Below are 51,400 nucleotides of genomic sequence, written 5' to 3'. Positions count from 1 at the left end.
TTGGTTTGGTCCCAAATAATCCATAGTTATGTTCCAACAGCGGCGTTTTGTTCGTGCATTCAGGACACTATCCGAATGGTAAATAAGGGTCACGCGCACGGCGCATTTCGTGACAAAAGATTTCTAAATATTTCATTACCGTACTTCGAAGCATGTCAACCGCTGTTTAAAATCAATTTTTATGCCATTTTTCTCGTAAAAAAGCGATAATATTCCGACCGGGAATCTGCAATTAGGTAAACAGCCGAAAGAAAATACAGCATGGGGTCGACTCGGGCACGCGCCTAATTCCTTTGTCCTCTGATCGGCCACTTGGCAAAGGCGATTATGTGTTTCAGCCTGGGGCTGCCTCGACATCGTTCAGCTTTTTCCCGGGCTCTGAGAGCCTATTCGAGCCGTAGGAAGTGTCACGTTACAGCTAAGATCCTGACTCTTCAATAAACAGAGGCAAGAACAACAACACCTTGTCAGACAGGCCACTTCCTGCATGAAATCTTCTCAGGTTTTTGCCTGCCATATGAGTTCTGTTATACTCACAGACACCATTCAAACAGTTTTAGAAACTTTAGGGTGTTTTCTATCCAAAGCCAATAATTATATGCATATTCTAGTTACTGGGCAGGAGTAGTAACCAGATTAAATCGGGTACGTTTTTTATCCGGCCGTGTAAATACTGCCCCCTAGTCCTAACAGGTTAGTTCAGAACCTATGCATCTCAGCTATCATAGTTGTTGTATCGACTTCAGAATAATTCAGAATAGTTCAGAACCTATGCATAGTTCAGAACCTATGCATCTCAGCTATCATAGTTGTTGTATCGACAAGTCTAAATGGCATTAATGAAGCCTGTGGATTGAGTACAATATAATAACTTTAATGTGCCAAGCATGCAAGTCCTATATACATTTTTTTATATATATCTTTTAAATTTCACCTTTATTTAACCAGGTAGGCCAGATGAGAACAAGTTCTCATTTACAAATGTGACCTGGCCAAGATAAAGCAAAGCAGTGGGACACAAACAACAACACAGAGTTACACATGGAATAAACAAACACAGTCAATAACACAATAGAAAAGTATATATACAGTGTGTGCAAATGAGGTAAGATAAGGGAGGTAAGGCAATAAATAGGCCATAGTGGTGAAATAATTACAATTTAGCAATTAAACACTGGAGTGATCGATGTGCAGAAGATGAATGTGCAAGTAGAGATACTGGGGTTCAAAGGAGCAAAAAAAATAACAGTATGGGGATGAGGTAGTTGGATGGGCTATTTACAGATGGGCTATGTACAGGTGCAGTGATCTGTGAGCTGCTCTGACAGCTGGTGCTTAAAGTTAGAGAGGGAGATATGGGTCTCCAGCTTCAGTGATTTTTGCAATTCGTTCACGTCATTGGCAGCAGAGAACTGGAAGGCAGCCAAAGGAGGAATTGAATTTGGGGGTGACCAGTGAAATATACCTGCTGGAGCACGAGCTACGGATGGGTGCTGCTATGGTGACCAGTGAGCTGAGATAAGGTGGGGCTTTACCTAGCAAAGACTTATAGATGACCTGGAGCCAGTGGGTTTGGCGACGAATATGAAGTGAGAGCCAGCCAACGAGAGCATACAGGTTGCAGTGGTGGGTAGTATATGGGGCTTTGGTGACAAAACAGATGCCACTGTGATAGACTGCATCCAATTTGCTGAGTAGAGTGTTGGAGGCTATTTTGTAAATGACATCGCCGAAGTCAAGGATCGGCAGGATAGTCAGTTTTACGATGGTATGTTTGGCAGCATGAGTGAAGGATGCTTTGTTGCAAAATAGGAAGCTGATTCTAGATTTAATTTTGTATTGGAGATGCTTAATGTTAGTCTGGAAGGAGAGTTTACAATCAAACCAGAGACCTAGGTATTTGTAGGTGTCCACATATTCTAAGTCAGAACCGTCCAGAGTAGTGATGCTGGACAGGCAGGCAGGTGCGGGCAGCGATCGGTTGAAAAGCATGCATTTAGTTTTACTTGCATTTAAGAGCAGTTGGAGGCCACTGAAGGAGAGTTGTATGGCATTGAAGCTCGTCTGGAGGTTAGTTAACCTCTATGGGCTAGGTGGGACGCTAGCGTGCCACCCGTGGTGCACCCTATCAACAGCAGGTGCATTTCAAGAGCGGCAAATTTGAAACCAAATAAATGTCAAAATTCCAATTTTTCAAACATACAACTATCTTACACCCTTTGAAAGATAAACATCTCCTTAATCTAACCACGTTGTCCGATTTCAAAAAGGTTTTACGGCGAAAGCATAAACTTAGATTATGTTTGAGAGTACATTGACAATAGCTGTGTGTAATGTTTTGTCAATTCAAAGACAGGCATCACCAAAACCATAAAACCAGCTAAAATGATGCACTAACCTTTGACAATCTCCATCAGATGACACTCCTAGGACATTATGTTAGACAATGCATGCATTTTTAGTTCTATCAAGTTCATATTTATATCCAAAAACAGCGTTTTACTATGGCGTTGATGTTCAGGAAATCGTTTCCCTTCAATAACCGGCAGTCAAGTCAGCACCACAAATTAAATAATTAAAATTAGAAAACATTGGTAAAATATTATATTGTCATTTAAAGAATTATAGATTTACATCTCTTGAACGCAATCGACTTGCCAGATTTAAAAATAACCTTACTGGGAAATCACACTTTGCAATAATCTGAGCACTGCGCCCAGAAAAATACGCTTTGCGATACAGACAAACGGCCATGTTGGAGAGATCTAAAATCGAAAATACTATGTAAATAATCCATTACCTTTGATTCTCTTCATCAGATGTCACTTCCAGGAATCCCAGGTCCATAACGAATGTAGTTTTGTTCAAAAAAGCTCATCATTTATGTCCAAAAAGCTCCGTGTTGTTAGCACATGATCTAAGCCCGCCGGACTTCACTTCATGAACGAGGGGAAAAAATATATTTACGTTCGTTCAAACATGTCAAACGTTGTATAGCATAAATCATTAGTGCCTTTTTTAACCAGAACATGAATAATATTCAAGGTGGACGAATGCATTCTCTTTTAAAACGTATTGGAACGAGGGTACCCAACATGACCTCGCGCGCCAGAGTCTAATCGGCCATCACCGTTCCAAGGCTCTTGTTCGGTCAGATCTCATAGTAGAAGACTCAAAACACTTTGTAAAGGCTGGTGACATCTAGTGGAAGCAATAGGAAGTGCCAAAACATTAATCACCCCCTGTGTGTTTCAATGGCATAGGCTTAAAGGTAATTCAACACATCAGGTATCCACTTCCTGTCAGAAAATGTCTCAGGGTTTTGCCTGACAAATGAGTTCTGTTATACTCACAGACACCATTCAAACAGTTTTAGAAACTTTAGCGTGTTTTCTATCCATATATAATAAGTATATGCATATTCTAGTTACTGGGTAGGATTAGTAACCAGATTAAATCGGGTACGTTTTTTTTATCCAGCCGTGAAAATACTGCCCCCTAGCCCCAACAGGTTAACTTGGCTTTCGAAGACCTTAGAAAGGCAGGGTAGGATAGATATGTCTGTAACAGTTTGGGTCTAGAGTGTCTCCCCTTTTGAAGAGGGGATGACTGCGGCAACTTTTCAATCTTTGGGGATCTCAGACGATATGAAAGAGAGGTTGAACAGGCTAGTAATAGGGGTTGCAACAATTGGGGTGGGTAATTTTAGAAAGAGGGTCCAGATTGTCTAGCCCGACTGATTTGTAAGGGTCCAGATTTTGCAGCTCTTTCAGAACATCGTCTATCGGCTGATACATGTACTGCAGTTATTACCACGCATGAGATCCCCACATTGTAGCCTGTACATTGAATATATTCACTGATCATGTACTCTTCCTTGGCAAATAAAGGTGCGGTTCAGGTATGAATCTCTGTGAGACATTTTTCAGTCATATCCAATACCAGGTGTATCAAACTCCATTCTTTGACTGATGCTGTGTCTGCATGTATGTATTACAATTATACACTTCGACAGTGTTTACCACTCCTGCTCCATCAATGATTACACATTGTAACTATGCAATAGACTATAAACATGATTTAAGTAAGGCTGATTTGTAATTCATATATACAGAAAAAACAGTACACTACACTTCCTATTTATATCTAACTCCCTTCATCTTCATTAATCTGAGGACACAGGATAGGTGTAGTATTTCAATGAGATATTTAATTTCAACCAGTGGAGAATGTGAAACGCTTTATTGAAAGTTCATTATCCAGGTGCTATAAATACATAATACATGCATTGCAAATATTATAATTGTGATATTATATTATAAATACAAGATACTACTTCAATGCACATATGGTATGCATTATAAAAAAAAGAGGAACAATGAGGAGGTGGGGAGAGAGGTGTAGAAGACAGAAAAGGAAAGAGGTAAAACAGAGGAGCGGCATATGATTCATGAATTATAATATTCTCTCAGTTCATTACAATTACATAGCGTCTCTAGCAGTGTCTCCTAACCAGCATTGGGCTCCCAGTCGGCCCGAAGGTTATCTTACGAGCGGGTGAGGTGGCGATGACGGGACTGGCTTCCTCTCTCACATCAAAACATACCTGCCGACGAGAGACAAATGGATAGAGAGAGAGCATGATTAAGCTTTGTTTTTTTAAATTCTAACACAGTCAGTCATCATAATCATCAGGAGGTGAAATGCAAAACTGACCTTGGATTATTAACTCTGGGACATCTCTATCTGTATTTCAATGTGAAGCATCTCTTAATAATACTTCCTGTTGACCCGACCAAGTGACCTCTCACCTATGATCATGCTGTGCCCTCTGTGTCAGCCAGTTCAGATCCGGGAGGGGTTCACCAACACAGCTGATATAACTGTGTGTGTGTAATCTCACATGGTGTCCACACTAAGTGGCTACAGAGTACTTTATGCTGAAAAACAGACACATGAGGACAAATAATAGAAGATAATGTCATTATTAAACTTTTACATTACCACATCACAAATTAATACATAAATACCACTTGAAGCTGGTGGTGAGGTGTCAGGTTCGCCTCTGTACTTAAAGGGTGATTATTCCAACTCTCTGTGAAATGCTGCAGATCTGCCCGGTACAAGGTAGGAACACATATCACACACAGAAGAGGTGGATAGAATTCGACAGGTCAAGGTAGCCTTCTTCCTCCAAACTGTTCAGCAAATTGTAGTACTGACATGTCACAGCAGTCCAAACATCTATCCATAAACTTTCCACTCTAACAGAGAGAAAGAAAAGGTTTTGTGGGGGGGGTGGGCGACGACATAATCTCTGTGGTCCTATGGTCTTCCTCCATGATTGTGAACACTGAGGTTGGTCCGAGGTTATAAGTTATGTGTGCCTCTGTGAGTGGTTACTGACTATTTGTGACGCAGACACCTATCCGAGTGTACCTGAAACATTTAAATATAGAGGGCTATGTGTCTCACCACTTGGTTATTGGTTATTGAAATCATGACTTGGCAGCAACAGGGGCTTGATAGTCCAGTGAAAATGGTATTTATGTGGTGTAAATCTGAAAATTATCAGCTGACATCTTAAGTTTTTTTTTATATTAATGCATGTGAGACAGGTTCCATGTACAACAAGATAGGCAGAGAGGAAGAGAGAAAAAGAACACAACAGTTAAATTACCTCTGCTTATGGACACTTTTGCCAGCAATAAAGCTTCCACGGCCTGTTCCTCGGACAGTGAAAGTACATCTGGCAATATCTACATTTTCTACCCCTTGATCAGCTCGCACTCTGAAAGTAAAGATAATAGCTTATTTTTTGTAGATATGAATACAATAACTGAGATATGACCGTTCAATCTAAAGCAGCTGTAACGCCCTGGCCATAGAGAGGGTTTTTTGTTCTTTATTTTGGTTAGGCCAGGGTGTTACATTGGGTGGGCGTTCTATGTTCATTTTTCAATGTTTTTGTATTTCTTTGTTTTGGGCCGTGTGTGGCTCCCAATCAGGCACAGCTGTAGTTCGTTGTTGCTGATTGGGAGTCACACATAAGTAGCCTGGTTTTCCTTTGGGTTTTTGTGGGTGATTGTTTTCTGTTTAGTGTGTAACCGGACAGAACTGTTGCTATTCGTTTTGTTTATTTTATAGTGTTAATGCGATTCATTAAATCCTTTATGATGAACACATCCTCCGCTGCACCTTGGTCTCTTTCTGACGACGGCCGTTACAGCAGCAGATGTAATTTTCAGGATATGTCAGTACAGCACAGAAAGCTTAACACCAGACTGGTATTGTGGTTGTTCATTAGGTGATGGGAAATATGCAATATGCATACAAATATATAATATACTTACCTTCCTTGAAAACCCATCTCTACCGCCAAAGATGATAATGTTGTATCTTGAAAAAAAGCATTGGAATTAAAAGTGAAATGTTTTACCTATTAACCTGCTTAGCTAAATGGTATAGTTGTTGTTCGTTCTCAATGGACATTCGGGTGCTTTCGTAAAATCACTCTGGCTATTTACTCCGATTCAGAGCACTCTCATCTGAGTGTACCAGAGCGCAGAATAATGAATTTACGAGCGCTCAACACCCATTGAGAATGGCCGGTGTGAGAAAATGTTGGCAAAAAGCGTAATTAAATTGTTTCCAACAGCACAGTTACAGTCACCAATGCTCTGGTTAACACAAAAATTGCCTAACCAGCTCTGCTAGGGGGAGTAAAATGGTCAGAGTGGTCTCATTTGTGTCTAGAAGAAGCAAGCTAGCCAATGTTAGCTTCGGTGCTTGACTGCCATTGTAAGGCCAAAGGCCAGAACGCTCAAATCAACTCTACTCCTCGGCCCGAATGTCCAGTGTGCACTCCAAGAGCAAAACTGTCTGAAATTACAAACTGACAGCGCTCTGAATTTATGAGCGCAGGCACTCCAAATTGAATTTAATTATGCAAGTCAGTTAACTTCTCTAGGGCCGGCGGGACGAAATCGTCCCACCTACGTAACAGCCAGTGGAATCCTGTGGCGCGTTATTCAAATACCTTAGAAATGCTATTACTTCAATTTCTCAAACATATTACTATTTTACACCATTTTAAAGACAAGACTCTCGTTAATCTAACCACACTGTCCGATTTCAAAAAGGCTTTACAACGAAAGCAAAACATTAGATTATGTCAGCAGAGTACCCAGCCAGAAATAATCAGACACCCATTTTTCAAGCTAGCATATAATGTCACATAAACCCAAACCACAGCTAAATGCAGCACTAACCTTTGATGATCTTCATCAGATGACACACCTAGGACATTATGTTATACAATACATGCATGTTTTGTTCAATCAAGTTCATATTTATATCAAAAACCAGCTTTTTACATTAGCATGTGACGTTCAGAACTAGCATACTTCCGGTGAATTTACTAAATTACTCACGATACACGTTCACAAAAAGCATAACAATTATTTTAATAGGCTAGGCGGGACGAATTCGTCCCACCTACGTAACAGCCACTGCCAGCCTGTGGCGCGATTTTCAAAACCTTAAAAATCCTATTACTTCAATTTCTCAAACATATGACTATTTTACAGCCATTTAAAGATAAGACTCTCGTTAATCTAACCACACTGTCCGATTTCAAAAAGGCTTTACAACGAAAGCAAAACATTAGATTATGTCAGCAGAGTACCAAGCCAGAAATAATCAGACACCCATTTTTCAAGCCAGCATATAATGTCACCAAAACCCAGAAGACAGCTAAATGCAGCACTCACCTTTGATGATCTTCATCAGATGACAACCCTAGGACATTATGTTATACAATACATGCATGTTTTGTTCAATCAAGTTCATATTTATATCAAAAACCAGCTTTTTACATTAGCATGTGACGTTCAGAACTAGCATACCCCCCGCAAACTTCCGGGGAATTCGCTAACATTTTACTAAATTACTCACGATAAACGTTCACAAAAAGCATAACAATTATTTTAAGAATTATAGATACAGACCTCCTCTATGCACTCTGTCCGATTTTAAAATAGCTTTTTGGTGAAAGCACATTTTGCAATATTCTAAGTACATAGCCCAGGCATCACGGGCTCGCTATTTAGACACCCGGCAAGTTTAGCACTCACCATAATCATATTTACTATTATAAAAATGTCATTACCTTTTGTTGTCTTCGTCAAAATGCACACCCAGGACAGCTACTTCAATAACAAATGTTGGTTTGGTCCAAAATAATCCATCGTTATATCCGAATAGCGGCGTTTTGTTCGTGCGTTCCAGACACTATCCGAAATAGTAAAGAAGTGTCACGCGCTTGGCGCAATTCCTGACAATAAAATTCAAAGTATTCCATTACCGTACGTCGAAGCATGTCAACCGCTGTTTAAAATCAATTTTTACGTCATTTTTCTCGTAGAAAAGCGATAATATTCCGACAGGGAATCTCCTTTTCGGCAAACAGAGGAAAAAATCCCAAAGGCGGGGGCGGTCGGGGTCACGCGCATAAGCTAGTGTCTCTTGATGGGCCACTTGAGAAAGGCGATAATGTGTTTCAGCCTGGGGCTGGAATGACGACATTCTGTTTTTTCCCGGGCTCTGAGAGCCTATGGAAGACGTGGGAAGTGTCACGTTAGAGCAGAGATCCTTAGTAAATGATAGAGATGGAAAAGAAGTTCAACAAATGGTCAGACAGGCCACTTCCTGTAAAGGAATCTCGCAGGTTTTGACCTGCCATTTGAGTTCTGTTATACTCACAGACACCATTCAAACAGTTTTAGAAAATTTAGGGTGTTTTCTATCCATATGTAATAAGTATATGCATATTCTAGTTACTGAGTAGGAGTGGTAACCAGATTAAATCGGGTATGTTTTTTATCCAGCCGTGTCAATGCTGCCCCCTAGCCCTAACAGGTTAAGAATTATAGATACAGAACTCCGCTATGCACTCGATATGTCCGATTTTAAAATAGCTTTTCGGTGAAACACATTTTGCAATATTCTGAGTAGATAGCCCGGCATCACAGGGCTAGCTATTTAGACACCCAGCAAAGTCAGATTTACTATAAGAAAAATGTTATTACCTTTGGTGTTCTTCGTCAGAATGCACTCCCAGGACTTCTACTTCAATAACAAATGTTGGTTTGGTCCCAAATAATCCATTGTTATATCCAAATAGCGGCGTTTTGTTCGTGCGTTCAAGACACTATCCGAAAGGGTAAAGAAGGGTGACGAGCATGGCGTATTTCGTGACAAAAAAAAATCTAAATATTCCATTACCGTACTTCGAAGCATGTCAACTGCTGTTTAAAATCCATTTTTATGCCATTTTTCTCGTAAAAAAGCGATAATATTCCGACCGGGAATCTGCATTTAGGTAAACAGACGAAAGAAAATAAAGCATAGGGTCGACTCGGGCATGCGCCTAAGCCCATTGTCCTCTGATCGGCCACTTGCCAAAAGCGTAAATGTGTTTCAGCCTGGGGCTGCCTCGATATCATTCAGCTTTTTCCCGGGCTCTGAGAGCCTATGGGAGCCGTAGGAAGTGTCACGTTACAGCAAAGATCCTCAGTCTTCAATAAAAAGAGCTAAGATGAACAACAACTTATCAGACAGGCCACTTCCTGTAAGGAATCTTCTCAGGTTTTTGCCTGCCATATGAGTTCTGTTATACTCACAGACACCATTCAAACAGTTTTAGAAACTTTAGGGTGTTTTCTATCCAAAGCCAATAATTATATGCATATTCTAGTTACTGGGCAGGAGTAGTAACCAGATTAAATCGGGTACGTTTTTTATCCGGCCGTGTCAATACTGCCCCCTACCCCCAACAGGTTTTTAAGAAGAAATTCTTATTTACAAGGACAGCATACTCCTTCCTCCCCGTCGGGCAATTGAACACCGGTCTCCCACATGCCATGCCCGCACGACACAGGGATTCTTTAGCTAAATAGCCCAGTACTGTACTGCCGACCGTCACATTGTACAGCGCCATATTTTCCGTTCCATCCTAACGGAAACCCAGAGGGTTTGTCGTTTTTCTTGGAATAGAAACACCATAATATTAATCAAATTAATTAAGCAAGTACCAGTCAAAAGTTTGGACACACCTACTCATTCTGTAAGGTTCTGTATTTATTTTCTTAGTTAACTTTGTGTTCTGTTTCGTTGTGTTCTTGAATGTAGCCCTGTCTTTCATTTTTGTTCATTGATTTCACCTGTGTTAGTTACTCACCTGGTCTCATCAGCTCCTTCTTTAGTTCAGTTCATTCTGTTTGTGCCTTTGTGAGGTTTTGTTCGTTTTGACTCTACTAAGCCTTTTCCTAGCTCGTTTGTGAGAACCAGTTATAGCCTTCAGTCCTAGTTTTGATTCACCTGCCTGTTTGCCTTCCTGTGTATGACCATTGCCTGCCTGTGACCACGATTCCTGCCTTCTGCGAAGGTGAAATAAACACCTGCCGCGATCTGCGTGTGAATCTACACCTTTTTCTCCCTCAGTATACATTACACATTCCAGGATTTTTTGTTATTTCTAAAATGTTCTACATTGTAGAATAATAGTGAAGACATCACAACTATGAAATAACACATATGGAATCAGTTAAGAACAAATTCTTATTTACAAGGGCAGCCTACTCCTTCCTCCCCGTCAGGGAATTGAACCCAGGTCTCCCTCCGTGCCCGAATTCTGTAGTACAGACATGGCCTGCTCTCCCTTATGAAGGGAATTAGGCACTTTCCCATGTTTACTACAGTATGTATTGTAGGCTATGTTTCCTTGTCAGACTGCACAGTCGCTTAATAAACAAATGCAGATGGCTTATGTCTTCTAAATGCATTATTATCCAAATGTAAAAGCATATGCAGTACTGTATTTCTTCAGCATCTGTATGCTTTCTTTAATAAAATAATGATAAATACTCTTTCAAAATGCATATGTTGATTTAGTTATAACGAATTACTATGGGAATAAATATCACTGATTTACAGAAATATTGGAACAAAGTTGTCTAATGAAGGCAAACAATTTAGAATCCTCCAATCTTCTTATGCAGTAGCCCGCTCCCGACCGTCACGTACATCGCCATATTTTCCATTCTATCCTAACGGAAACCCTGAGGGTTTCATTTTTCTCAGAACAGAAACACCATAATATTAATCAAATTAAGCCAAATTTCTTAAAATCAATCCCATATACTATGTTATTACAAACAAAAAAAAATTACATTCTCTGGTAATGCCAATATGGAAGACTATCAAATGCTTCTCAAAGATGCCCTCTGGTGGTCAAACTAGCACTAATTTGCATTAACAGAATGGCTGACAATTAGATAACGTGCCACAGAATGCTGTAGCAGCCCACAAGCTGTGCTGGAGTATGACACAACTTTTAAATTAGCAACACTGTAGGGCATTAGGATTTATAAAGTTCATGCTAATATAGCTTCAAAATCACTGCAAAAAGAAAGGAAAAGCATCTCAAGTGGAAAAGGCTTGTCTCTGTAGTTTAAGTGTTAGACCGCTACTGCCACCTTGTGGTGTAAAGTGTGATACACAGGTGCTTGACTACTTAGGGCAGGGTTTCCCAAACTCTGTCCTCGGGACTCCAAGGGGTTCACGTTTTTGTTTTTGCCCTAGCACTACACAGCTGATTCAAAAACCAAAATGTTGCACCCCTTGGGGTCCCGAGGACCGAGTTTGGGAAACGTTGACTTATGGAAAAGTAACTGCCCTGAAAACAACACATGAAACCCATTTTAGACAGAATGGTAAGTATGCTGAAATCTAGCTTTTTTTTGTTACTGCTCTTTGAACAACACCTCCACTGCTCTCACGCTTAACTTTATTAAACTATACATCTTTCAACGGCATCAATACAAAAAGTGTTTCTATACATTTCAGTTTTTAGACTTACACAATAACAATACAAACAAGGGCAAAATACTGTAGATTAGACAATCATGTGTTAACAATCCAGAACATTCTGCAAAAATCTCTCGGTAGGAATGAAACTCATCAGTATCTACCAACAAGTTGCGACATGGAAGCATGTGAGTAATAATCACATGGGGCTTGCGTTCCTCTTTTTTCCTCTCTTTTTTTAAGAAGTCCTCCACACCATCTTGGTCCATTGCCATTTTGTGTGCAGCTGTGCTGAGTCATGACAGCAGGAAATGAAAGGCCACCATTGGCTCATTCTGAATCTGATAGATCGCCCTGCTTGATACACGTCTTCTCCCTCACCCCCTTCGCCATGCTTTCCTGCTGTAGTGGGTAAGGGTTAACAAAAAACACAACAATGTTATTCACATTTTAGTAGAGATCAGGGTCCATATTCATAAAGTGTCTCAAATAGATGTGCTGATCTAGGATCAGGTCCCCCCTCTCATTCATTATGATCTTAAAGGCAAAAATGATCCTAGTTCAGCAATCCTACTCAGACGCTTTGTGAAAACAGGCCAGGTTCTGCTATCTTGGTAAAAAGGTAACTCTAGAGAAACTCTCGTAATTTACATGCATTTGGTGTACATTGACAAGCACATTTAAAGTGACATGCATATGGGCAAACTGTTTTCAACTTCGGTGTCACTGAAACTAGGGCAGTCTGATGCACAGTTCTAATTCACAGCGCTAAGTTAAGACTGTGACCTTTAGTATTACTTACTTAGTGTTCCTATTTGGGAGTTACACTACACCAAGGAGCAGTGTTGCGATTGGTTACTTGAAAAAGTAATATTAGTCGTTACATTTAACAAAAGTAAAATGTTACTTTCCACACAAAGTAATATTGTAAAGTAATGTGTTTTTACTAATTATATGTGACCTGTTTCAGGAAGCTAGGCATATGTCGCATGTCACTACTTCACAGGAGAGGCATTTGAACGCAAAATGCGTTTTTGGGCAGAAATGCCTTCTGGAACATGTGAACTTTCTTAATAGCAAACTTGTATGCCATCTGTAAATACAAATAATATTGTTACTTTCATGAAAACTTCTCAAAATCTCACTGTTTGTTTGACTGTCGGAGGGAGCAAGGTGAGCCTCGCACGCTCTACCAAAGATAGTAAGTAGCCTAACTCAGGTTTGACCACTAGTTTCTCTTTTCATCTGTGGAGCTGCTTTTACTGTGCTAGTCTACAAGTGCTACACTATACAGTGCCTTCAGAAAGTATTCATACCCCATGACTTATTCCATATTGTTGCTACAGCCTGAATTCAAAATGTATTTAATAGATTTTCATTTACATATTCATTTACATATTCATACCCCCTATTTACATATTCATACCCCTTTGCTATGACACTCCAAATTGAGCTCAGGTGCACCAATTTCCTTTGATCATCTTTGAGATGTCACTACAAGTTGATTGGAGTCCACCGGTCACCAATTGACCTAGATGTGTGTATGTACTGATATGTAGGCTGTATGACTTTTACATTTATTTATTTCAGTCCTTGACTAATAATGTTCTGTACAATATATTATGTCATGTTTCATCTGGACTCCAGGAAGAGTAGATGATGCTTTTGCAGTGGCTTATGGGGATTATAATAAATACCAAATACAATTGGTTGGATATGATTTAGAAAGAAACACACCTGTCTATATTAGGGTTGTCACGGTACCAGTATTGCGATACAAGGAAGTCAGGAAGCAAAACATGAAGCAGACTCAATTTCTTGAGAAAAACAGTCCTAATCGGAAAACAGCCTGTTGTCACCGAGAGTCTAATTTGTTTATTTTGCAAGCTATAGCACACTATTTAACAAAAGTAGGTTTTAAAGGACCCTAGAGTTAAGTCTTCTTTGTGTTTTCTTTTTTTGCTAAATCTGGTATCGTAGTATCGCAATACTGGTATCGCGACAACAGTAGTCTATATAAGGCCCCACAGTTGACAATGCATGTCAGAGCAGAAATTATAGCATGAAGTCCAAGGAACTGTCCGTAGATCTCTGAAATATATACAGCATATATACAAAGGTATGTGGACACCCCTTTAAATTAGTGGATTCAGCTAATTCAGCCACACCCGTTGCTGACAGGTGTATAAAATCGAGCACACAGCTATGCAATCTCCATTGACAAACATTGTCAGTAGAATGGCCTTACTGAAGAGCTCAGTGACTTTCAACATGGCACCGTCATAGGATGCCACATTTCCAACAAGTCATTTCGTCAAATTTCTGCCCTGCTAGAGCTGCCCCGGTCAACTATAAGTGTTGTTATTGTGAAGTGGAAACGTCTACGAGCAACAACGACTCTGCCGCGAAGTGGTAGGCTACACAAGCTCACAGAACGGGACCGCCGAGTGCTGTAGTGTGTAAAAATCGACTGTCCTCGGTTGCAACACTCACTACCGAGTTCCACTGGAACTGTTCAAAAGAACTGTTCATCGGGAGCTTCATGAAATGGGTTTCCATGGCCGAGCAGCCGCACACAAGCCTAAGATCACCATGCGCAATGTCAAGCGTCGGCTGGAGTGGTGTAAAGCTCGCCGCCATTGGACTCTGGTGAGTTGGAAACACATTCTCTGGAGTGATGAATCACGCTTCACCATCTGGCAGTCCGATGATGAATCTGGGTTTGGCGGATTCCAGGAGAATGCTACCTGCTCGAATGCATAGTGCCAACTGTAAAGTTTGGTGGAGGAGGAATAATGGTCTTGGTTAGTTTTTCATGGTTCAGGCTAGGCCCCTTAGTTCCAGTGAAGGGAAATCTTAATGCTACAGCATACAATTATATTCTAGATGATTCTGTGCTTCCCACTTTGTGGCAACAGTTTGGGGAAGGCTCTTTCCCGTTTCAGCATGACAATGCCCCCGTGCACAAAGCGAGGTCCAAACAGAAATGGCTTGTCGAGATTGGTGTGTTAGAACTTGACTGTCCTGCACAGAGCCCTGACCTCAACCCCATATACGTATATTTACGTTCCAACAGGACAATGACCCCAAGCATACAACCAAAGCAACGCTGGAATGGCTTCAGAACAAGAATGTGAAAGTCCTTGAGTGGCCCAGCCAAATCCCAGACTTGAATCCCATTGAAAATCTGTGGAAAGACTCGAAGATTGCTGTTCACCACCACTCCCCATCTAACTTAACAGAGCTTGAGAAAATCTGCAAGGAAGAAAATCCTCAAATCCAGATGTGCAAAGAAGACACACCCAAGATGACTCATAACTGTAATCACCGCCAAAGGTGCTTCTACAAAGTATTGACTCATGTCTAAAAACATGTTTTCATTTTGTCATTATGTGTAGATCGATGAGATTAAAAAAAAGATTTTGTCCATTTTGAATTCAGGCTGTAACAACAAAATGTGGAATGAGTCAAGGGGTATGAATCCTTTCTGAACAGACTGTATATGGGCTGCTTTATTAGCCATATATCTGTACAGATGTAAAAAAAATATATATATAAAATCATTCACAATCTCTCAAGCCGCCAGCTCTGATTATAGACCGCATGTACACGGACCAATATAGATAAATAGAGGGCACACTTGCCACTAGATGGGAAAGCCCTCTATGGACTTTGCTATCACAGAAGCGATCAATGGCAAAGATCAGGTGCGCCCAGTATACATTTAAGGATTAAATGATTTCACTATTCGAATAATATCATGACATTTTTATTCGGATATTCGAAAGATATGTTTTAAAGAATTTTTTTTTTTTGGGGGGGGGGGTTGAAACTTCAATGGAGACTTGCTCGCACGACTCAAGAGAGCCAGTGCTTGTTTCAGCAGAATGGTGGGGAGGGGTGAGAGAGGAACAGGGGCCAGTGTGTGTGACAGTCTGTGTTTGCACAGAGGGAGAGAGAGAACGTAGCCAAACCGGCTCACGCTAGTTAGACAAACTTGTTGCTGCCATAGGTTATCTATCATACCATCTGGTAGAGGCTAGCTAGCTACAGTAGCCAGCTAAGTTAGCTAGCTAGCGAGATAAAGTAGCGAGGCTCCATTCATATATAACAACAGCATACCTGTTGGTTGATCATTGTAGCCTACTTCTTATTTAGCCAACTTAATTCCATCATTTTTTGTCCATTTTGCATTGATTAGAAATCTCCCACTTCACTTGCTACACATGAAGCCTGTGACTGTATTGCCGCTTTGATTGACCGACAGTAACAAAAAGCTACACCTATGAAGGCTACCGGTGTATCTTTTTTAATGGGGAGCTGTCATGAAACTGTTGTTTTATACAAATGTCAAATGTAATGGTCTATCCTTGTAGGCTATGCATCAATGTCAGTTTTATTTCATTTTAGACAAACCCTTTTCATTGTTAAAATAGGCCTATGTTTTTTTTATTCTCAAATGAATATTCTCCAAGTAATCTAATTCCAATGTCCGTTCGGATATTCAAATAAATGTGCCCATTCCTTATACATTTCTATGGACAGCAGCTGTCATGACATTTCTCCAAACAGCCTTTCTCTGCTCGCTCGAGAACTAAATTAAGAAATAAGTTGAGATACATTTGACAAAGTAACTGTAATAATATTACCAAATGTCAAAAGTAACGTGTTACTTGTAACACTGTTACTCATAAAAGTAATGTGATTACATAACGCATTACCCCCAACGCTGCCAAGGACACAGAGGCTGACATACATACAAATATACACACAAACATACCTTCTCCTCTGTATCGGCGAACATGAGAATCACGTCTTCCACATCAAACTGCAGCGTCCCGTCTTCTGAAGCCTGACCCTCAAGCGCCACTCCCTGATATCAATCACAGCACCACATAAACAACGTTGTTAGATACACTCAGCAGAAATGCTAATAGTAACGTTGAATTAAACCTATAATATATTATAAAGAGAGTACCACTACTACAAAAGAGAATCACCTTGATAAGGAAACCAGGTGGATTCTGGGAGTCTGAGTAATTTCCAGTCCTCTTTGCATCACCTGCCTGCAGGGCCTGGGAAGCCCCTTCTCCCTCCTCCACCTTCATCTCCACCTGGCTGGCCTCCACAAGGGGGGAGGAGTGCCTCTCAGAGGGGGGGAAGGAGCAGCGTGGAGCAGGACGAGGTGGGGGCTTGGCTTTACTATTCTCTGGAGAAACAGGCGCACTCTCCTGCTCGGTGTCATGTGTGACGTTGCTCTCTGTGGACATTGGAAGAGCCTCCTGACTGATTGTGACTTCACACCCAGTCACCTCTGACATTTGAACTTGCCCTATTCCGACGGATTGGCTAGGGCCCTGCTCCTCTGAAGCCCCACCCTCTGGGACATCACTCAGACCCTCTGACGCAACGTCGCTCCCGACCCCGTTGTCGCTGTCACACGCCGACTGTCTGTTGGGCGTAGCAGCACCGTTGGAGCTCAGCTCGTCTGAGAAGTCGGACGTTTCTGACGTGAGGACGCTGTGAGTGCCCTCATCTGCCTCTCCTGCGAGGGAAACGTGCTCCTCAGAGATAGTATCTTTGCTGTTTTCGGGGGCTGCGGATGCTTGGAGGGATGTGTGGTCCGAGGGGAAGGCAGTGTTACAGGGGATGGGTGCTGAGATGACCAGGGATTTCTTATTCTTGGTGCTAAGAGAGGAGATAGAGGATGAGTTGATCTGGCTGGTGTCAGAACATTTGGTCTGATATTCTCAGATAATTTCCCAAATTTCAGACGTATTGAGAGAAAGTCAAGAGTAAATATTTGTTTTCTCAATTGAAAATAAATTGACTGTTGACTTTTACTTGATTAGCAATATACACAGTATATCACATATGGACTATGAGTGGTTAAACCAATGTGATACATTCTCATGGTCATCTAAATCACTGACCTGTTGAGGCCCTTGATGATGAATGCTTTTCCTGAATGCTGAGTCTCCAGCTTCTTCATCACACTGTAAAGCTCATGGTTCAGCTGCAATCAATAGTGGTTATTCTATTAGTCAATATCAGTTGACTTGCAGTACATTTCTTAATCTGAACAGTGAGATGCCATACTACATCACACAGAGTAACATCTATTATTTATATCAGTGATACAGATGTGTCAAAAATACTGTAACACCTTTATTCCTTTTGGGAGAATAAAATCCATATTTAGAATGTAAAAGAAAAAAATAATTTAAAAAATTTAAAAAAAACTCACCACGCTCATTTCCTTATAGAAGACATCCCTCAGGTTGGAAATGTTTTGAAAGACGGTCACATAACAGCCAATCCGGCTTTAGACAAAAGGGAAAATATTCTGTTACACTGGAGCCACTTGGTGCAAATAAGTTCAGGCTGTTTGCAGATAGAAATACACTAGACACAAAGAATTATTCATTCTACCCTGAATAGAAATATGAACTCAACATGAGACAATTTCAAAGATTTTACTGTGTTACAGTTCATAAGGAAATCAGTACATTTAAAATGATTGTATTAGGCCCTAATCTATGGATTTCAAATGACTGGGAATGCGACGCATTTCTATTGAATAGAGTTGACCACGCTGTTGATTGTGGTCTGTGGAATGTTGTCCCACTCCTCTTCAATGGCTGTGCGAAGTTGCTGGATATTGGTGGCAACTGGAACAAGCTGCTGTACACGTTGATCCATAGCATCTCAAACTGCTCAATGGGTGTCATGTCTGGGGAGTATGCAGGCCATTGGAAGAAGATGGACATTGTCAGCATCCAGGAATTGTGTACAGATCCTTGTGACAAGGGGCTGTACATTATCATGCTGAAACAGGGGATGGCGGCGGATCAATGGCACAACAATGAGCCTCAGGATCTCGTAACGGTATCTCTGTGCATTCAAATTGCCATAGATAAAATGCAATTGTGTTCGTTGTCCGTAGCTTATGCCTGCCCATACTATAACCCCACCATGGGAAACTTTGTTCACAACATTGACATCAGCAAACCGCTCGCCCCCACACGACACCATCTGTCCGGTACAGTTGAAACCGGGATTAATCCGTAAAGAGCACACTTCTTCAGTGTGACAGTGGCCATCGAAGGTGAACATTTGCCCACTGAAGTCGGTTAAGAAACCGAACTGAAATCAGGTCAAGATTAGCTTCCCTGAGACTGTTTCTGATAGAATTTCTGCACAAACTTCGGTTGTGCAAACCCAAAGTTTCATCAGCTGTCCGGGTGCAATTCTCAGATGATCCCGGAGGTGAAGAAACCAGATGTGGAGGTCCTGGGCATGCGTGGTTACACATGATCTGCAGTTGTGAGGCCGGTTAGACGTACTGCCAAATTCTCTAAAATGATGTTGGTGGCGGCTTATGGTAGAGAAATTGACATTCAATTCTCTGGTAACAGCTCTGGTGGAAATTCCTGTAGTCTGCATGCCAATTCCACCCTCCCTTAAAACTTGAGACATTGTGGGATTGTGTTGTGTGACAAAACAGCACATTTTAGAGTGACCTTTTATTGTCCCCAGCATAAGGTGCACCAGTGTAATAATCATGCTGTTTAATCAGCTTCTTGATATGCCACACCTGTCAGGTGGATGTAATATCTTGGCAAAGGACAAATGCTCACTAACAGAGATGGAAACAAATGTGTGCATAATTTGAGAGAAATAAGCTTTTTGTGCATATGGAACATTTCTGGGATCTTTTTTTTCAGTTCATGTAACATGGGACCAAGACTTTACATGTTGCGTTCATATTTTTGTTCAGTATACATGTTAGTTCAATTCTACCATGTCTGCTCTACACATTCTGAACACTCCATCCCATTAAATAGGCCCCTGCTTACATAGCCATTTTCAGGGCCAGTCTTTTGGAACCACTACTAGTTTACAGTAAGCTGGTCGAGTTCATTACGGCATGCAACTGAAAAATATTTGAAAACATTTTGTAACAGAAAATGAACATTCCTTATTTCATAAGTACAGTAGTCCACCCATTTCAGTAAAATATATATATTTTTCATGCATAATGAACATGACCCTGATGTGCTGTGGTCCATTGACTTTACCTTTGATAGAGAACGGGAAGCTCCTCCCTCATTTCTTTGTTGATTTCCTCAAACACACTCTGGGCTATGTTAAACTCCTCCTCTGCCTGGTTTGAGAGAAATGGCATTCAAATGCCTTCAGTACCTTTATCCAAATACATTGACAAGAAAATATAGCATTTACGTTTAATTTTCAACACACCTTTGTGATTTTGGCATCATCTTTCTTCTTGGCATTCTGCAGCGCCTCCAAGTGGTGACGTGAGGAATCGTAGTCTACTAGCTTCCGACCGCGTTTGGCCAATCGTTCCTAAGAAGCACGGGGAGAAGTGATATTTCTCAACATAATCCCCATGAGTCAAGTGACACGATAAGTCTCTTGATTGTAAGACAAAGCAGCAATGTAAACACATAGAGATAAAAGTTTTGATGTGAACAAGGTATATTGCACCAAAAACAGTTGATATGAGTACATCAGAAGCTACCTTGACTTCATGAAACTGGCCAGTGTAATTCTCCATGGTGCGGACTATTTGGTCTGTTAGTTTCTCTTCGTAATCGTTCCACAGCAAGTCCTCACTCTGTAGTAGAGGGAAGAAAAGGTAAAAAATAAATAAAAAACCTTCAGCCTGCTTTCGACATTTCCAAAATATTCACCGAAAGAACTGCCTCTGCCTCACCTGAAACATACTGACATGAAAATAATATACTGCCCAACACTAAGAGAATGTACAGTATAAGAGAATGTTGAAACATTTAAAATCAACACTATTCTATATGAGCACCAATATGGTTTTATTAAGAACTACAACACAGATATTGCTCTTTTGCAACTTGTGGATAAAATCTTTAGAGCCCTTAACAACAATGAATACGCTCTTGGCATATTTTCAGATTTATCCAAAGCATTTGACACGGTGGATAATGAAATATTACTTTCTAAATTGTATTATTACATTTTTTTCATAATAATACATATAGCTATGTTTATTATGATGAAGCACAATTTGTTCATGCAAATGGCAGTGTATCTACCAGGGCCAATATATCCTGTGGTGTGCCACAGAGTTCGATAATTGGACCTTTGTTATTCCTAACCTACAGTATATTCATGAACTTGCTGCTGTGTCTTCTACCATACTTCCCATTCTCTTTGCTGATGATACCAATTTGGTTTTATTACACAATTTTGATTCACTAATTAATGAAGCCAACTCAGGTATGGACACATTTTCTGAATGGTTCCAGATAATTTGTTTATCTTTAAATGTAAAAAAATTCAACTTTATTGTATTCACTAGTAAGAATAAGAAATTCTGTAAAAAAGAACCAGAATATTAATTAGGGGAAATGAAATGGAACAAATCACATCCACTAGATTCCTTTGAGTTCTAATTGATGAAAAGTTAACCTAGAAAGATCATATTCAATTTGTCCGTAGCAAAGTTATGAAATCTGTTGGTATCATCAGAAAGATTAGTGGTTTGGTGATAAGGGATTTATATGTTTAAATGTAATGATTAAATAATTCTACGCTGAAACTTAACTATTAGTGATTATTAGTTATGTAGCATGTATAATGAATGATTAAAGTGCTAAAGGTTTAGTAGAGACCTGTGAGGTTTAGTAGTAGAGACCTGTGTGTGCCTAAGAGTATACCGAGAACAATGAAGACTGTTTGGCTCGACCTGGCTACAACTGAGAAACCTATGATAGGACAGGGAGTACTCCTCAAGGTTCCTCTAATCTCGGGGGAATGAAACGGACAGCGCTGGGTAGTGATTAACAGTGGTGAGAACTCCGGGGAGGGATACAACTCACCTACTGTTTGTGTGAATGTATGTGTGTAGGATATCACACTGTTTGTGTGGAGGTATGTGCGTAAGTAGGGAGTGAGCATAAAATGAATGTCTTTGTATAATGGACTTCAGAATATTCTCTGAATAAACTGTACGAACCTTTTGCATAAGCTGAGTCTTTGCCTAATTATTATTAACCCAGTGTCTTACAAACCTTGTCGATTAGTCAAAGCTTATTGTTAGTTATTATCATTTGGATTGAAAATTCTCATGACATTTGGTTCATCAGGCTTCCTTCCTAACTCTATACTATAGCTTAATTTACCCATATCTCATTTACTGTAATATTGTCTGGGCCAGTACATATGCCTCCTACCTACACAAATTATTCATAATGCAAAATACATTTGCAAGTCTAGCCATATCCTTTAATTACCTGGCTCCATCTGCACCTTTGTTTAAGAAATGAAATATCTTGTCCATTTAGAATATTAATGTACACCAATTATGCACTACAAATACTCATACCTCCCAGACAGTTTACCTAAACCCTTCAATGGATTCTTTCAGGTTAATTCTGAAATCTATCTATATAACACAAGACACAGCGATTACCTTCATCCTCCCCACTGCCACACCTCACATACTTAATTCTCTATCAGATACAGTAATCATACCTCGGGAATTCTTATCTTCACATTGCCAAAACCTCATCATCCCTCAATAACTTCAAGTGAAGACAGGGGGTCAGCTTGATGAACCAAACTAGCCAATAATCCCCTCCAAGTAGCCTCAAACATGTTTTTTCTTGTTTACTGAGTATCATGTACAATTATAATTAATATGCTTTGTTTAACTTATATTTGTGGTGTGGTTTTCATATACAGTGCATTTGGAAAGTATTCAGACCTTCACTTTTTCCACATTTTGTTACTTTACAGCCTTATTCCAAAATGGATTAAAGAAAAAAAAAATCATCAATCTACACACAATACCCGATAATGACAAAGCGAAAACAGGTTTTTAGAAATATTTGCAAATTTACATTAAAAAAAATTTGAAAACGTATTTACATAAGTATTCCGACCTTTTGCTATGAGACTCGAAATTGAGCTCAGGTGCATCCTGTTTTCATTGATCCTCCTTGAGATGTTTCTACAACTTGATTGGAGTCCACCTGTGGTAAATTCAATAGATTGGACAGGATTTGGAAAGGCACACACATGTCTAAATAAGGTCCCACAGTTGACAGTGCTTGTCAGAGCGAAAACCAAGCCATGAGGTAGAAGGAATTGTCCATTGAGCTCCAGGACAGGATTGTGATGAGGCACAGATCTGTGGAAGTGTACCATAAAATGTCTGCAGCATTGAAGGTCCCCAAGAACACAGTGGCCTCCATCATTCTTAAATGGAAGAAGTTTGGAACCACCAAGACTCTTCTTAGAGCTGGCCGCTCGACCCACCTGAGCAATCGGGGGAGAAGGGCCTTGGTCAGGGAGGTGACCAAGAACCCGATGGTCACTCTGACAGAGCTCCAGAGTTTCTTTGTGGAGATGGGAGAACCTTCCAGAATAACAACCTTCTCTGCAGCACTCTACCAATCAGGCCTTTATGGTTGAGTGGATAGATGGAAGCCACTCCTCAGTAAAAGGCACATGACAGTCTAAAGGATCCTAAAGGACTCTCAGACCATGAAACCAAGATCGAACTCTTTGGCCTGAATGCCAAGCGTCACTTCTGGAGGAAATCTGGCACAATCTCTACGGTGAAGCATAGTGGTGGTGGCATCATGCTGTGGGGATGTTTTTCCGCGGCAGGGACTGGGAGACTAGTCAGGATCGAGGGAAAGATTAATGGAGCAAAGTACAGAGAGATCCTTGATAAAAACCTGCTCCAGAGTGCTCAGGACCTCACCTTCCAACAGGACAACGACCCTAAGCACACAGCCAAGACAACGCAGAAGTGACTTCAGGACAAGCCTCTGAATGTCCTTGAGTGGTCTAGCCAGAGCCCGGACTTGAAATCATGTCCGATCAAACATCTCTGTAAAGACCTGAAAATAGCTCTGCAGTGATGCTCCCCATCCAACCTGACAGAGCTTGAGAGGATCTGCAGCGAAGATTGGGAGAAACTCCCCAAACACAGGTGTGCTAAGCTTTTAGCGTAATACCCAAGAACACTCGAGGCTGTAATCGCTGCCAAAGATGCTTCAACAAAGTACTGAGTACGTACGTACGTACATGTGAAATTTCAGTTTTTGTTTTACTTTTAATAAATTTGCAAAATTTAAAAAAAACAGTTTGTGGGTTGTGTGTGTAGATTGATGAGGGCAAACTATTTAATCAATTTTAGAATAAGGCTGTAATGTAACAAAATGTGGGCTTACAAACCTGTACACCGTTTTTACCAGTTTTTTTTATCTGTACTGTTTTTTCTTTCACTTCTTTTCTTTGGTGTGAATAATTAAATTAAACAAATTAAAAAGCAATAGTTTTTCAAACTGAAATTCTGGTCAACACACTGGTATTCTTGTCTTATTTGTAATCTCAAACAAACGTTTCTGTCAATAGAATCCTGATTAACGATGATTCATAACTATAGTCTAGAGATTTAGAGACATTTGAAATGATTTCACTATTCAAATATACCATGATATTTTTTCAGATATCCAGATAGTAGAAATACATGTGTTTTAAAGAAAACATTTTGCGGGGGAAACTTCAATGGAGACTTGCTTGCGCTACTCAAGAGAGAAGGTGCTTGTTTCGGCACAAGGGTGGGGGAGAGGCGAGAGAGGACGCGGAGGGGCCAGTGTGTGTGGTAGGTAGGGAGAGGTAGAAAGTAGCCAAACCGACTCACTCTAGTTAGACAAACTTGTTGATGTCATAGGTTATCTGTCATACCATCTGGTAGAGCACATCTTGACCGCATCAAATCGTTGTAAAGAATTTAGCTAGCTACAGTAGCGAGGTAAGTTAGCCAGCTAGCTAGCTAGCTAAAGTAGCAAGGCTAATTAAGGCAATTTTCCTATATTCCTCGTACATGTCTACAACAACTACATTCATATAAACAGCAGACCTGTTGGTTGATCATTGTAGCCTACTTCTGTAGAAGAGTTAAAATGGTTATTCCATCAAACTTCAAATTATTAGAATAGTACACAATGCAGAACAGAAAATCCAGGTTAAGTGTCAGTGGCCCAAGCCCGCAAACAGGATTGTTCCAAGTTCAGACAGAAGGGGAATAGATTCACAGTCCTAACAGATAATGACCCCTGACATATATATAATGACGAAGCCGAAGCTAGATGCCTGTGAGCAACGAATGGTCTCTAAACTGGCCCCCTTCGACTTTGACGTACATGCCCGGGGGAGCGGCTGCTCTTCCAGTCCTTTCTTCTGACGTGATACGGAGAAAACAGAAGGCGGATCAGGTGCTGGCCCAGGGTGGCATACTTTGTTGAGAGGAGGAGGAGACCTTCGCGGAGAGAGAGAGCTCATGAGACTGCCCGTTTTGAGAAATCTGAAGCATTGGGAGAAACTCAAAATCAAGGACGGGATCATCTACCGAAGATCTAAGGACAGAGATGTCAAGAAGAGGCACCGGCTGGTGGTGCCAGACTCCGTAAAAGCCATCGTTCTGAGGGGAACCCATGACGACGTCGGCCACCAAGGCCAGACTAGAACCCTCCATCTGGTACGTCGAAAGGTTCTTCTGGACTGGGAAGTCAAGAAGTATGTCTCCTACTGTAAACGCTGTGTGGTTGGCAAGGGCACTGTTGTAATCTATACAGACCAGCACAGCACTGGAAATGGTGTGCAGACTTCTGGTCAGCAGAAGGAAGGGATGGAGAGAGAGCGTTGATGTACTCGTCGTCACAGACCACTTTAGGAAGCTGGCACATGTGTTTCCTTGCCCGAACCAGACAGCAAAGGTGGTTGCCCAGAAGTTATGGAACCAGTTCTTCTGTGTTTATGGTTTTACCCAGCGGATACACTCAGACAATGGAGCGAACTTTGAGTCACTTAACTGCAAAAGTGTCAGGAGTCAAAAAGTCCCATACCACTCTACAGTGGGGGGAAAAAAGTATTTGATCCCCTGCTGATTTTGTACGTTTGCCCACTGACAAAGAAAGGATCAGTCTATAATTTTAATGGTAGGTTTATTTGAACAGTGAGAGACAGAATAACAACAAAAATATCCAGAAAAACGCATGTCAAAAATGTTATAAATTGATTTGCATTTTAATGAGGGAAATAAGTATTTGACCCCCTCTCAATCAGAAAGATTTCTGGCCTCCCAGGTGTCTTTTATACAGGTAACAAGCTGAGATTAGGAGCACACTCTTAAAGGGAGTGCTTCTAACCGCAGCTTGTTACCTGTAAAAAGACACCTGTCCACAGAAGCAATCAATCAATCAGATTCCAAACTCTCCACCATGGCCAAGACCAAAGAGCTCTCCAAGGATGTCAGGGACAAGACTGTAGACCTACACAAGGCTGGAATGGGCTACAAGACCATCGCCAAGCAGCTTGGTGAGAAGGTGACAACATTTGGTGCGATTATTCGCAAATGGAAGAAACACAAAATAACTGTCAATCTCCCTCGGCCTGGGGCTCCATGCAAGATCTCACCGCGTGAAGTTGCAATGATCATGAGAATGGTGAGGAATCAGCCCAAAACTACATGGGAGGATCTTGTCAATGATCTCAAGGCAGCTGGGACAATAGTCACCAAGAAAACAATTGGTAACACACTACGCCGTGAAGGACTGAAATCCTGCAGTGCCCGCAAGGTCCCCCTGCTCAAGAATATATATACAGGCCCATCTGAAGTTTGCCAATGAACATCTGAATGACTCAGAGGACAACTGGTGAAAGTGTTGTGGTCAGATGAGACCAAAATGGAGCTCTTTGACATCAACTCAACTCGCCGTGTTTGGAGGAGGAGGAATGCTGCCTCTGACCCCAAGAACACCATCTCCACCGTCAAACATGGAGGTGGAAACATGCTTTGGGGGTGTTTTTCTGCTAAGGGGACAGGACAACTTCACCGCATCAAAGGGACGATGGACGGGGCCATGTACTGTCAAATCCTGGGTGAGAACCTCCTTCCCTCAGTCAGGGCATTGAAAATGGGTCGTGGATGGGTATTCCAGCATGACAATGACCCAAAACACACGGCCAAGGCAACAAAGGAGTAGCTCAAGAAGAAGCACATTAAGGTCCTGGAGTGGCCTAGCCAGTCTCCAGACCTTAATCCCATAGAAAATCTGTGGAGGGAGCTGAAGGTTCGAGTTGCCAAACGTCAGCCTCAAAACCTTAATGACTTGGAGAAGATCTGCAAAGAGGAGTGGGACAAAATCCCTCCTGAGATGTGTGCAAACCTGGTGGCCAACTACAAGAAACGTCTGACCTCTGTGATTGCCAACAAGGGTTTTGCCACCAAGTACTAAGTCATGTTTTGCAGAGGGGTCAAATACGTATTTCCCTCATTAAAATGCAAATCATTTAATAACATTTTTGACATGTGTTTTTCTGGATTGTTTTGTTGTTATTCTGTCTCTCGCTGTTCAAATAAACCTACTATTAAAATTATAGACTGTACATTGCTTTGTAAGTGGGCAAACGTACAAAATCAGCAGGGGATCAAATACTTTTTTCCCCCACTGTATATCATCCTATGGGCAATGGTCAGACGAAAAGATCCAACCACACGCTTGGTAACATGATCCGGTCGTTGCCAGCAAGAGCAAAAGAAAGATTGCCCCAGATAATACAGGCGCTCACCTTTTTGTACAATTGTACCACAAACTAAATGACAGGATTCGTACTGTTCTACCTGATGTTTGGCCGAGTTCCACGGCTACCAGTGGACATCGTGTTTGGAAGCACCTTGAAGAGCAAAGATGTTTTGACTCATAACGAGTATGTCGACTCGTTCCAAAAGGTCTGTCAGAATCGCCCAGACCAACACCACTGACTCTCAGAAAAAGCAAGCAAGGCAGTATAACAAGAGAGTGAAGGGTACTGGCCTAGAGATTGGAGATAGAGTTCTCTTGGCAAACTGAAAGGAAAGAGGAAAAGGAAAACTTGCCAACTTGTGGGATTCAACGGTCTATGTGATCACATGGAAAGTCTACAGAGTCAAAAATCCTACTACCAAGAAGAGTAAGGTAGTACATCAAAACTTCGTACTGCCAGTGAACTTCCTACCGGTGGGACAGACAGACAAGGTGTCCACAGTCACCTCTACTACTTCAGAGTAGGACATAAATGCAGACAGTGGTGCCGAAAGACCGGTATTCGATATGGTTGAGGATTCAGAGGATCGAAGGACTGGTGCCTGGATTCTCGATGGCCAGAACCCTGAGGGGCCACGGAACCTGGCCAGAAACCTGAGGGGCCCACAGAAGCCCCAACATATTCGGGACTGGAAGATGGAGTAAACATGAGAGAAGCCGATCCTCCAAGTCCACGAAAGGACATGATCTCCAGAGACGCAGCTAGCTCGAGCACAGGAAGCACCTCAAGGATCCCGAGTGATGTTTCAAGTGATCTTTCCGAAGATGACACAAGTAGAAAAGGGATGTCAGTGAGCAGTCTAGATGGCATCAGCAGTAGAAGTGCATCAGTCAGCATCTCTAGATGCATAGGATCTACTAAGAAGAGAATGAGTAACCAGAGTGAGGAAGAGCACAGAAACAGCCAGAGGGCTGAGCTCACTGATACAGTCCTGGATCCAGTGAAGGCACCTTGAGAACTCAAACTGGAAGAGTTGTAAAGCCTGTCAGAAGACTTTTAGAGTCAACGAGTCAAGTGATTGCTGAGCCTGACAAAAGATTGATTGAAGTCCCATCAACTTTTGTTGAAGTGTAGGCCTAAGTGACAGTACCCCAGTGAAAAAAAGGCCCAGAGGATAGATTAATAGAGAAATAGATCTCAAGAAAGAATCAATAGATTAAGGGAATGAGAAATACTTTATTAGAGGTTATATGTATAAGGGCATATTTCTACCTGGCAAAGTCTCTTTGCTGTCCTTCTGGACAACTTTAGGTTAAGGTTACCCCTGTGAGGAAAACGTCTTGCTGAAATTAAGAGTGAGTGTAGGAGAGTTAAAATAGTTATTCCATCAAACTTCAAATTATTAGAACAGTACACAACGCAGAACAGAACATCCAGGTTAAGGGTCAGTGGCCCAAGCCCGCTAACAGGAGTGTTCCAAGTTCAGACAGAAGAGGGAATCAGATCGCTATGACCGCCAGGAACTTTACTTTTGGTTTATATTTCCATTTATTGTGCTACTAGTACTACCTGTTGATGTTAAGTTGGCAATTACAGTAGCTGAATGATATTAACATGAGCTGCCAACGTATGCTAGGGTTGCATTATGGGAGATGTAGTTTTAGCTCTTTAAGATCTGAATGGGATAAATGCAATTTCACTTTGTAGCTTGTTTGTATTACAGTGTTTTTGTACATAAGTTGTATTTTAATACTGTCAACACTGAAAGCACCTAGCAATGTATTAGAGATGTGAGACAGGATACGCGTTTCACTTTTCTTCATGCTCTTGTCATGACTGTCTCTCCTTGGTGAGGATCAAATGGACCCATCAGCTAGGCACAGATTTGAGGATGGCCTGTTTTATGACATAAATACCTTGCTGAAACTCTCCCCGACGCTGCAGAAATGGAAGGCTGAAAATCAGAGACTTTGCCACCAAAACTCCAACATCCAAAAGTGGATAATGAAACAATATTTCTAACAAAGAATGTTGGGAATGATGATAGATGGAATATGCAAAATTAATGTATATTTTGTGATGTCATTAAAACGATCAGAAAGATGTTATAACAGAAACATTAACTTTTTATTTTACCTTTATTTAACTAGGCAAGTTAGTTAAGAACAAATTCTTATTTTCAATGACGGCCTAGTGGGTTAACTGCCTTGTTCAGGGGCAGAACGACAGATTTGTACTTTGTCAGCTCAGGGATTTGATCTTGCAACCTTTCGGTTACTAGTCCAACGCTCTAACCACTAGGCTACGCTGCCGCCCTGCTGCTGCCACTAAGAGCTTTCACAATGTACATATCAGATTTACATCTAAATGTTGTAAAAATTATAGGATTCATTATTTTTGAAAAGATAGAAATGTGATTTTAGCCTTTAAATGAGATAACTTTTCATATAAACCTGAGCACAGTCATAACCACGCCCACGTGAGCAGACATTGTGTCAACAGGACGGAACACCCTCCAAGGCCAGAGTGCTTAAAAGGACTTGCTGCGAATTTAAAAACAGTCCAGAGGACGTGAGAATGTGGTCCACACGTTGAAATGGTTAAAACTACAACACCAGAAAATGGTAAGACCCTCTGAAACTCTCGATGAGTGAAGAAGGTGAAGACTAGACCACCGTCTGCAGCTCTGCATGTAAAGTAGTCTAGGACAATTGACCAAAGAGGGGTAGACAGAACCCTCTCACCACTGTGTGGTACACCTGAAGCATCCATTCTAAGAAAACTCCAGAACAAAAGAAGCCTACAACTAAGAAGAACATTGTGACCTCAGGTGGTTTCAACAGAGAGACGACAGAGAAAGACACCTACAAGTAAATATATGTTACATTTCTAATCCGAATGAGTGGTTGTTAGGGTGCTAAATATTCATATTTACGGTGAGCATAGTTTCCAAATGTATGTACGATAAGTTCACCATCTTTGTCTCTCCCGCGCTTTATCTTTCCCCATCCTCTTTCCATTGTGTAACATGCCATCATATCGGGTTAGTCCACTAAAGGACTGTTTTCATTGCATCGTGTTAGTAATCAATAACCTATACCTTGTGTGTGTATGTGTGTGTGTGTATGGGTGTTTATGTATTTCTGTGTGATTATTTAGTTAATTAGTAAATACATAATTAAGCCAATTTGTGTATCGCTGATTCATCACTTAGGTTAGGGTTTGTGCAGATTTATGAAGTCAACGACGTTCAGAATGAGACTGATATGAGGAAATAATTAATAATTGACTGTTATTGATGTAAGAAATATTTAGATCATCTTTAGAGTTTAAGTCGGGAGATAGTAGCTCTGTAAACAACTTTTCCCGTGGTGCCCCAAATTCCTAATGAGTTAATTGTTATATGATTAATTTAATTGAGTAATAATTAAACATAGTAGGTAATTATTCGATAAATAGCAGTCATCACATTAATGATAGTCAGGTCACGACCCTCTATAGAACAACTTGTCAGATGGTGCATTGAAGACTGAAGTATCCCTGTCCTGTCTTTTCATAATACCATTGCAGATCTACATAAAAGCCCAAAAAGACAGCTGAGGTGTCACTCTTTATTTCTTGGTTCTTCTGTGGTACATATAAATACCGCTACACTTTCCATTTTGCATTGATTCTAAATATGCCCACTTCACTTGCTACACATGAAGCCTGTGACTGTAACGGCAATTTGATTGACCAAGCGTAACAAGCTACACGTGTGAATGCTACAGGTAGTATAAAAAAACTTGTATTATAATATATATCTATATCTATTATAATATATGTCTATCCTTGTAGGTTATGTAGCAATGTCAGTTTTATAAACATTTCGACAAAGCCTTTTCATTGTTAAAAATATACCTATATTTTTCTCTCAAATGAATACTCTCCCAAGTGATCTAATACTAACATCTGTTTGGATATTCAAATAACCGCACCCATCCCTACTATAGACCACAACAAAATACCCAGCTGTAGCCCACCTCCATGATGACAGACAGGTCCTCTCTTCCCTGCCAGTCAGGTTCGTAGACGTCTCTTAACGTCTGGGACAGTCGCTTGGATGTCTCATGCATCACTGTAGAGAAGGACAGAAGGAAAATTGACTGCATTTGCCATAAAAATGTTTGTGGGTAGATAACAAGTGATCTGCTAGGCAAGTGGTGTTGACTAGGCTAGGGGACAGTGTCTGGGGATGTTTTTATTTAATTTTTAATTTTAACTTTATTTATACAGGTTTATTCTCATTGAGATAAATATCTCTTTTCCAAGAGAGACCTGGTCCAATAGCAGCAAGGGGAACAACGTTTCAGACAAACCAAATTACATACACTCACACAACAAAAAACAAAACTATAAAACACACATACAGTACAACAAAAACATATTTCATTTAAAAACAAACATCTTGACTAAAAACAGCTGGCCTAAAAACAATTACACTCTTCTATAATATATACATCGATCAAGTGTTTCAACTCCACCAACGAAACTAGATCACATTTTACAATGTTCAAAAGAGAATTCCAGGACCACGGTGCTAAATAACTAAAACTATTTCTACCATGACCTGTTCAAATATTTGGTACTGTTAGAAGCAAATCAGAATGGGACCGTAATTGATACTTATTTACTGACCTAACTAAAAAAAGAACAGAGATAAAATGGCATTTTACCTAATATGGCCTTATAAATCAGTGTATACCAGTGTTTAAGCCTACGCAAGGTCAATGACGACCAGCCAACAGCGCTGTAGAGATCACAATGTGTTAGACGTTTCTGATTTGTAATGAACCTGAGGGCTGCATGATACAATGAATCAAGTGCTCTCAGGGTAATGGCTGAGGCCTGCATATATATAACATCACTAAAATCTAAAACCGACAGTAATGCACATCGTACCAGCTCATTCCTGGCCTCAAAAGAAAAACAAATCAAATTTATTTTTATATAGCCCTTCGTACATCAGCTGATATTCTCAAAGTGCTGTACAGAAACCCAGCCTAAAACCCCAAACAGCAAGCAAAGCATGTGAAAGAAGCACAGTGGCTAGGAAAAACTCCCTAGGAAAAACTCCCTAGAAAGGCCAAAAACCTAGGAAGAAACCTAGAGAGGAACCAGGCTATGAGGGGTGGCCAGTCCTCTTCTGGCTGTGCAGGGTGGATATTATAACAGAACATGGTCAAGATGTTAAAATGTTCATAAATGACCAGCATGGTCAAATAATAATAATCATAGTAGTTGTCGAGGATGCAACAAGCACGTCCGGTGAACAGGTCAGGAAAAGAAAAACAAGCCTTATGCCGGTAATAAAATCCTATTTTCAGCTTGAGCTTCCTTATCAAGTTGCCTACTAACTAAGGACTCCAGTACCTTTGATAGTACAGACAATTTTGAAATGGGTAGATAGTTGTAAAGTAGAGAGGGATCTCCACCTTTCAGGAGAGGCAGTACAAAAGCAGATTTCCATAACTTGGGGATTTCCTTAACATCAAGTGTAAGGTTAAAAATACATGTTAAGGGGGGAGCAATGATGTCAGCGGCTAGGTGTTGAAGGTGAGGGTCTAGTTCATCAGGGCCAGGGGATTTTTTTCATAAATTTCTTTCAGGGCTTTACACACGATGTAGTATTCACTACATCCCCAGACACTGTCAAGGGTAGTATTCACTACCAAACAAGTTGGGACTACATGAACACTTATTTTCTGCAGCAAAACATTTTGCTACGGTGTACACCAATAAGGATGTGTCTAAACTTCACAGTTCATGCAGCTTTAGTATTCTGATCGTAGTTCTGATCATGGAATTCCGAAGGCGTCATAAGTCTACATTTAAATGTGTCAAACGTGTCCACAGTGTTTCTGGATTCCCTTTTCCCGCTCTATATTCAAATGCCAGTATGCAGTCTACAAACGGTGGAATGGGTTAAATATGATAACACAATTGGCAGTAGCTAACTAGGCAGCTAACTTCTGTAGCTAGCCAGCAAGCTGGCAAGCAATGCTAAAGTGATTGCAAATGGATTAGCATAACTCTAGCCAGCCAAACATTATTTTCTAAATATTAGTTAGCTGGCTAGCATTTGAGTCCAGCAAACACTTTCCTCACACACTTGGTACCTATTTCCTCCGACGTTATAATGAAAAGGTGCCTCGGTCCCAAAATACACATTTTTTGGAGAATTGTGGGAGGGGTGCTGATGACATCGCCCACTGTATGCACTTTCGGTAGCCTGATTACATCAAGACTGAGGAGAAATCCGCACATAATCCATCCCTGACCACCTCCTGAAGGGGTCAGCCAGATCTGAACACAATCAGACCCGTCTTTTCAATGCGATCTTCGTATTCTGATAGCAGAAATCACAGGTAAGTGTCAAGTGTAAACCTAATAAATACAACCTGGCATGACAGAAATCATAATGGAAAGAACATTAAGATAAAGTTTTGGATTTTAGGCACAATGCTACACCTACGCAAGGTCAAAACAACATGGGCTTCATTTGAAGTGGAATGCAAACGGTTGCACAAAAAAAAAAAATATATATATAAAAAAAAACAGTACTAACACAATAATTTCTAGCTCAAATGAATCATACATTCATTTGCTGAGTCTGCCCTTTTTAATGGTCCTCAGTTCTTTGCTTTTATAAATTGACAGTATAGACAGGATTGCAAAAACAAATAATCTAATAATAGATGGAATTCACTTCCCTCTTTACTTTCTCTCCCATGCCACCAGAGAGGATTTGAAAGTATTGTCAGTTTACAAAAAGAGACTTGGGCCAATGTGTCAAATTGAACACATTACTGTACAAAATATAGGCCTACAACTACATCAAAGCCAAAAGAAGAAAAAAAATAGGGTAAAGATTTCTGATCTTGTGGCCATGACAACACAAAGATTGTAGACATTTGGTTTTGACCTGAATATGAATATGGCAGCCTGAACTGCCTAAATTCACAGGGCAACACTAACAGCTAGCAACAATGACAAGAAACTACCTTGTGGGGAATCATAAGTGGCTCGTTTCAGCTAGTTTCATCTTGTTCTTGATACCATGTCTCATTTTGAGGTGTTTTGACTGATTTCATTGGTAATATGGCAAAAAAATTGCTAGCTAGCTAACCAACAATTGTAACAATGTATTTGAGAGACAAGTGCTCATTGTGCAAATGTATTTATGTTTTCAATAAAAATGTGATAACATTTGTCAACATTCTAAGCCAACCCTGCCTGTTTTGCCAGTTTTGTTGTTTAACAACTTAAATTAAGCCACCGGTTATGTAATTGATTTGATTAGACTAATCAGAACCGTAGGTGCTCCTGTGCCCATGAGAAACCTCTGCGATGGAGTGAGATGAAATAGACAACTCAAATAGACAGCTCCTACCTTTCACTGCACGGAAGTACGCTTGGACTTCTTTGAATAGTCTTCCCCCATCATTCTGTTGGTTGAAAAGACAGAAGATTCAATGAGCGAGTTGTTATAGTACATTTCTTACAGTGAGAGCATCCATCAATCAAAGACCCATTCCAGTAGTTGACGTCACCTTTACAGAAGACAAACCTCCAAAAACACTGAAAGAGAAAGACACCAGGATCTTCACAATTCAAGATGTACAATCATACCACAAACAATAACAGCAAAGAATGTACAGTATACATTCTTTACTGTTATTGTTTGTGGTATGATTGTACATCTTGAATTGTGAAGATCCTGGTGTCTTTCTCTTTCAGTGTTTTTGGAGGTTTATCTTCTGTAAAGGTTTTTTAAAGGTGTTTTAAAAGTGACACTGTCCTTTTCGAACAAGGATTACCTTTTGATGCTTCAAGGAGCCAGAGAAACTAACAACAACAAAAATTTTATCTGAATAAGGAGTATATAGTTTTACGCAAGGCATGGTGGACCAACCTGGTCTCAGAGCATTTCATATTATTCTCTACAGAAATCCAAGACACTCCATTTTTTATGATATGTTACCAATTACAATTCGTATTATGTTACCAATTTGCAAAATGTATGATATGTTATGTATTCTGTCTAGGTGGCTAACATTAGCTAGTTCGCTAACGTTAGGTAGGCTTGGGGTTAGGGTTAAGTTTAGGAATTAGGTTAAAGGGTTACGGTCAGGTTAAGTGAAGAGTTAGCTAAAAGTGTTAGGGGAAGGGTTAGCTAACATGCTAAGTAGTTTCAAGGTAATAAAAAGTAGTTTAAAAGTTGCTAATTAGCTGTGATGAGATGGATATACACCCACCCATCCACCCCCATCAACAACCCTCCTTTAATTTTAGCCTTAAGTAACCATCTGTCTTATGTAACCATACCTAACATATACTAAATGGAATAACATATACTAAATAGAGTGTCTCAGATTTACGTACAGAATAATACGAAATGCTCTGAAACCAGGTTGGGTGGACTTGTTTGGTTAATTAAATGCTAGCGGCAATGACTGAATTCAAACTTGAGTTAGTTATGGGGTAAGGTTTGATGTGGGTGTCTCGTGTGTGCTCATAGGTGGGAAGAGTGGCAAATTTGTTTTGACTTTGGATAGTCTATCTCTGGGGATAGTTAGGGACCGTCAATAAATGTCAATGTAAATGGGACAATATTTTCATGTTGTCTCATTAAATGCTGTCAATATTTATATATGAACTTCTACAATTTATAGTTGGTTTAAGATTTTTAAGTCATTAACATTTGGAGATATTGACCTTTAAAATATTGTCCCATGTACATTGTGTAATTTCCTGATGATCCCTAAGCCCAATAGGGATATCAAATGTCAAACCAAATTGACCATGGGCATTATGATCAGCTTACTTGGGTGCTGCCAGCTGTGGGCAGGATTAAAATAAGCCCAACCCACAGAAAACTGTTATGGTACCCTTCCTTTTCTCTTCTCCCAAAACAAATTTTTGGACAAGACTACTTTTTGACCAAAATTAACCCATTCACACTTTGTAGTCCATTTTGACACTAGAATAAATGTTTGACATATCAATGCCACATCGGCCATTTTCCAAACAAGAAATAGCTTTTTAGCGTCAGTCGCTCTTACATTTTTTTAATAAATTGTATATATTTAACCTTTAAGTCAGTTAAGAAAAAAATCTTATTTACAATGACAGCCTACACCGGCAAAGCCCTAACACGGACGACGCTGGGCCAATTGTGCTCCGCCCTATGGGACTCCCAATCACGGCCTGGAATCAAACCAGGTCTGTAGTGGCTCCTCTAGCACTGAGATGCAGTGCCTTAGACCGCTAAGCCACTCAAAAGCCCCTTTAAGACAACTTTTTCTTAATATGTGTTGATTTGGTGAAATGACCCAAAATACAGATATTTAAAAATGCACACAGATCTGAGGGCAGAAACAGTTAACCAGACGTCAGAGAAAGCTCCCTTGCAACATACAGTGCATTCAGAAAGTATTCAAACCCCTTGATTTTTTCCACATTATGTTACGTTACAGCCTTATTCTAAAATTGATAAAAATTATACATTTTTCTCATCAATCTACACACAATTCCCCATTATGACAAAGTGAAAACGGTTTTTAGAAATGTATTAAAAAAAACAAAATACCTTATTTGCATAAGTATTCATATCCTTTGCTATGAGACTCCAAATTGAGCTCAGATTCATCCTTTTTCCATTGATAATCCTTGAAATGTTTCTACAACTTGATTGGAGTCCACCTGTGGTAAATTCAATTTATTGGACATGATTTGATAAGGTCCTATAGTTGACAGTGCATGTCAGAGCGAAAACCAAGCCATGAGGTCAAAGGAATTGTCCATAGAGCTCCAAGACAAGATTGTGGTACAAGCGCAGATCTGTGGAAGGGTACCAAAACACTTCTGCAGCATTGAAGGTCCCCAAGAACACAGTGGCCTCCAGCATTCTTAAATGGAAGAAGTTTGGAACCACCAAGACTCTTCCTAGAGCTGGCAGCCTGAGCAATCAGGGGAGAAGGGCCTTGGTGAGGGAGGTGACCAAGAATCCGGTGGTCACTCTGACAGAGCTCCAGAGTTCCCCTGTGGACATGGGAGAACCTTCCAGAAGGACAACCATCTCTGTAGCACTCCACCAATCATGACGTTATTGTTGAGTAGCAAGACAGAAGCCACTCCTCAGTAAAAGATATGACAGCCCGCTTGGGGTTTGCCAAAAGGCACGTAAAGGACTCTCAGACCATAAGAAACAAGACTCTTTGGTCTGATGAAACCAAGAATGAACTCTTTGGCCTGAATGCCAAGCGTCACTTCTGTAGGAAACCTGGCACCATCCCTAAGGTGAAACATGTTAGTGGCAGCATCATGCTGTGGGGATGTTTTTCAGTGGCAGGGACTGGAAGACTATTCAGGACCGAGGTATATATATATATATATATATATATATATATATATATATATATATATATATATATATATATATATATGAATGGAGCAAAGTAAAGAGAGCTTCTTGATGAAAACCTGCTCCAGAGCACTCAGGATCTCAGACTGGGGTGAAGGTTCACCTTCCAACAGGACAACGACCCTAAGCACACAGCCAAGACGACGCAGGAGTCTCTGGACGTCTCTGAAAGTCCTTGAGTGGCCCAGCCAGTCTGGACTTGAACATCTCTGGAGAGACCTGAAAGTCGCTGTGCAGTGATGCTCCCCATTCAACCTGACAGAGCTTGAGAGGATCTGCAGAGAAGAATGGAAGAAACTCCCCAAATACAGGTGTGCGTCGTACCTCAGAAGACTCAAGGCTGTAATTGCTGCCAAAGGTGCTTCAACAAAGTACTGAGTAAGGGTCTGAATACATATGTAAAATGTGATCTGTTATTTATTTTATTTTTTTAAACCTGTTTTTGCTTTGTCATTATGGGTTATTGTGTGTAGATTGATGAGGAAAACAATTTAATGCATTTTAAAATAAGGCTATAACATAACAGAATGTGGAAAAAGTGATGGGGTCTGAATGCTTTCCGAATGCACTGTTCAAGATGAATCAGAGGACATTTCTATGTGAACACAAAAACAGTAATTTAGCACAGGGGTTCCCAAACTTTTTAACTTGGGGGGCCCCCCTTCCAGCATTGGGGAACATCCCACACCCCTAGCACACGTGCCACGTCTATATTTATGGGAACAAGCACTGTTCATGACAAACTGTTCACACTCCTCTTGCTGGTGGAAAGATTTCTTTGGGGTACTTTTACACCTTTTTCTCCCCCAATTTCGTGATATCCAACTGGTAGTTACAGTCTTGTCCCATCACTGCAACTCCAGTACGGACTCAGGAGAGGCTAAGGTCGAGAGCCATGCGTCCTCCGAAACACGACCCTCCCAAGCCGCACTGCTCGCTTAACCCGGAAGCCAGCCGCACCAATGTGTTGGTGGAAACACCGTACAACTGGCAACCAAAGTCAGCTTGCAGGCGTCCGGCCCGCCACAAGGAGTCACTAGAGCGCGATGGGACAAGGAAATCCCGACCAGCCAAACCCACCCCTAACCCGGACAACACTGTGCCAATTGTGAGCCACCTCATGGGTCTCCTGGTCACGGCCGGCTGTCACACAGCCTGGGATCAAACCCGGGGTTATAGTGACGCCTCCAGCAATGTGTACAGTGCCATAGACTACTGCACCCCTTGGGAGGCCCAAGTGGAGAGAATTGTACAGGTTTGAAGCTAATTTCCTACAATTCTACACGTTTTGTCATGGGGTGCAAAGAAAATGTTGCAGTTTTAAAGCTAGTTGATCTGGACATTTGACAAATTATAAATAGCTCTAAGGTATGCAATAACTAACATGACAAGAGGAAGTGATGTGTCTTGTGCATTCTACTATTACAACTTTCAAGACTAAATTTAAAGCCGGACCCTCACGCCCCACAGTTTAGGAACCACTGATTTAGCAGACAAAACAACCTCTGGTTTTTCCAATGCTTTTTCAAATGAGCGACCAACCAGTGGCTAGTCAGTTGGCCATTTGACAGCATATCAGTCAATGAAATTACATAGAAAAAATAATAATGTAAACAAAAAATGCAAGGAAGGCCACCATTCCTAATGCTCAGAGTTTGGATCCTAAAGTTATCAATGCAAAAAGATTTCATTTGAGTGAATATGGTCCTTATGTGCCTAAAGGCCCACACGGACTGTAAGATTTTTCAGTCTTATGCCACGGCTTTGCTGTCCCAGACAAAATGTACACGTCGTGTTCAGTATGACAGGGTATGTATAGATCTGATGATTATGTACCACTACGTGTGTTGTAAGCTCCGACAAAGTTCTGAAAGTGTCAGAAATGTTGAGCCTTTATCGTGGAGTTTGGCTAGTGTTACGAGCTCATATGAGTCACCAGGGATCGGGTGACTGACCAATAGGAGGAACACTGCAGGCAATGACACCTTGCTGGTGTGTAGTCGTTCTTTCGATGCCATGCTTGATATGCCCAGTTGACGCAGTTGATGTAGCCTACTTTGCTGAAGTATCCTTGCAATGCATGACAATCGCAGAATGTGACGAGAGAACTGAAGCAAATCATATAATCTGGCCAGGTTGATAATCAAGATTTGAATTTGATCACATCGCAAAGTGTGACATGTAACATGTGTGACATGTAATAAAGACTGAATCCGACGTACAGTGTGGGAAGGCCTTTAGGGGATGGAGAGACTTGAGCAACCAACAGTAACAGTCAGTATGACTCATATAGGCCTAGTACAGCATGTTACAAAAAGTGGGCTTATCGATACAAACATCTATTGCATCAGTGTTGCAGTTCATCATGGGAGACAGAAACAGCATGACATTGAAGCAGAGCTTTTCTTCATCAGTACCTGTTGTTTGAGAAGGTTCTGGGAGTACTGTTCAAACTGTTCATCTTTAGTCTCCATGTTCTTCCCCAGCTTCTGCATGACCTATGACAGGACAAAAACAAAAGCAGTTGATATATCCACAGCTTTCTTTCAATCAACATTAATGGGCATGACTCTCTATAATAGGTGTCGTACTGTTGTTCAGGTTGACCTGTGTGAGGTACTAACAATCACCCTTCAAATCAAATCTTATTGGTCACATGCACATATTTAGCGGATGTTATTGCGGGTGTAGCTAAATGCTTGTGTTCCTAGCTCCAACAGTGCTGTAGTATCTAACAATTCACAACAATACACAAATCTAAAATTAAAAGAATGGAATTAATAAATATATAAATATTAGGACTAGCAATGTCGGAGTGGCCTGACTAAAATACAGTTGAATAGAGTATATACATATGAGATGAGTAAAGCAGGATGCAAACATTATTAGAGTGACTAGTGTTCCATTATTAAAGTGGCCAGTGATTTCATGTCTATGTATATAGGGCAGCAGCCTCTTAAGGTGCAGAGTTGAGTAACTGGGTGGTAGCCGGCTAGTGATGGCTATTTAACAGTCTGATGGCCTTGAGATAGAAGCTGTTTTTCAGTCTTTCGGTCCCAGCTTTGATGCACCTGTACTGACCTCGCCTTCTGGATGAGAGCGGGGTGAACAGGCCGTGGCTCGGGTGGTTCATGTCCTTCATGATACTTACAGTATCTAGGCCCTACATTGTATTCCATAATGATCTTACTGGTGTTATGTTCACTATTTTCCAAACCCAGGCCAACAAAATTTATATTATTCCCCTTTCCCAAAAATGACATCTGTTGTTGACCCAAAATGATTGGATGGAACTTGGGCACAATTGAACCGATTTCATCTGTCAGACATTTCAAACCACACTCCCTGTCCTTTTTTGGGGGTTTCAGCAGCAAAGTGAAACTAGCAGAGCAGTACGCCAGCACCAAGGCCAAGTGAACCACAAAACCACCGAGTAAGAGCAGTGAGTGAGAGGAAGTGTATGCAGAGGCAGGAAGTGGAAGATTTTGTGTCCACATGCAACATCAACAAAATGGCATTAACAGACTAGCACAACATTAATGTGGATGCTTTCTGTTGGGATAGACAACTAACTTGATATAGGCTAGTTCACAATAAAAGGTAAATTGAATATTATTTGAACTGTTGTTTTTTTTGTCTTTTGAGGAATTACCCTGGGGTCATTGAGGTATCAACATCAACTACATTCAGTAGGTTATGATTCTTCAAACAGATTAAACTCTCAAACCTGTCTAAAGCCCTTTCACAAGCCATCAATTGCTTGGGTCTGTCAGTGGTAAAGAACACGCCAACAGTCAATAGAGAGACTGTCTGAAGAAATTATATTACTGTCAGGGGCGGAAATCCCGGGGGGGGACGGGGGGGACACGACCCCCCCATCCTGGGAAAAATATGATTTGTCCCCCCCAATATATCACTGAAACATAACTATGTAATTTCAATAATATTAATAATACGCAATGAAAGCAATTGTGCTGATTAGACACTTAATAGCGCGTTCTTAAGTTTCAAAAGATTGCGACCCCCCCACCCTTTGCCTCACAATGGTTTGATCCACTGCCAGTTCCTTAGTTGGCAAGGTAACAGAGGGGTCATATCCACTGTCTGAAAGGCACTCAATGAACGTAACTGACGTGAGGTTAATCCAGTCAATCGCGCACACACACTAGCTGAATATGCAGAGCTAGCGAGCAAATATTAACTATTAAGCTAGCTAGTACCTATTCCATTTATGTGGCCTCGTCAAAGATGGAATCTTTGCTATCGTCAATTTATTCCAAGATCGGCATGCAGATGATGTAAGTTAGTGCTTCAAAGTCCCTGTGATAAGGTTAGCGATAAACTGGAGTCCAAACTGAACAGAACTACACTCTCTTCTACCATTGTCTTAAATATATTTAATGGTCTCGTTGCAAAAGCTAAATTGTCGCAAGGGAACTTTTATTTATTTATTTTATTTCACCTTTATTTAACCCGGGTAGCGAAGATTATAGCAAACACCACTGAAACGGAATTGGTGCTCGCTAGCTTTGCAAATTCAGCTATTGTTGGAAGCCAGCCAATATGAAACAAACTATTAAAATTACAAAAGGTTGCAGCATATGTTGTGTAAATGGTGAACTCATACAGCTGTCAACTCTTGTCATTTTAATCCGTTTCACATTTGCTAGCTACCTTTTAGATCGAAGCCCAAATAGAATGATAAAAGATAAGATGATAGAAGCCCATCTCCTACTGTAAATAACCTACACACTGTGTGTGGGTGTAGCCAGCCAGCCAGGTAGAAAAATGGCAGAAAAATAAAAGACGGACATCAGAGTATTTTTCAGTACACCAAAACGCAAAGTAAGAACCCTAGTAGCCTAATATCTCAAAGACTAGTTGATAAAATGTTCATAAGAAAGAAATGAAATTCTAATGGAAATGTTTCACAATGATGTCATTAGGCAGAGCAGGCAACAGATGGCACACAGACAGCAGAGTTGGGGACAGATATGCAGGGACAGACTGGCAGAGACAGGGAGTCTCAGGTAAGTTTGTTGAGTCTTTGTTTGGCAACATTATGAAAGGTTCTCAATTTTTTTTACTTGTAAAATAGGAACATAATTGGAAAATGCCATGGATACCCCCACTCTCAACTTAAACTGGTGACTGAACTAAGATTTGTTAAAGGCAATGGTATTGCTGTTGTGATTAGTTGTGTAGTTTTGGGTACCGGTAGTTAGGAGTACGGCAAACACCTTATTTCTTTGGTTCCTCAATATACATTTACCATATTACAATGTAGGCTGTGTTACAGCACTACTTTTGGTGTCCCCCTCAGGAATTACTCTTGAGAAAATTTCATGTAATTGTCCCCTCCAAAGTTGATATCAGATTTTCGCCCCTGATTACTGTAGTGGACAATGTAGGCCTACTGTCACCAATATCATGTAGTTCAACTAATAATTTAACTACATTTTGCAGTAGCTTGGTGGTAATTGTTTTCAGTAGTTAATTACTTTTTTTCCTACTGGAACTACACACAACGTTTTTTGCAAAAAGAAAAGATCAGTGAAGTTGGCAAAAAAAATCCTTTATTTTTCGGCATCAGACCTGCCTAATTCGCACTTGAAACATCGTTTTTGTGTTTGATAGGATAAATGACATATTCTGTTAACATATGACCCCAAATTGTTCTGTTCTTGTAATTTATAGTCTGACATTTCTGATCTATACATGATCATTTTTCACAAAGTAGTTTGGATGTAGTTAACTACGTTTTCACAGTAACTTTAGTTAAGTAAACTATATTTTTTTGTAGTGGTAGCTTTAGTGTAGGTTAACTGCTTTTAATGTGAACTAATTGGTAGCTTGGTAAACTATCTTTTCAGAGTAGGTTCCTCCACACTGACCAAAATACATAAACAGGGCCTGGTTTCACAAAAGCATCTTAAAACTAAGTTTATCTTATGGTTCTAATGATGAACTTAGCCTGAAGATGCTTTTTGGGAAACCGGGCCCTGGCCAATAACAGTTAAGCGTCATTAAGTTCAAGTACCCCAAATGACTAAGCTAGTAGTTGTAGAATTGCCTAATGAATTGTGGCAATCTTGATTTCAGGATAACATAGAGATATCACGTTTCACTAACTTGTTGCTTACCTTTTCCTGAGCACGATTCAATGACTTTTGTACTCGTTTGGCAAGAATTCCAGCCCCAGCCCCAATGTTTTGCCCCATCTTGTTCTCTGCCATAGTTTCTTCTTCTCTCACTCTGGTCTGCTAATGCTTCCTCTTGTGAAATCACTGCTCTGGTGCTTATATCTTTGTTGAAGTACTTAGGGGCGGAGAGCAGAAGAGTCAGTACCAATGTCAGACAGGAATCTCTCTCTCTCTCTCACACACATGACTTTGCCATACCCATGTAACATTTGTGTCAGCCTTGTTAAAAAGGTTGCCTTGCAGTGAAACGGACACTAGCTTTCCTAAAAATCAGTCGACAGACATCATGAAACATGTTCCATCCTCTTGTTGAAACTTGTAAACGAGTCAGTCAATTACCCTGCGGCCGGTCTTTGTATGAGTGTTTAAATTACTATTTTATTTTTTACAATATTCTAGAAATCGCTTCCACAGGATAAAGCCTACACTTAACTCATCATGTTAATCCTACCATCGTCAAGGTAGACCGCAGGATGAATACAAAATATTATTTATTATATTGACAAGATGGTTGTCCGCTGTAACCATGTAAATAAGTATTGGCGGGAGGGAATATTCTAGCCCAGTCTTTCCAAAACTCTGTGCTGGTTACCCCAATGGCTGCACGTTTATATTTTTGGCCGAGCACTAGACAGCTGATTCAAATAATCAAAGCTTGATGATTAGTTGATTATTTGGATCAGCTGTGTAGTGCTAGGGCAAAAACCAAAACGTGCACCCCTTGGGGTCCCCAGGACAAAGTTTGGGAAACCCTGTCAGACGAATCTGGCCAATTATCTTTTGTAGAAAACATCAATATACTCGTAACAACCTACCATTGTAAAACTTAAATTTGATCAAATATTCCTCACCTATAAAAATACTGTAGGAATTCACTTTTATCTTGAACAAATTCGACACTCATTATCCCCCCATACAAAACGTCCTTACTTGGTTTGCTTACTTAACATCTGCTTAATCTGCATGGTCAAATTTACGGTGGAATCAACCTTCACCATTTGCCTCTTCCTCTGTGAATACTCACCTGAGAAATATGATACCTTAATTTGTTGTTACATTTTGCCGTAAAGAGCGGCAGGCAGCATCAAATGATGCGTATAGGTAGATGGATAGCCAATCAATGTTTTTTTTCTGTATAGTTTTTTTTCTGGTTCTATGAATGTCAATGATCTAAGACCAGACCCAACTGCTATTGCATTGGTGTCTATGGGAGATATACCCAGTTGTTAAGTATACTGGAACTGACGATTTTCTTCAATGGTAAAAAGCCTAAGTGACCTATCTACATTTATTCACCATCTTTGGTGTCTTTTGCCAATCAAATCAAACTTTATTTGTCACATGCGCCGAATACAACAAGTGTAGACCTTACCATGAAATGCTTACTTTTACAAGCCCTTAACCAACAGTGCAGTTCAAGAAGAGTTAAGAAAATATTTACCAAATAAAGTAAAAAATGATTAAAAAGTAACACAATCACATAACAATAATGAGGCTATATACAAGGGGTACCAGTACCTCACTGCATAGATAATAAACAGCGAGTAGCAGCAGTGTACAAACAAATGGAGGGGGGGGGGGCAATGTAATAGTCCGGTGGCCATTTGATTAATTGTTCAGCAGTCTTATGGCTTGGGGATAGAAGCTGTTAAGAAGCCTTTTGGTCCTAGACTTGGCGCTCTGGTACCACTTGCCGTGCGTTAGCAGAGAAAACAGTCTATGACTTGGGTGACTGGAGTCTCTGACAATTTTATGGGCTTTCCTCTGACACTGCCTATTATATAGGTCCCGGATTGCAGGAAGCTTGGCCCCAGTGATGTACTGGGCCGTACGCACTACCCTCTGTAGCGCCTTACGGTCAGATGCCGAGCAGTTGCCATACCAGGCGGTGATGCAACCGGTCAGGATGGTCTCGATGGTGTAGCTGTAGAACCTTTTGAGGATCTGGGGACTCATGCCAAATCTTTTCAGTCTCCCGAGGGGGAAAAGGTTTTGTCATGCCCTCTTCATGACTTTCTTGGTGTGTTTGAACCATGTTAGTTTGTTGGTGGTGTGGACACCAAGGAACTTGAAATTCTCGACCCGCTCCACTATAGCCCCATTGATGTTAATGGGGGCCTGTTTTGGCCCACCTTTTCCTATAGCCCACGATCAGCTCCTTTGTCTTGCTCATATTGAGGGAGAGGTTGTTGTCCTGGCACCACACTGCCAGTTCTCTGACTCCACCCTATAGGCTGTCTCATCGTTGTCGGTGATCAGACTTACCACTGTTGTGCCGTCAGCAAACTTAATGATGGTGTTGGAGTCGTGTTTGGCCACGCAGTCGTGGGTGAACCAGGAGTATAGGAGGGGACTAAGTACACACCCCTGAGGGGCCCCAGTGTTGAGTATCAGGGGCAGATGTGTTGTTGCCTACCCTTAACACCTGGAAGCAGCCCGTCAGGAAGTCCAGGATCCAGTTGCAGAGGGAGGTGTTTAGTCCCAGGGTCCTTAGCTTAGTCCCAGGGTCCTTAGCTTAGTGATGAGCTTCGTGGGCAATATGGTGTTGAATGCTGAGCTGTAGTCAATGAACAGCATTCTCACATAGGTGTTCCTTTCGTCCAGGTGGGAAAGGGCAGTGTGGAGTGCGATTGAGATTGCGTCATCTGTGGATCTGTTGGGGCGGTATGCGAATTGGAGTGGATCTAGGGTATCCGGGATGATGCTCTTGATGTGAGCCATGACCAGCCTTTCAAAGCACTTCATGGCTACCGACGTGAGTGCTACGGGACGATAATCATTTAGGCAGGTTACCTTCGCTGCCTTTGGCACAGGGACTATGCTGGTCTGCTTGAAACATGTAGCTATTACAGACTGTCAGGGAGAGGTTGAAAATATCAGTGAAGACACTTGCCAGTTGGTCTGCGCATGCTTTGAGTACACGTCCTGGTAATCCATCTGGCCCCGCGGCTTTGTGAATGTTGACCTGTTTAAAGGTCTTGCTCACATCAGCTACCGATGTGAGCAAGACCAGCTGGTGCTCTCGTGCATGCTTCAGTGTTGCTTGCCTCAAAGCGAGCATAAAAGGCATTTAGCTCATCTGGTAGTGTTGCGTCACTGGGAAGCTCGTGTCTGGGTTTCCCTTTGTAGTCCGTAATAGTTTTCAAGCCCTGCCACATCCGACGAGCGTCCGAGCCGGTGAAGTAGGATTCAATCTTAATCCTGTATTGATGCTTTGCTTGTTTGATGGTTCATCTGAGGGCATAGCAGGATTTCTTATTGGCGTCCAGATTAACGTTCCACTCCTTGAAAACGGCAGCTCTAGCCTTTAGCTCGATGCGGATGTTTCCTGTAATCCATGGCTTCTGGTTGGGATATGTACGTACGGTCACTGTGGGGACGACGTCGTCGATGCACTTATTGATGAAACCGACGACTGAGGTGTAATACTCCTCAATGCCATTAGATGAATCCCGGAACATAATCCAGTCTGTGCTTGCAAAACAGTCCTGTAGCGTAGCATCCGCGTCATCTGACCTCGTCCGTATTGAGCGAGTCACTGGTACTTTCCTGTTTTAGTTTTTGCTTGTAAGCAGGAATCAGGAGGATAGAATTATGGTCAGATTTGCCAAATGGAGGGAGAGAGCAATGACTGTATATACAGTATGAATGGACAAAGCCATCAATCACGTGACACCATTCATTCATGTGAAGACTCAATAGCACATTGTAGCCAAATGAAGTCGGTTAAGATGGCGTCTCATGGAGACATAACATTTGCAGTTTGAGCTACAGTTTGAGCTACTCTAGGAAGTGACGTTGCAGCCTAGCTCAGTGCTGCCCCCTCTTATTGAGTAACTCAAGTTGAAGGCTGACTGAGGTACTGCAGGCTGCCATTAGCAACTTAATTATCCTTATAATTTCTATGTGATTTTTAAATATTCGGTTCAAGGACATACGTCTGGCGTATTAGAAGCAATTATTGGTACCTTGATTGTCTTGAAAACTTTTTTATTTACTGGAAGATTGACCGGTCGTCACTAATTAACACAGCCACAGTCATACACCCTGCCTATTTCTACAAATGATCTTCTTAAAATGTGATTTTAAACCTAACCTTATCCCTAACCTTAACCACACTGCTAACCTTATGCCTAACCCTAACCTTAAATTGAGACCAAAAGGCAAAAGAAAAAACCTGGAATTGTGGCTGTGGTAACTAGGGAAAGCAGAATAACCTCAAAGATTGCAATTTTTCCATTCACTGTAATAGGGGATCATGTTTTCTGCTAACAATGCCTGCAGTACTGCGGTCAACCTTGGATTTCCGTAGCTTCAATGAAAGGGGGCAGTCATCATTCTCCCATGGTAACTGTATACGCGGAGAGTGTAAGTGGGTGTTGCGAAATAAGTGGGAGGATCAAAATAAGCTGATCAACATAACTGAAAACATAGCTAATTGGGCAGATTGGTTGCCAAGATCGTTTTGGGTGGCTGCTTAATTGCTATTTCCTTGTAACATTTTAGCTAAGCTGGAGAGGCTGGTTAGGATAATTAACCTGGGAGGTTAGGAGAACTAATCTAGCAGGTTATGAGAACTAACCTAGCAGGATAAATAAAAATATAGGACAAAACACACATCACGACAAGAGACAACACAACACTACATAAAGAGAGACCTAAGACAACAACATAGCATGATAGCAACACAACATGACAACAACATGGTAGCAACACAACATGGCAGCAGCACAACATGGTAGCAGCACAAAACAGGGTACAAACATTATTGGGCACAGACAACAGCACAAAGAGCAAGAAGGTAGAGACAACAATACATCATGCGAAGCAGCCACAACTGTCAGTAAGCTTCAGTCTTTGAATGAAGAGATTGAGATAAAGTTGTCCAGTTTGAGTTGCAGCTCGTTCCAGTCACTAGAAGCAGCGAACTGAAAAGACGAGCGACCCAGGGATGTGTGTGTTTTGGGGACCTTTAACAGAATGTGACTGGCAGAACAGGTGTTGTATGTGGAGGATGAGGGCTGCAGTAGATATGTCAGATAGGGGGGAGTGAGGCCTAAGACGGTTTTATAAATAAGCATCAACCAGTGGGTCTTGCGACGGGTATACAGAGATGGTGTCACATCCTGACCAGTAAAAGGGGTTATTTGTTAATGTAGTTTGGTCAGGGCGTGGCAGGGGGTGTTTGTTTTGTGTGGTTCGGGTTTTTTGGTTTATGTTCTACATTTTCTATTTCTATGTGTTTATCTAGTTGTTCTATTTCTATGTTGGGGTTTTGGTTGGACCTCCAATTAAATCAAATAAAAATCAAATCAAATCAAATGTATTTATATAGCCCTTCGTACATCAGCTGATATCTCAAAGTGCTGTACAGAAACCCAGCCTAAAACCCCAAACAGCAAGCAATGCATGTGAAAGAAGCACGGTGGCTAGGAAAAACACTCCTAGGAAAAACTCGCTAGAAAGGCCAAAAACCTAGGAAGAAACCTAGAGAGGAACCAGGCTATGAGGGGTGGCCAGTCCTCTTCTGGCTGTGCAGGGTGGATATTATAACAGAACATGGTCAAGATGTTAAAATGTTCATAAATGACCAGCATGGTCAAATAATAATAATCATAGTAGTTGTCGAGGGTGCAACAAGCACGTCCGGTGAACAGGTCAGGGTTCCATAGCCGCAGGCAGAACAGTTGAAACTGGAGCAGCAGCACGGCCAGGTGGACTGGGGACAGCAAGGAGTCATCATACCAGGTAGTCTTGAGGCATGGTCCTAGGGCTCAGGTCCTCCGAGAGAAAGACAGAAAGAGAGAAAGAGAGAATTAGAGAGAGCATATTTAAATTCACACAGGACACCGGATAAGACAAGAGAAATACTCCAGATGTAACAGACTGACCCTAGCCCCCCGACACATAAACTACTGCAGCATAAATACTGGAGGCTGAGACAGGAGGGATCAGAAGACACAGCTGGTTGTCGTTGTCTCTAATTGGAGGCCATATTTAGTTGGGGTTTGTTTCACTTGTGTTTTGTGGGTGGTTGTTTCCTGTATAGTCTGTGCACCTTATGGGACTGTTTTCGTTGTTTGTTTATTTAAGAGTTTTTTCCTTCAATAAAGAAGAAGATGATAAATTTACCTGCTGCATTTTGGTCCACTCCTTACGACGTTCGTTACAGAACCACCCACCAAAGAAGGACCAAGCAGCGGAGGAAGGAGCAGAAGGAGAGCTACTTGGAGTCATGGACATGGGAGGAAATATTAGATGGAAAGGGACCCTGGAGGCAGGCTGGGGAGTACCGGCGACCGAAGGAGGAACTGGAGGCAGCAAAGGCAGAACGAAGGAGGTATGAGGCATTATATCCTCCATTTCAGGAGGAGAGGAGGCAGCCCCCAAAATTTTTTTTGGGGGGGCATACGGGTAGTTTGGCTGGGCCAGGGGTGAGCCCTAAGGCAACTCCCAGTGCTTATTATGGGGAGCGTTTGGCATGGAGAGCACCGTGCTATGCGGAAGTGTGCACGGTCTCGCCCATCTGCAAGCACACCAGCCGATACCAGCCTCCCGCAAGTGCCGTGCTAGAGTAGGCATCCAGCCAGGAAGGAGTATGCCTGCTCAGCACATCTGGCCACCAGTGCGTCTCCTAGGCCCAGGCAACCCTGCGCCTGCTCTACGCAAGGCAGCCATCATTCCTCAGCACAGCCCAATTCGCCCTGTGCCAGCACTCCGCCCGTGTCAGGCTACAGTAACAACTCAGCCAGGACGGGTTGTGCAGGCCGTGCGCTCCAGACCTCCAGTGCGTCTTCAAGAACCAGTGTATCCTGTTCCTGCTCCTTGCACTAGCCCTGTGGTGCGTGTTACTGTTCTGGCGCCTCCAAAGCCAGCCCCACACATCAGGCCTCTAGTGCGCCTGCCCAGTCCAGTATGTCCTGTTCCTGCTCCTCGCACTAGCCCCGAGGTGCGTGTCAATAGTCTGGCGCCTCCAAAGCCAGCCCCACGCATCAGGCCTCTAGTGCACCTTCCCAGTCCAGTACGTCCTGTTCCTGCTCCTCGCACTAGCCCTGTGGTGCGGGTTACTAGTCTGGCGCCCCATAGCCAACCCCACGCATCAGGCCTTCAGTGCGCAGTCCCAGACCAGAGCTTCCGGCGACAGTTCCCAGTCCAGAGCTTCCGGCGACAGTTCCCCGTCCAGAGCTTCCGGCGACAGTTCCCCGTCCAGAGCTTCCGGCAACAGTTCCCTGTCCAGAGCTTCCGGCGACAGTTCCCCCGT

General features: G+C 41.4%; 1 protein-coding gene across 2 annotated transcripts; it reads right to left on the bottom strand.

Moving 5' to 3' along the window:
• Window positions 1–11,831: 11,831 nt before the first annotated feature.
• bin2 (Bridging integrator 2) lies at window positions 11,832–44,362 on the bottom strand. Of its 2 annotated transcripts, XM_014131735.2 has the most exons (12): window positions 44,080–44,362; window positions 40,354–40,434; window positions 34,904–34,958; window positions 31,494–31,588; window positions 20,414–20,509; window positions 20,131–20,238; window positions 19,950–20,035; window positions 18,116–18,191; window positions 17,802–17,884; window positions 16,869–17,556; window positions 16,649–16,741; window positions 11,832–12,270 (listed from the first exon to the last, which is right to left on the bottom strand). In XM_014131735.2, exons 1-12 carry the CDS (start codon window positions 44,170–44,172, stop codon window positions 12,199–12,201), a joined length of 1,626 nt encoding a protein of 541 aa, XP_013987210.1. In that variant the 5' UTR covers window positions 44,173–44,362; the 3' UTR covers window positions 11,832–12,198.
• Window positions 44,363–51,400: the final 7,038 nt, after the last annotated feature.

The sequence above is a fragment of the Salmo salar genome, chromosome ssa12 (genome assembly GCF_905237065.1).
Source record: "Salmo salar chromosome ssa12, Ssal_v3.1, whole genome shotgun sequence".
Taxonomy (NCBI): domain Eukaryota; kingdom Metazoa; phylum Chordata; class Actinopteri; order Salmoniformes; family Salmonidae; genus Salmo; species Salmo salar.
This window is presented reverse-complemented; position numbering and strand designations above follow the sequence as displayed.

Coding starts and splice junctions, on each gene's coding strand:
- bin2 (XM_014131735.2), bottom strand. CDS start 44,172: ATGGCAGAGAACAAGATGGGGCAAAACATTGGGGCTGGGGCTGGAATT. Junction 17,557..17,801: donor ATCATCAAGGGCCTCAACAG/GTCAGTGATTTA, acceptor CTCCTCTCTTAG/CACCAAGAATAAGAAATCCC. Junction 16,742..16,868: donor CACCTGGTTTCCTTATCAAG/GTGATTCTCTTT, acceptor GATTGATATCAG/GGAGTGGCGCTTGAGGGTCA.